Raw genomic sequence first — 72,089 nt, forward strand, 5'->3', positions numbered from 1 at the left:
AGGGATCTCAACAAAGTTGGAAGCTTCAGTGAATATCTCCTGGCTGCTACTCTATCCAAATTTTCTCTTGATGCCTTTTACCTCCTGGATGACAGAACTGCATGTAAAGAATGTGTGTCTGCCCCAGCTTCCTCTCACAGTCCAAAGATGTGCAAGCTAGGTGGATTGGCCACCCTAAGTTGCCTGTAGTGTTTGGGGATGTGTAGATTAGATGGGTTATAAAGGATGGACCTGGGTGGGATGCTCTGAGGGGTGGTGTGGACTTGTTAGGCCGAAGGGCCTGTTTCCACACTGTAGGGTTTCTCTGATCTATGATCTTTAAATTTTCTTTCTTACCAAGGCATGTGTTTATGGGATGTCATATTTTGGAATAGTTAATTAGTAATAGTTACTGTATCAATTATTCTATTAAGTTTTCCAATAGAGTTGTTATTCTGAATTCCTCTTTCTTTGATTTTATTTTAACTACAATGTTTAAGTAAATCATGTTTTCCTTAATGTCGAGTAGTTTGACCAGTCACATTGCATCTGGAATAGACACTTTCCATTTGTCTTTAAATTAAGAAAATGTTAGGGTTTAGGCTACCTTCTTAAAACATTTTGTGGGCAACTGGTCTGGTCCATAACACTATGGACCTAGTGCAGCAAAGTGGGATTAGAGTAGTAGTAAATATATTTGGAAGGAAGTACAGACTCAATGGACTCTCTGATTCTATGATTATATTAACAGAATTTATCATAAAATGTCATAAACATTTTGTTCTTTTACAGCTACTTTAGCTAATACAGCTCGGTGTCGTAACTGTACTGAAACAGCTTGGCTAGGGGAACGGCAAGTTCTGGAGCACAACTCTTCAGTACTATTGCTGGAATGTTGTCAACAAAACTTGTCTACAAGTATCCTACAAATAGAAAACAGAGATAATCTTTTGATTTGACTTGTTTTGATTTGATTTATTACTTTCAAATGTACCAAGACACAGTGAAAAATGTTGTTTTGCATGCTATCCAGACAAATCATACCTTACATGAGAACATCAGCATAATAGAACAGAATGCAACACATAGTGCTACAGCTACAGAGAAGGGGCAGAGAAAGATCAACTCTAATATATGAGAGATCCATCCATAAGTCAATCACAATGGGGAAGAAGCTGTTCTTGAAGCTGTTGGTAAGTGTTTTCAAACTTTTGTACCTTCTGCCCAATGGAAGAAGGTGGAAGAGAGTGTAACTGGGATGGGAGAGGTCTTTGATTATGTTGGCTGCTTTCCCGGGGCAGCAGGAAGCATTGATGGACTCAATGGATGGAAGGCTGCTTTGCATGATGGACTGGACTATGTTTACAACTGTCTGTAATTTCATGCGGTCTTGGGCATAGCAGTTGCCATACTATGCTATGATGCATCTGGATAGGATGCTTTCAATGGTGCATCTATAAAAATTGGTAAGAATCATTGTATAGACAAGTGGACATTGTAGACATTGTAGCCAAATTTTGTGAGCCTCATAAAGAAATAGAGGCATTGTTATGCTTTCTTGACAGTAGTGTCGATGTAAATGGACCAGCACATATTGTTGGCGACATTTGCTTCTGGGAACTTGAAGCTGTCGACCATCTCCACTCAGCACCATTGATCAACTCAGATTAAATACAAGACAGCGTATAATATGAGTTTAGCTTTATTTTCCAATGAAAATGCTCTATAGATTGATTAGCATATAACCAAAAAAGATATGTTAACATTTCTGAAGGAATCTGCATGATCAGTTCTGGTGAAGGTTTTAACTTGAAATGTGGTTATTTGACCATAGGACTGTCAGAAATAGGAGCAGGAGTAGGCTGTTTCGCTCCTCAAGCCTGCTCTATCATTCAATGCGATCATGACATTCCTGACAGCCACATTTCTGCTCTTTCCCTGTAATCCTTGATTCTGTTACTGATCAAGTTACTTTTCTCTGAACTGTTTCCAAAGAAATAATATTTTTTCTTAAATAAGGGGACTAAAATTGCACACAGTACTCCAGACATGGTCTCACCAGCACCATGTACCATTGCAGTAGGCTTTCTCTACTCAAATATTCTAACTCCCTTAAAAAAGGAGCAATGTTCCATTAGCCTTCCTGATTACAATGTACCTGTATCCTAGCTTAATATGTTTTGTGCACAAGTACCCCCAAGTCCCTTTGTGTTGAAGCTTTCTGGTGTTTTCCTCCATTTAAACCATACACTGTTCTTTTGTTCTCTCTTCAAAGTGAACAACTTCACATTTTTCCATGCTCCATTTATCAACTTTTGCCCGCATACTTAACTTAGGAATTTTTCTCTGTAAACTGTTTGTTTCCCTGTTGCAACTTGTTTTTCCACGTACTTTTGTGTCATCTGCAAATTTAGATACAGTGTATTTGTTTTCTTCCTTTAAGTCATTAGTATATATTGTAAACAGTTGTGGTCCCAGCACTGATCCCTGTAGAAATCCATTGGTTGTCAACCTGTAAAAGAACTCTTTATCCCCAACATCTGTTTCCTTCCCATTAGCAAATTGTCTATCCATGCCAATATACAACCTCCAATACCATGGGCTTTTATCTAGTGTCTTAACTTTTTGTGAGGTCTTTGTCGAATACCTTCAGAAATCTAAATACAACACCTCTACTGGTTCCCCTCTCTCCACCTTGGTTGAAACTTCCTCAAAAAATTCTAATAAATTAGTCAGACATGATTTCTCTTTCATGAAACCATGCTGCCTCTACTAGATTAGAAAATGATTTTCGAAATGTGTTGTCTAATACTTTCTTAATAATTAATTTCAACATTTTTCCACTAATGGATGTTAGGCTAATCAGTCTATAGTTACCCAGTTTTTGCCTCCCTCCCTTTTTGAAACGGGTGTCACATTGACAGTTTTCCAATCCTCTGGTACTGCTCCAGAGTCCAAGGATTTTTGGAAAATTATAATTGAATCCATTATCTCTGTAGCTACTTCTGCGATGATCTTACCATGCAAGCCATCAGGGCCAAGGGACTTAGTTGCCTATAGCCCCATTATTTTGTCTCATACTACTTCTTAAATGATGGTGGTTATACTTATTTCTCCCCCCCTATTCTTTAGCATTGATGGGATGAATGAAGTATCTTCCACTGTAAAGACTGATATAAAATATCTGTTCAACTTGTCTGCCATTTCCTAGTTCACCATAACTATCTCCTAGATTCATTTTCCAAATGGCCTACGTTCAGTTTGACTGCTCTCTTCTTTTGTATACATTTAAAGAAGCACTTATTGTCAGCTTTTATATTCCTCACTAGTTTAACCTCGTAGTTTACTTTCTTTCTTTATTATGTTTTTAATCCTCTTTAGCTGTATTCTGCATTTATCCTAGAGTCTGGAGCTATCACTCTAACGACTCTACCTCATTTTAATGTAAAGCTGAAAATTTAAGTTGAACACAATTGTTTCTGATCCAAGTTTCTCACTTTCAATCTGAATATTAAATTCTATCATATTTGGATCACTACTTCCTTGGCTATCTTTTACTGTGAGGTCATGTATTGAATCTGCTTCATGGCCCATTACCAGATCCAGGATAGTCTGTTCCCTGATTAGCTCCATGACATATTGCTCTAGGATACTATCCCTAATGCAGTCAGTGATTTGATTGTCATGGCTATTCTTTCCAATTACCTTCCATTTTATCTATTATTTGGCCTGCTGTGCTCTTTCAGAACCTTTGTTTTTGTTTCAGGTATCCAGGATTTTCATAAAAACCAAAAGAACTGCGGATGCTGAGGAAGGGTCACCGGACCCGAAACGTTAACTGTTTTCTCCTTCACAGATGCTGCCAGACCTGCTGAGCTTTTCCAGCAATTTTGTTTTTGATCCAGGGTTTTCACTTTGACTTTAAGGGATTTAGAATTGCACTGCTTGTTATTTCTAACTCACTAGTTAATGGAATTGTACACTCAGGAACCTTGATGGAGATAAATTAACTACAGGGAAAATATTATAAAAAACAGAGGAATTTTAGTCCATAGATTGTCGCAATTTCCCTGTGTTCCAGAAGTGCTAGCTGTCATTTTGCAACAGAGTCTTGTACATGTGCTGCTGCTCTTCCAGGATGACCATTTCTGTCATCGTCTGAACAATGTGGAATCTTAGATGTAATTTTTCATTCCATTGCCAATCACTGCAGCACAATACAGGAGCTGCGCATCCAACAGGTTAACATTTGCAGATTTAAAATACAATTCCAATCTATACCTTTGTAATGACTTGCCATTTCTCACAGTAAGTTAAATATGTCTATTGATTTTACATGTCGATAAATGCAGCAAGCATTGTTGAATAACTTGACATATGTATTTCAATTGATCATCTGCAAGAATGTTGTTGCAATATTATCTTCCTTCCAGGTCTCAATTAACATTGAAGTAAAGCATTGACTTTCATGCAATTTTATGCAGAATTATAAGAGTAAGACATTTTTATTGATGAAAAGATCGAGGTAATCATCCTTAAGTCACCTATTGGCATCAATGAACGATTTATTTTATTCATTGATGGAATGTGAGTTTTGCTGGTAAAGCCAGAATTAAATCTTTATCCTTAATTGCCCTGAGAACATGGTGGTGAACATTTTTTTTTAATGGACTCTGGCAGTACTATTCATAAAGATGATCTGGATTTTTGACTCAGTGACAATAATGCAACAAAAATTTAGTTGCAAGACAAGATGGTATATAACTTTGAGGGGAGCATGACAGTAATTATGTATACAATGCATCTGCTGCCTTGTCCTTCTAAATTGTAGAATACAATCAGAGAATCAAAGAATCATTACTCTACAGATTAATACCATTTAGTTTAGATGGAATTTTCCCAAGCATTGAACAATGTGGCTTCCTCCAGGTACAGGGCACAGAAACTGTCCAAACAATGCATAACATAACGCAGTGGAGATCATCAAGAGAAAAGGTTTTCATTCCATCAACGTGCAAGTCATCTGTGATTATCAGTACCTATCTTAGACGTTAGCACCCAGTACGCTGGGAGCTGCCATGATTTCTATATTGTTGAGAACACTCATGTTCTTCCTGAAATGGAGGCCTTTAGCCTTATGCCTTATAAGAATGCTGACTGGGAGTCAAGGATTATTCACTGTGGCATGGGTGATGACCCCCTAAACTGAGGTGGAGCATAGATACAATGCAACTCACTCTTCAGCCATGGCCATGGTGGAGCAGATGATGTGTCTACAGAAGATAAGGTTCTGCTGTTTGGATCAAACTAAGTGCAGTCTTACAGTAGAGATAGTAAGAACTGCCGATGCCGGAGTCTGAGATAACACAGTGTGGAGCTGGAGGAACACAGCAGGTCAGGCAGCATCAGAGGAGCAGGAAAGCTGACAGAAGGGACCCGACCCGAAACGTCAGCTTTCCTGTTCCTCTGATGCTGCCTGGCCTGCTGTGTTCCTCTAGCTCCACACTGTGTTATTGCAGTCTTACAGTACAGTCCAGACAGAGTTTGCCACATAATCATAGCATACTGTGTTTTGTACAAGTGGAGCAGGTGAAGAGGAGATATTCAGATCTCCATCATCTGCAGTTCTTTGTTCTATCAAAGAGGAGATAGGATGGAGGCTAACGAGCTGGGAGAGCATGAGCAGTCTCCAAGGATTAGAAAACTGAGCAGAGGAACATCACCTTCTGCATGTCAGAGCACAGCAGTATTAGGCTCTACAAGCCGGACAAGACTTAAAAGGTACCCAGTTCCAGGAGGTGAGAGCTGGGTGCAACGAATATTCATTGATTGCAAAATTGTTTGCAATCACAAGCGTTTGGAGCTTAGCCCCTTCGCCAGGTGAAGGGGCTTTACTCTGAAAGCTTGTGATTCCAAATAAACCTGTTGGACTATAACTCGGTGTCATGTGATTTCTGACTTTGTCCACCCCAGTCCAACACTGGCACCTCCACATCATGCAAAATTTTTGGCTTTTGATAGTCAAGCAGGTTGTTCCTAACCCCAGAGGTAAATGCAGCATCTGTTTGTCTAGTTTCTGCTCACTCTTGATACTTGCAATTATTAGAGAATATTTTGACATGATTGAAGGCTTTGTTGCACTTGATGGTCCCACATTGAACAGTGGTAAGATGCTAGGCTACAGTGGGCATGAGGAAAGGGAAGCAGTAACTTAGAAATGGTTGTAAGATAGGATGAGGTTAAGGAAAAGTGAACTATATGACGTGGTACTTAAACAGCAATAGGAAAACCCCTCAAACACTTTCTGTGATAGTGAATTCTACAGGCTGAACACTCTTGGTTGAAGAAATTTCTCCTCATTTCAGTCCTAAAAGGTTTGCCTCTTATCTTTAAACAATGACCCCTGGTTCTAGATTCCCCCACCATTGAGAAAATCCTTCCTGCATCTAACTTATCTAGTCCTGTTAGAATTTTATAGGCTTCTGTGAGAGTCCCCACTTATTCTTCTAAACTCCAGTAAATACAATCCTAAGCAAACTATTTCTCTCATACATCAGTCCTGCCATCCCAGGAATTAATTTGGTAATCCTTCACTGCACCCTCTCTGTAGCAAGGACGTCCTTCCTCAGAGGAGAAAAAGCTGCACTCATATCTCCAGGTGTGGCCTCACCAATATACTGTATAATTGCAACAAGACCCATCCTCAGAACTCAGTCATCCTTGTTCCTGTTCTCGAATCCTCTCACTATGAAGGCCAATGTACAGTTTACCTTTTTTCCTGCCTGCTGCACCTGCACACTTACTTTCAGTGACTGGAGTAGCACAGCAGGCCAGGCAGCATCAGAGGAGTAGAAAAGTTGATGTTTTGGGTCAGGACCCTTCTTCTTTACCTAAAGAAGAGACCCGACCCGAGACAGCAATTTTCCTGATCCTCTGATGCTGCCTGGCCTGCCTCCAGCTCCACACTGTGTGTCTCTGATTCTAGCATCTGCAGTTTTTGCTATCTCTGAGTACTTTCAGTGACTGGTGCACAAGGACACCCAGATCTCATTGAACATTCTCAATTTACAGACATTCATATGAAAATCTGCCTTCCTATTTTTGCTACTAAAGTGGATAACCCTACATTTATCTGCATGATACTGCAACTGCCGCGCATTTGCCCACACACTCAGCCTGTCCAAATTACAGTGCAACATCACTGCATCCTCCTCACAGCTCACCCTCCCACACAGATTTGTGTCATCTGCACCTTTTGAGATATTACATTTAGTTCCCTTGTCATTATTAATTAATTATTCATTAATTGTGAATAGCTGGGTTCCAGCTGTCAATTCCTGCTATACCTCATTTGTCACTTGCTTGCCATTCAGAAAAAGAGCCATTTATTCCTGCTCTTTATGTGTTATCTCCTAACGAATTTTCTATCCATCTCATTGAACTACCCCCAATCCCATGTGCTTTAGTTTTACATCTGAGTTTCTTATGTGGGATTTGTCGAAAGCCTTCTGAAAGTCAAAATAAACCACATCCATTGTCTTCCCCAATCTTCTCTACTAGTCACATTCTCAAAGAATTCCAGTAGATATGTCAAGCATGATTCCCCTTTTGTAATTTCATGCTGACTGTGTTTGATTCTACCACTGTTTTCTAAGTGCACTGCTATAAAATCCTTGATAATGGACTCAGACATCTTCTCCACCACTTACATCAGGCTCCAAAACAAAGTTGCTGGAAAAGCTCAGCAGGTCTGGCATCATCTGTGGAGGAGAAAACAGAGTTAACGTTTCGGGTCCGGTGATCCTTCCAGCAACTTTGTTTTTGTTCCTGATTTACTGCATCCGCAGTTCTTTTGGTTTTTACTGACATCAGGCTCACTGGTCTATAATTCCCTGTTTTCTCTCCACCTCACTTTTTAAATGGTGGCATTACATTAGCTGAAATAACTCCACAGAGACTGGTATCCATCACCAACTCACCCTTTATTTACACATGGAGAGTTCTTGACATTGATCCAGCTCTAGTAGAGCCAGCTCTCAGAGTGAACAGGATGTCTGACACTCATGTTCTTATCTATCAGCCAGGGCTCCATGATTGAACCAGATTAACAGAACTCATATTCTATGATGTCCACCTGGCTATTCTTGTTACAATCATTACATAGCTACACTCCAATTTATTAGAGTCATTAGAGTCAAAGTCATACAGCACGGACCTTCGGTCCGACCAGTCCATGCCGAACATTTCCCAAACTAAGCTGGTCCCATCTGCCTATTCCTGGCTTAAATCCCTCCAAACCTTTCCTATTCATATATCCATCCAAATGTCTTTTAAACGTTGTAATTGTACCCAAATCTACCACTTCATCAGGAAGTTCATTCCACACATGAACCATCCTCTGTGTAGAATATTTGCCCCTCATGACTTTTTTAAATCTCTATCCTCTCATCTTAAAAATGTGCCCCTGAGTCTTGAAATTCCCCATCTTAGGGAAAAGACAACTACCATCATTTTTATCTATACCTCTCATTATTTTATAAACTTCTATCAGGTCGCCTCTCAACCTCCTATACTCCAGTGAAAGAAGTCCCAGCATATTTAGTCTTTCTTTGTAACTCAAATCTTCCATACTTCGCAACATCCTGGTAAATCTCTGCTGAACCCTCTCCAGCTTGATAATATCCTTCCTATAACTAGGTGACCAGAACTAGACACAGTATTCCAGAAGAGGCTTCACCAAGCTCAACAAAATGTCTCAACTCCTGTACTCAAAGGACTGAGTGATGAAGGCAAGCATGCCAAATGCTTTTTTAACCATCCTGTCTGTATGTGATGCAAACTTCAAAGAATTATGTACCTGCACCGCTAGGTCCCTCTGTTCTACAACTTTACCCAAGGCCGTACCATTAACGGTATAAGCCCTATCCTTGTTTATTGTGCCAAAATGTTTATTGTACCTCACTTTATCCAGATTGAATTCCATCTCTGCCATTTTTCAGTCCATTGACCCATTGGATCAAGATCCTGTTGTAATCTTAGAAAACCTTCTTCACTGTCTATAATGCCACCAATTTTGGTGTCATCCACAAATTTTCTAACTTGACGGAACTGTTCCAGAGTCACCACTGCATCCATTATTTTTACAGTCACTTCCTTAAGTACTCTGGGATGTAGATTATCAGGCCGTAGGGATTTATCAGCTTTCAATTCCATCAATTTGTCCAACACCATTTCTGTACTGAGAGACGATCACCGGACCCAAAACATTAACTCTGATTTTTCTTCACAGATACTGCCAGACCTGCTGAGCTTTTTCTGCAATTTCTGTTTTTATTACTATTTCTGTACTAATGCATATTTGTTTCTCACTAAACCCTGTGTTCCCCATCAATTCTGTTTTTTCAGCAGCGGGAGTCCGGGAGAAAGCGTGAGAGCAGCCTGGGAAGGTGAGCTTTTCGATTATAAAAGTCTTACCTCGCATGACTGGGCCTTTCAGTTGTTTCAGCGGCGGGAGTCCGGGAGGAAGCGCGAGGGCAGCCTGGGAAGGTAAGCTTCCACCCAATAAATTTGGGAGTTAACTAATACCTGAGACACTACACGCATAGTGTCTCCCACCGTTCCACCTCCTCTAACCTAATAATAACGACTAAGTGTGGTGAGCAGGTAAGCTATTTGCATTTTTTTTCCTCATCTCTTTGTTATCTTTCGGGGTGGTAACCTAGACGCCAAATCCTCTGGGAGCTGGTCGGAAGGCAAAGCCGGAGTCTGTTTGAGTATATAACGGAGTAAACTTACTGGTGCAGAGAACACTGCGAAACTAAACAAAAACTAATTAATTTTAAATAATTAATGAAGTAGAGATGGCAGGCCAGGTGATATGTTGTAGCTGTATGATGTGGGAGCTAGCTGATCCAATTGAGAACAGCAGTGACCACATCTGCAGCAAGTGTTGGCTGCTTGAGGAACTTCAGCTCAGAATTGATGAGCTGGAATCCGAACTCCAAACACTGCAGCACATCTGGGAGGGGGAGAGATACCTGGATGCTGTGTTCCAGGAGGTAGTCACACCTGGTAGATTAACTAATGTTAATTCGATCGGCGGGCAGGGACAGCAGTGTGTGACTGCGAGTGAGGCAGGTAGAGGGACCCTGCAGACAGGAACACAGGAGCCGCAGCCCTTGGCATTGTCCCAAAGGTATGAGGCACTTGCTCCCTGCGTGGATGAGGAACAGGGCTGCAGGAAGGATGAGTCAACTGACCATGGCACCATGGTCCAGGAGGCCATTCAAGAGGGGGGAGCAAAAAGACAGATTGTAGTTGTAGGGGATTCTATCATCAGGGGGATACACAGTATCCTTTGCGAGCAGGATAGAGAATCCCACATGGTGTGTTGCCTGCCCGGTGCCAGGGTGCGAGACATCTCTGACCGGCTTGAAAGGATACAAGAGAGGGAGGAGGAGGATCCAGTTGTTGTGGTCCACGTAGGTACCAACAACATAGGCAGGACTAGGAAAAAAGAACTGTTTCAGAATTATGGAAAGCTAGGAACAAAATTAAAAAACAGGTCTTCAAGGGTCATAATCTCTGGATTGCTGCCCGAGCCACGTGCAAATTGGCATAGGGAGGCGAGGATCAGGGAAGTAAACACGTGGCTAAAAGAGTGGTGTGGGGAAGAGGGTTTCCTTTTCATGGGGCACTGGCATCAGTTCTGGGACAGGAGGGATCTATACTGCTGGGATGGACTCCACCTGAACAGGGCCGGGTCCAGTTTTCTGGCAAAAAGGGTAAATAGGGTGGTTAATAGGACTTTAAACTAGTAAGTAGGGGGGAAGGGAGAAGTGAGCGTAGAGGGAGAGTAACAATTAATGTAAGACAAAGCAGCAGGTTAGCAGGTGACGAGGAAGTTTCAACTCCATTGAAAATTAGGAAAACAGTTAAAGGGAAGGAGAACTCAGAAGCTGTTAGTAATAGAGGTGATAGGACCCAAAGAGAAGGTGCAAAAACTGGCATAAGGGCACTTTATCTGAATGCTCGGAGCATTCGAAACAAGGTGGATGAGTCAACGGTGCAAATCATGGCAAATGGGTATGATTTAGTGGCCATTACAGAGACATGGTTACAGGATGGTCATGACTGGGAGTTAAATATCCAGAGGTATCAAACTGTTCGGAAGGACAGACAGGAAGTTCAGGGAGGTGGTGTTGCTCTGATTTTTAAGGATGATATCAGGGCAGTGGTGAGAGATGATCTAGGTCCTACTGAACAAAACATTGAATCCATTTGGGTGGAAATTAGGAATAGCAGGAAGAAGAATTCACTGATAGGTGTGGTCTATAGGCCACCAAATAGTGACATCATGGTGGGGCGGGCAATAAACATAGAAATAGCTAATGCATGTAAAAATGGTACAGCAATTATCATGGGGGATTTTAATCTACGTATCGATTGGTCAAACCAGGTCGGTCATGGCAGCCTTGAGGAGGGGTTCATAGAATGCATCCGCGATAATTTCCTTGAACAATATGTAATGGAACCTACAAGGGAGCAAGCTATCCTAGATCTAGTCCTGTGTAATGAGACAGGAATAATTAATGATATCACAGTTAGGGGTCCTCTCGGAAGGAGCGATCACAGTATGATCGAATTTAAAATACAGATGGAGCATGAGAAGGTTAAATCCAGTACCTATGTCCTGTGCTTAAACAAAGGAGACTATGAAGGAATGAGGGAGGAGTTAGCTAAGGTAGAATGGGAGCAAAAACTTTATGGTGGGTCAATTGAGGAACAGTGGAGGACTTTCAAAACGATTTTTCACAGCGTTCAGCAGAAGTATATTCCAGTGATAAGGAAGAACTGTAGGAAAAGAGAGAGCCAGCCATGGATGTCTAAGGAAATAAAGGAAAGTATCAGATTGAAAAAAAACACATACAAAAAAGCAAAGAGTAGTGGGGAACGAGGAGACTGGGAAATCTTTAAAGGCCAACAGAAAGCCACGAAAAAAGTTATAAAGAAAAGTAAGATAGATTATGAGAGTAAACTGGCTCAGAATATAAAATCAGGCAGCAAAAGTTCCTATAAATATGTAAATCATAAAAGAGTGGCGAAAGTAAACATTGGTCCTTTAGAGGATGAGAAGACCAATTTAATAACTGGGAATGAGGAAATAGCCGAGACATTAAACAGTTATTTCGTGTCGGTCTTCACAGTGGAAGACACAAATAACATGCCGAAAACTAATGGCAAGAAGGTTATAGCAAATGAGGACCTAGAAACTATCAGTATCACTAAGGAGGCAGTGCTGGGCAAGCTAATGGGGCTAAAGGTAGATAAGTCTCCTGGCCCTGATGAAATGCATCCCAGGGTACTAAAAGAGGTGATGGGGGAAATAGCAAATGGACTAGCAATTATTTATCAAAAATCACTGGACTCTGGGGTGGTTCCTGTAGATTGGAAAACAGCCAATGTGACGCCACTGTTTAAAAAAGGAAGTAGACAAAAAGCAGGTAACTATAGGCCAGTTAGCTTAACTTTGGTAGTGGGGAAAATGCTTGAATCTATCATTAAGGAAGAAATAGCAAGACAGCTGGATATAAATTGTCCCATTGGGAACACCCAGCATGGGTTCATGAAGGGTAGGTCATGTTTAACTAATTTGGTGGAATTTTTGAGGACATTACTTGCATGGTGGACAATGGGGAACCTGTGGATGTGGTGTATCTGGATTTCCAGAAGGCATTTGACAAGGTGCCACACCAAAGGCTGCTACATAAGATAAAGTTGCACGGTATTACAGGTAATGTATTGGCATGGATAGAGGATTGGTTGACCAGTAGAAAGCAAAGAGTAGGGGTAAATGGGTGTTTTTCTGGTTGGCGGTCAGTGGCTAGTGGTGTGCCTCAGGGATCAGTGTTGGGACCGCAATTGTTTACAATTTACATAGATCATTTGGAGTTGGGGACTAAGTGTGGTGTGTCAAAATTTGCAGATGACACTAAGGTGAGTGGTAGATCAAAGTGTGCAGAAGACACTGAAAGTCTGCAGAGGGATATAGATAGTCTAAGTGAGTGGGCAAAGGTCTGGCAGATGGAGTACAATGTTGATAAGTGTGAGGTCATCCATTTTGGTAGGAATAACAGCAAAATGGACTATGTTTTAAACGGTAAAAAATTGCAGCACGCTGCTGTGCAGAGGGACTTGGGTGTCCTTGTGCATGAATCGCTAAAAGCAGGATTGCAGGTGCAGCAGGTGATTAAAAAGGCAAATGGAATTTTGTCTGCCATTGCTAGAGGGATGAAGTTTAAAAACAGGGAGGCTATGCTGCAGCTGTATAGGGTTCTGGTGAGGCCACACCTGGAGTACTGTGTGCAGTTTTGGTCTCCTTACTTGAGAAGAGATATACTAGCACTGGAGGGGATGCAGAGGAGATTCACTCGGTTGATTCCAGAGTTGAGAGGGTTGGATTATGAGGAGAGACAGAGTAGACTGGGATTATACTCATTGGAATTCAGAAGAATGAGGGGAGATCTTATAGAAACATATAAGATTATGAAGGGACTAGATAAGGTGGAGGCAGGGAGGTTGTTTCCGCTAGCAGGTGAAACTAGGACTAGAGGGCATTGCCTCAAAATAAAGGGAAGCAGATGTAGGACTGAGGTCAGGAGGAACTTCTTCACCCAAAGGATTATGAATCTGTGGAATTCCCTGCCCAGTGAAGCAGTTGAAGCTACCTCACTCAATGTTTTTAAGGCAAGGCTAGATAAATTTTTGAACAGTAAAGGAATTAAGGGTTATGGTGAGTGGGCGGGTAAGTGGAGCTGACTTTCAAAAAGATCAGCCATGATCTTATTAAATGGCGGGGCAGGCTCGAGGGGCCAGATGGCCTACTCCTGCTCCTAGTTCTTATGTTCTTATGTTCTTATATGTTCTCTTCCTTTCTGAAGGCAGAAGTGAAGTTCGTCAGCCAATTTTTTGTTCCCCATTATCACCTGAATTTCAATTCATTTCTTTCAGTAAGGAGTGGCCAAAAGTGCACATAATTTAAACTACTTCAAATGCTTTTTATTACTTACCTCCACCCATATGGATTCCATGTCTTCTGATTCAAGGGCATTTCTCACCGTCATGCTTATCCCATCCCATACCACTGATGCTTCGCCACCATTTGTTCCTTCCTGCCTGATCCAAAGTTCCTCAAACTACAAACACTTACAATAGATATGTTCATTCTGGGCAACATTGGTGTCCAGCAGCTTTCACATGTTGCAGCAACAACACATCACTATCATATTTGATTTAACTTATAAATTAATTATTTGGGATTTGTTGCCATTTACATTTCACAATGCTCATGTATTATTTTTATAAACTAAAACAAGAGAACAAAATACAATAAATCTAATACTTAAGTAGTTATTTTGAAGAAAAGAAAGAAGGAAAATACTGCAGACCTAAACACAAACCGAAAACTTTACTTGTACTTGAAAGACTATAAATATTCACCAGTTCTACTCACCATGAGTTTCTTTCTTTGCACTTGCATCATGCTGTGGGTTTGTGCTGTCACTCCACTACTGGTCTTATTGCAGATCAGCCTCTCAATCCACTCAGCTCTCACTCTATTCCATTCTATTTACATGTTCTATTTATCAAGATCCCACTTACTTCTCACTCTGGAGACCATACTTCTAGCACTAAACCTTAGTTAAAGCAGCTCTGCCCCACTTTGCACCAAGCTTCCACTTGGAACTATTTTCCAACAATAGTAAGTCAGTAGTTCATGTGTCCTTTGTCTCACTTGGGCTAAGGTGCCAAACTGTTCCAGTCTCACACTAACAAAACGGCTTGATTGGTCAGCCAGCAGCTGAGAACACTTAAACAGACAATGGTTGGTGCAGGAGTTTGGAAGCCATAACAACTCTGTGCCACGAGAAGAAAAGGCAGAAAACAAAGCACAAAAATAAACCAGTGTGGACTACAGATAATCACACTCGGGCAAGAAGGGAGCAGATGTGAGTCCGGAATTAACCAAGATGTGTTCAAATATTGGAGCTCCAGAATTATGTTGGAAATTTTAGTTGTTAGCCTAAAATTTACTGGTTTAGCTGAAGTGAAGTTAAATAAAATTAATTTGAATGAAATGAGAAAAGAAAACATATGAAAACTGGTGAAGACCTAATGATTAGAAAGATCACTGGTTTATGAAGTGTTTGGGTTAGGCTGAAGTAATATGATGTGCTTAGGCTGAAGCATTATAACTCAGCAGTAAAGGACTGAACTGTTGTAGTAAGGCTGGAAAAGCTGAAGTTTTGTTTAAAACAGATACAGTGAATGAGATTTGATAACGTTGACTATCGGATGATATTGTAATTGTCACGGAATTTGTGCTATGCAAATATCACACAGTTGATTGGATGACACAAAAGTAGTGAAAAGCAAGTGAAAGCTCAGTTTTATGTCAAAGTTCATTAAAGGCAAGATATAGGCATCTTTCCAGGGAGACGCAAGCAAGTCCTAATGAATTAATTGATTAAGCCAATGTGGAAAACCTAACACATTTGTGGTGTTTGCCAGTCGTTAAACCGATCATTTGCTGCAAATTGGATAGTGTCAAGACTTTGGATGCATAGTTTCTTTGTATAAAATGAGTATAAAACAGGTTGCCTCGCAGCAGATATTTAACCAGCACAGGGTGGTCTTTTGATCAACACCTAGATATAGAAATGTATCTGTTCTGGTTTGATCTTCGGACAAGTTCTATTCTATTTACAAGTTCTATTTATCAAGTTCCTCTATTTACAATCTATATAAATGATCTGTCAGCAGGGACAGAGTGTAACAGCAAAATTCACGAAAAGTACTAAAATAGGTGGGAAAGCAGGCAATGGTGAGGAGATAAAGAGTTTACAGATGGATATTGATGGGCTCAGAGAATGGGCCAGAATCTGGCAGATGGAGTTCAGAACGTAGAACAGTCCAGCACGGTACAGGCCCTTCAGCCCACAATTTTGTGCCGAAATTTTACCTTAAGCCTAAGGTCTATCTAACCGCCACCCCTACCTTACACTATCATCCATATGCCTATCTAATTGCCACTTAAATGCCCCTAAAGAGGCCGACTCCACTACCCTCTCCGGCAATGCATTCCACACCCCTTCCACTCTCTGAGTAAAGAACCTACCTCTGTTGTATCCCCTATATCTACCTCCACTCACTTTAACACTATGCCCCCTCATAATAGCTACTTCCACCCTAGGAAAAAGTCTCTGGCTATCAACTCTATCTATACCTCTGATCATTTTGTACACCTCTATCAAGACACCTCTCATCCTTCTTCGTTCTAAAGGGAAAAGCCCTAGCTCTCTCAACCTTTCCTCGAAAGACCTTCCCTCCATTCCAGGCAACATCCTGGTAAATCTCCTCTGCACCTTTTCCAACACTTCCACATCTTTCCTGTAATGAGCCGACCAGAACTGGACACAATACTCCAGATGTGGCTGAACCAGGCTTTTGTATAGCTGGAGCATAACTTCATAGCTCTGGAACTCAATCCCTCTATTAATGAAAGCTAACACACCATACACCTTCTTAACAACTCTATCCACCTGGGTGGTAGCTTTCAGGGAACTGTGGCCATGAACCCCAAGATCCCTCTGCTCCTCCACACTGCCAAGAATCTTTCCGTTAACTCTGTATTCTGTTTTCAAGTTTGTCCTTCCAAAATGAATCACCTCACACTTTTCAGGGTTAAACTCCATCTGCCACTTCTCAGCCCAGCTCTGCATCCTATCAATGTCCCTTTGTACCTAGAACAGTCCTTCGCACTATCCACAACTCGACCCACTTCATATCGTCCACGAACTTACTAATCCACCCTTCCACTCCTACATCCAAATCATTTACAAAAATCACAAATAGAAGAAGACTCAGAACAGATCCTTGTTGTACACCACTCGTAACTGAGCACCATGTTGAATATTCTCCGTCCAATACCCCTTTGTCTTCAAAGGGTCAGCCAATTCTGAATCCAATCTGCCACATTTCCCCCTATCCCATGCCTCCTTACCTTCTTCATGAGCCTACCATGGGGAACCTTATCAAATACCTTACTTAAATCCATGTATACCACATCCACTGCTCTACCTTCATCCACGTGTTTGGTCACCTCTTCAAAGAATTCAATAAGGTTTGTGAGCCATGATCTACCTCTCACAAATCCATGATGACTATCACAAATCAAACTGTGCCTATCCAAGTGATCATAAATCCTCTCTCTCAGAGCCCTTTCCAATGATTTGCCCACCACTGAAGTAAGACTAACCGGTCTGCAATTTCCGGGGTTATCCCTATTCCCTTTTTTGAACAAGGAAATGACATTTGCCACTCTCCAATCTTCTGGCACTATACCCGTGGACAGTGAGTTTAATGTGGCTAACTGCGAGGTTATCCATTGTGGCTGGGAAAGTAAAAGGGCAAATTATTATTTAAATGGAAAGCAAATTCAAAGTGTGTCAGTGCAGAGTGATCTGGGTATTCTTGCGAATGAATCACAGATAGTGGGTATGAAGCTGCAGCATAAAATAAGAAAGGCAAATGGAATCCAGGCACTTATTGCAAAAGGACTGGATTATAAAAGTAAAGAACTGTTGTTACACTTATATAAGGTATAGGTGAGGCCAAACCTGGAGTATTGTGTCCAGTTTTGGTTTCCTTCCTTGAGGGAGGCAGTTCAGAGGATTAATTCCAGGGGTTAAGGGCTGTCGAACGAGGAACAGTTGAATATCTTGAGTTTGTACACACTGGAGTTCAGAAGAATGAGGGGGGATCTGATTGAGGTATGTAAAATATGAAAGAGGATTGATAAGGTGGAAGTTGAACTGATGGTTCCCCCTTATGGGACAGTCTCAAACAAGAGGATATGGATATAGAGTGAGAGGAGTTATGTTCAAAACTGAGATAATGTGAAATTACTTCTGTCAGAGGGTCTTTTGAGCTCACTGTTCCAAGTGCGGTGGAGGCAGGATCAATTAACAGATTCAAGAAAGAAATAGTAAAGCTTCTGATGAGGATAAAGGGCTATGGGGAGCAGGCAGGAAAGTGGGGCTGAGACCAGGATAAGATCAGCCATGATCATATTAAATGGTGGAGTGGGCTCAAGGGGCTGAATTGCCTACTCCTGTTCCTAATTCCTATGTTAATTAATATAAATCCATGTAAAATGGTCATTTGTGATTGTAATCATTGTGTGGATAAAATTATTCCAGTATTTTTGTGGTATACTTTATTTTAATACATAATATTGGGTATATTCAGTGTTAGAACTGCCTTGGCTTATTGATATTCAGTGTAAACCTGATGAACCAGGGAAGGTGGGAGTTAAAGCTTACAAAGTCTCAGGGAAAAGAATTAAAAACCTATTTGAATGGTGCAAGACTGGGGAGACTAGAGAAGTAAAACAGTAGCACTTACAGTAAAAGAAACATGGTATAGTCATAAATGGGGGGTCATAAGATACACCTACAGAATTTAAAATGGGAGCTCAATTTTACATCAAAGTCATAAGTATTAGAAACACACTCACTGCTGAAGGGGGAGAAGGAGCAAGTGGAACAGATGGTGACAGTGAAGATAACAGCACAAAAAGCAACATTTTCCAGCAATCTTCAATTCCAAAGAAGAGGCATCAGACACAAAACATTAACTCTGTTTCTCTCTCCATACATACTGCCTGACATGTTGTTTTGCACCAGCATTTTCTGCATTTATTTATGATTGATAGCATCTGCAGTATCTTGCTTTAACCTGAGGGCTGAAGGACTGAAATAGTATATGATAGACAGACATGAGGCTGGAAGGACACTGTAGGCCAGGGTGCATCTGGAGGAATGGAGCAGTCAAAGTTTCAGGTATTACCCTTCTTCAGGGAAAATCAGGAACATTTTTCTCAATCAAAAACAGAAGTTACTGGAAAAGGCCAGCAAGTCTGGCAACATCTATCTATGAAAAGAAATCAGAGTTAATGTATCAGGCCCACTGACCCTTCCTCGGAATTCACAATTTACATTTTTCTTATTGCTGAGAATCTGGCACTTTCATTCGTATCATATTTTCCCACCTTTTAAGCCATTGCCTACACAAGACCAGGGAGGGATATATTGGACTATCTGTCTTTTCCATATAATCTTCTGCTTTCTAATATATAAGCTTTAATAAATGATAGTTGATTCCACTATTGCCAATGACATTTATCAACTGATTCCACTTATCCCAAGACTTTATTATTCACTTTATGAAAGGACTCATTATTCAAGAACTTAACTCAACAATCTATAAGATCCCATGTTCTTTATTCTGCTATGAACAATAATTCCTGGTGAATGATTTTATTTTGTTGTTTCATTATGGCATGATCAACTGTTCTTATAAGAATTGCTGTTGTGTTTGATCACAAAATGATGTGAAACTGGCAATTGTACGAGTTTTCAGCAAAAGAAATTGTTCTGATAACTTCATGTAAATCACAGAATTGATGTTGATTATTGCTTCAATACAGTATAAAGCGGAGATTGACTCTTCCCCTCTGAGAACTGAAACCAAAACTCCCAAAGTGAAGCACCTCACTCTTTAATCTGTAAGAGGAGTGTGAAAAGTGGTGTAACCTGCCTTTCAGCAACTTCTAGTGGTTAAATAAAACAAATCCCTGACACTCACTTTACAATCAATAAGTAACAATTTATTTATCTAACTCTAACAGTGAACAAACAAACTAAATTATTAACAAATGAATAAACCCCTTCTAACTATGAACTATTCCCAAATTAAACAAGATTCTAATGGTTCCAATAAACAGAAGTCCCACTGATATAACATAAAATAAATAGAATTTAGGTCTCTCGAAATTACAGCCAGGTTACATGTCTTCTGGAATGTTCTCTGCCTTCTCCATTGAATGTTATGTCAGGAAGACTTTCTCTGTGAATTGTTCTGTCAGGATACTTAGCTCGGTGTGTTGTAGTATTGAGAATAGATGGTGCTTTCTCTAAGAGCTGACAGCTGTTATCTGTAGCAGATGGCACTTCGCTCTCCTGTTTTTGCCTAATGGCCCCTTCTTTTATACCCTTGATGACATATCAATTTCTTACAATAGGATTGGTCCTATGTTGTCAAAAACATCAGATTTAAATTTAATTGGTTTTTGGTATCTAAGTGCCTGCTTCAAATTGATTGACTAAATTCAACAGTGGTTGTCGTGGTATCAAAACAAAACTGCTGCTTGACCTGCTAACTGCGCGGCTTTTTAGTGCAAATGTTTCAATTCAGATGGTTCTTGTGCACCTGCAAACCCACAAGCTGCTGCCCACATACATCCTTTTTGAATCTCTAAGCATAGAAAAAGCACATCATCTTTTAAAGGGAACACACACTGCTTTCTCCCCTTGTATTTTATAAACACCAATATTTTACAAACACCAAATTCTAGTTTCCTGCCTCCCCATCCACAAGTACTCTATTCAATTTTGCAACACCAATATAACACTGATGGAAGGTTGGTAAATGAAGACCTCTCGCCTATTGACATGAATAATGTATACTAACCATCTATACATTTTGTAAGTATCTACCATCTGTCACCATTCTTAAACTGCCACAAAATTAATAGGGAGTTATATAAAGACATTTTTTTATTCCTGTCAGTCACTAAGAAAACACAGTGGGTTAGGAATTTTTGACATAATTTCTGGTACTGAGAGATTAAATCCAAATTGCAACATTCTATGGAATTTGCCACAGGATGCTTATTGTGACAAATTATTTGTTCTAAAAAGGGCAAATATTTTGATGCAAGATTTTATCGTCATTCACATTTAAAGCTTCCAATTGAATAAGAAGTAAGATGATTACTAATTTTTAGAGGAAGAAAACTGTATTTATCCATACGTACAGGCAATTTATATAAACTTTGCAAATTCTGTAATTCCCTCCCTAAGGTCATTGTGGCTCCACCTACAGCACACAAGCTACAGATATTCAAGAAGGCAGTTCACCACCATCTTCTTAAGGGCAGCTAGGGCTGTGAAATAAATGTTGGCCCAGTCAGTGATATCCATGTCCCATGAGCGAATTTTTAAAAATTACAAAGTGCGGGAGAGCTGCAAGGCTATTCAGCCCAAATTTTCAAAGTCTTACATCATTTGGAACCCAGAGAGCTGGCCTTACATATTTTCAAGGGAAAAAGTATTCACCTCAGAATAAACCGAGTGTTTACCAAAATGCCCCACCATGGTTATACATTTAAATGGAGTTGACTGCAATTATTTACCTGAAGCTTTAAATTTCTCCTCGGGAAATATTAGCAATGTCAAAAGCTCCAATTTACACAACCAACTTGATGTTGGTTATACTGTAGGAGGTGCCGAATCAATGAGTCATCTTGTTTGGTGCCAAAGAGTCACCAACTGCAACATCCCAGGCATATGTTACCTCAGTGCAAGTGAATGTAGTTTTTAGGTCTGCCATACTGGGAGTAAATGTGGATACATTTAGTTGTATAAGAATTTGCCAAATATGGGTATACCTGTGTCCTTGGCATGGATCCAGTGTATACATTCAATGGCTACATTCTCAAGGAGATAACCTGCATGGCTTCACCTTTTTTGTGTCTCTTCTTTTCATGAAACACCATTGGCATATTTGTATCGGGAGCAATAATCTCTCTGATATCATACATTAGAAGTGACTGTTTCTCTTTCAGCACAGTACAGGCCCTTCGGCCCACAATGTTGTGCTGACCCATTATCCTATTAAGATCAATCTATCCTGCATACCCTACATTTTACTATCCTCCATGTGCCTATCCAAGAGTCGCTTAAAAGTCTCTAAAGTATCTGACTCCACTACCACTGCCGGCAGCGCATTCCACACACTCACCACTCTCTGTGTGAAGAACCTACCTCTGACATCTCCCCTATACCTTCCTCCGATCACCTTAAAATTATGCCCTCTCATAATAGTCATTTCCACCCTGTGAAAAAGTCTTTGACTATCCACTCTATCTATGCCTCTCATCATCTTGTACACCTCTATCAAGTCACCTCTCATCCTTCTTCGCTCCAATGAAAAAAGCCCTAGCTCCCTCAACCTTTTCTCATGAGACCTGCCCTCCAGACAGCATCCTGGTAAATCTCCTCTGCATCCTCTCTAAATCTTCCACATATTTCCTATAATGAGGTGACCAGAACTGAACACAACATTCTAAGTGTAGTCTAACCAGAGTTTTATAGAGACTTGTAGAAGAACTATTATGAAATAAAATACAGCAGACACTGAAAATATAAAATAAAAACCAAATTTGCTGTAAATATTCAGCAGCTCAGGCAGAATCTGTGGAGAGTAAAATTAAGTTAACTTTTCTGAGGAAAGTTAGAAGTGTGACAACTTTTGAATAAAGGAGGAACTGATTAGGGTGTTGGGGGTGGGAGAGAAAAACACAAAAGAAGCTCTCTGATTGGATTATGGGCAGGATAGATGAAATGACAAAAGGCTTCATGGTACAAAAGCCAAAGTGTGGAACTGCACCTCATCTTTTGATTCAGTACTTAGTCAGCCTGTGTTTCTCTCATATGTAGACTCCCATGTTGTGCTGTAAACAGCTGACAAGTGTGGTTGAGCCCACCCTAAGTGGACAGCAGGTCTGAGAAATTCTCCGTAGCTCACTGTAAAATGTTTGATATCTTGTCGCCACTTGTTGGGTCTTTCAGTTGCCTTTTGGCTACCAGATGTTTGAAATAATCACAGGTTCAACTTAGAAGTATGACCGCTTTGCTACAACTGCCATGATGCCTAGTCAGAAGACTGTTTAGGCCAACGTTTTGTAACCCAAAAGCCTGACTCTTTATTGTAACCATGAAAGGTTCATTGGAACAGGTACACACTCAAATCGTTCCCAGCTAATTTGTTCTAGACCCTGGCTCTTTACAGACAATACAACAATTCTTACTTTCAAAAATTGTTTATCCTTGGTAATGATATAGCTAGATCACAGGTGGGAGTGATGTCTACTGTCGTTGAAAAGCCATGAGATACTTGCAACTAAATAAAATATATCTGTTATATTGACTATTTAGAGTGAAGTTTACCTTCCTCTTTGAACCATTAATTGGCAGTTAATTAATGTTTCAATTGCATTTGTTCTGATTCATATCAAAGTAATAATTGCGAACAGTGGAATTTTTGTATTTACTACATTTTGGGGGATCATTCATTAAATTTAGATATTTTGTTTTAAGGTTTTTCCACAGTAATCACATCAGAGGCATCTCTCCTGCCTCATTCATTCTACAAGACAACATCAAGCCCAGCCACGGCTGCTGCCTGCTTTGAAAGTGGCACTTTAGACTCTGTCCCTGATCCCAGGCAGTTTCTAACACACTGATTGGATTAGCCTCACCTTTGTCTCAATGAGGGCCTTTGCTTTTAAAGATAACACATTCCAGAGCTGGAGAAACACAGCAGGCCAGTCAGCATCAGAGGAGCAGGAAAGTTGACATTTCGGATCAGGGCCCTTCTTTAGTGTTCCCCTAGCTCCACACTGTGTTATCTCTGTCTCCAGCATCGGCAGCTCTTACTATCTCTTTGCCTTTAAAAATTGTGTTGTGTCACTGTTGCTGATGCTGTATGGGGTTGGGACCAGGAAATAGTTTAGGCCTCAATTTTCTGACACCTGATTAAACTTCCGCTCTGAGATGTGAAATGACAGGTGCTCAAATTCACGGACTCGTGACTAGTGAACATGTTCTGTTATATCCAGAGAGATAAGCAGTTGCATTTAAAGCACAATACTTCCAACTGGTCGTATTTCTGTTCAATGGGACATAATACTGATCTATTTGTATTTTGGATCAATACGTAGTCACCAGACATTTCACTTGTTTAGCCACTTTCTCAAATGAAATGAAAAAGTCTTCTATATCCTTCTCGTCGAACTTAGGCAATGCTTGGACATATTTAAACAGAGCCCCACCAGACCTTTAGCTATGATGGAATTGTTCTCCATCAATGTCCTCATCACTACTCCTACCTTTCATTTCTACCTTCACTACTTTAAGTCAACTCTGAGTTTTCAGTTCCAACCTCTCTTTCTCCCTTTCTTCTGCTTTTAATCATAATTCACATGGTTTCATTTCCTTTTCATTTTTAAACTGTTTCATTTTCAATTGAATTTTAGCTATTTCCAAAGATTCTGATGGCATTCTTGGCAATTCTAAATGCAGTGGGATTGCTATAATTATCTCCCCTTCCTTCACAAACACAGGCAAACTCAAGACCAGCTTGTCTGCCAATATAAAAAGCTATGCCTTGCTCGTTTCTTGTAAAACTCCCGAAGTGACTTCTTCCATGCCCAGGAAACTCTTAGTGACTGAAAGTGCCATTATTACACAAGGCACACATTGTTTAGACCCAGCCAAATGCAACATCTGAGATTAAAAAAACTCCCACACTCACCAGTCACTGCCTTTAAGGCCAACAATCCTAAACCCAGCCTAGATTTGAAATTTGATCCCAGACAACCCCACTGTTTGTTATAGGTCAGGCCAAATTTCTTAAAAATATATTAAGAGGATAGTCTAGACACTAATTTTTTCTCTTATTTAAAGGTAAGTGCCAGGTGTTGCAATCCAGATGCAATTTCATTGGTCAAACTACCAGGCTTGAAGCAAAACACATTTTATTCATTGGCTATAGTTAAAATACAACAAAAGAAAGACAAAATTTGAATACCTTAACTCTATTAGAAAACTTAACAGAACAATAGATCACTTAATGAGTTAGATCACTTAATGACTAAACAGTAACTGTTCCAGTATAGCAACATCCCATTAATGCTGCTTGGCCTGCTGTGTTCATCCAGCCCTGCACCTTGTTGTCTCGGATTCTCCAGCATCTGCAGTTCCTACTATCTCCCATTAATACACCCTGGACAAAGGTAAATTCAGGAAAATAGATTGCCTCTCATGCAATTCTCCAGTCCAGGAGGAAAAACATCAAAAGAAAACTCTGAGAGAAAGTTGCAGCTTCCAAACCAGCTTCAAGACCCCAGCAACTGCTACTGAGAAACTAAAACTAAAATTCCTGGCTCTGTGGGAGCTTGACCACACCCATTCAGGCTTCTTCTATTGTTCCAACTTTAAAAAAAAAACTCCCAGGCCTCACAAAATATTTTATCGGCTTTGAAGCAGACTTCCCATCACTACTTTCGTACACATCTTTTAACATAAAACTAGGACAAAACGCACTTCTTAAAGCCATGGTATTCTCACACAAGTACCCATGTTATTGCCTCCACCATGTGGCACTGTCAACAGACTTGATTTAGCTATCCAACAGCATTATTGTTAGAACCCTTACTGACATTTCATTATTGTTATTTTTATTCTTGTATCAATTTTGATTTGGAGCTGTGAACTGGGAACTGTGAGCTGAAGATGACTTTTGAAATGTGGGTAGCAGCTTCTGTTTAAAGGAAAACAGAATAAACATGTTTTTGTTTATTCATGAGGCCAGGCTTCGAGGTTATTGCAGGTTAGTTCCTGTTCAAATGGGTCTGCAGACACTTCACCACTAGGGAAGAACATTATGTTCAAACAGATAACAGAAGTTGGCTGTTAATGAGATCAGTACATTGAAATTGGTTCCATCAAATGTGGAAAAAATCTGCTAAAGCAGATGGCAGTTAGAACATAGAACAGTACAGCACAGTACAGGCCCTTCAGCCCACGATGTTGTGCTGAACTTTCACCCTCAACCTAAGGTCTATCTAACCTCCACCCCTACCTTCAACTACCCAGTTGTTGAATGATAACTGGGACCTCGTGAAGGATACGGTCAGTCTGCTGGGGTGGGGGGAGTGGGGGGTGGGAGGGTGTGATGGAAGGATTAGGTTTGAATTGGGTTTCTGGATTATGTTTTCTGAGAAAAAAAATGTCTGGTTTTTGTTGCCACAGCATGAAGATTTCAAAACTCCCTGCCAAACGTCCCATTAACAGCTCTTGGAGGATCAGAGAATAGAAAATTAAGTGGTAAGCATTACTGCCTTTATCTGAGTAGACTGAAAAGGTAATTTTGTTGATATCTTTAGAAAATCAACCAAACAAAACCATTATCTAAGCCTGCGGAACAACACATCATGAAAACATTTAAGTAATACAGCCAGTTTTATAATTTTCCTTGAGGTATCCCCTAATTGTGTTTGTTTGTCTGTCTGTCTTTTGTGTGAAAACAAGGTTTTAGGGTTTAAGGCATAGACAGATTAGATTACATTATTCTGTTAATGTAAATATCTTTTTTAATTTATTGCTCTTTTGGTTAAGATACAGGCCACTGTCTAGAATTGATTACTGACATACTCTGGGATTGGTTATTCAAAACAAAAACAGAAATTGCAGGAGAAACTCAGCTGGTCTGGCAGCATCTGTGGAGAGAAAACAAAGTTAACATTTTGGGTCTAGTGACCTTCTTTTCCAGTGACCCTTCATCAGAACAGTTCAGAAGAATGATCACTGGACACAAAACTTTTACTCTGCTTTCTCTCCACAGAAGGTTGTGTGCACAGCCCAGACTATCACAGAAGCTAACCTCCCATCCATGGACTCCATTGACACATCTCGTTGCTGCCAAAAGGCTACCAACAACATCATTAAAGATCCATCCCACCCGGGTAATGCTGTTCCACAACCATATGCATCAGGCAGAAGACACAGAAGCTTGAACACACACACCAGAAGGTTCAAGAACAGCTTCTTCCCTGTCATTATTAGTCTGATGACTGAACTCTTTAACTTCAAATAATGCTGATCTTGTTAATGTTGATGTTGCCTTGTGTACATCCTATGCGATGTAACTAGTATGCCTTACTCTGTCCAAATTTTTTTCACCCAGTGATCTGTATGTCCTTGCTTACTATGATCTGCCTGTACTGTTTGCAAACAAAAGCTTTTCACTGTGCTTAGCATACACCTGGCAATCAATCCAAGCGAAGAACAGATGCTGCCTGCTACATTCCTCCAGCAATTTCTGTGTTTGTTTCATATATCTATCAACGGCTATTTTTTGTTTTTCGTTATTCAAAAGTTGGTTAGGAACCATTAGAGTCAGTTTTAAGGGTCTTTGGGTGTTTTAATTTTACTGTGCTGTGAATACAGAGGTAGAAAGCCTGCTTTGAATCAGTTATCTGTCTCCGAGATGGTATAATATTTAAAAAATAAGCCCATACACAATCACGGTCCCATATGCAACTGAAAATCTGATATCTAACACATACAGGTGGTTTCCATGTAGCTGAGGAGCCTTTGAACAAAAACAGCCAACTCAGGTATTGTTTTAATGTCAGCTTTCAGAGATCTTGAGGTATTAATAGAGGTATAATTAGAAGTAGGTTATGTGTTAATTTCCCTCTTTCTGTGCAATCATGAAAAGATAAACATGATAGAAATAGCCATTTGATTATGAAATAAAAAATGAGTTATCTCATCTGAGTCTGTGGCTAGATAGAATAATCATGTGGCTCTCCTCAAAGCATACATTACCTAGCCTAGAGAAGCCAGTGGACAAGGATCACAAAATTGTAGCTAGACCACTACCAAAACTGAAAACTAAAGCTGTTCTCTGTTATTTTTAGAAACACTGCATGTCAATGTATCACTTTTTAACTTGTTATTGTTTCCTAATTAATTCATTTTATCAAGTGCATTTCACCCCAGCCTGTAATTAGAAGTGGCACTTTCTTATCCCAAGACAATTTGAATGCAGAATACAGGGTTAATGGCAGGATTCTTGGCAGTGTGGAGGAACAGAAGGATTTGGGGTCCACGTCCATAGATCCCCCAAAGTTGCTACCCAAGTTGATAGGGTTGTAAAGAAGCGTATTGTGTGTTGGCTTTCATTGGCAGGGGAATTGAGTTGAAGAGCCGCAAGGTTATGCTGCAGCTCTATAAAACCCTGGGTAGACCACACTTGGAATATTGTGTTCAGTTCTGGTCACCTTATTATAGGAAAGATGTGGAAGCTTTAGAGAGGGTGCAGAGAAGATTTACCAGGATGCTGCATGGACTGGAGGGCAGGTCTTATGAAGAAAGGTTGAGTGAGCTAGGTCTTTTTTCATTGCAGCGAAGAAGGACGAGAGGTGATTTGATAGAGGTGTACAAGATGATGAGAGGCATAGATAGAGTGGATAGTCAGAGACTTTTTCCCAGAGCGGAAATGACTATTACGAGGGGGCATAATTTTAAGGTGATTGGAGGAAGGTATTGGGGAGATGTCAGAGGTAGGTATTTCACACAGAGTGTGGTGGGAGTGTGGAATGCCCTATCGGCCGTGATAGTGGAGTCAGATACTTTGGAGATTTTTAAGCGACTCCTGGATAGGCACATAAAGGATAGTAAAATGTAGGGTAGTTTGATCTTAGTAGAATAATAGGTCAACACAATATCGTGGGCTGAAGGGCCTGTACTGTGCTGTACTGTTCAATGTTCTTAATTGTGTTGTGAGACCAAGGACCACATTAAAAACATTCTATCTCTTTGATTGATGGCCAAGTTGCTCGAACAATAGGAAACTATAGAGCTGGTTTCAAGGAATTTGCTATTTAAACTTGATTGTTTTCTCTGGTTAGTTTTTGACTCTGCTTGTCTCAGTTAATATAGACAACTACTGATTGAAGTCATGGGACTACTTATTCAAGGGTGAAAGATTGGTTGAAATGCTCCTAGCACTGAACAACAAGGGTATTGGTGAGAAAGTTGGAAAAATAGGATGAGATCAGCAGTGAACAGCTTCTCAAAGTTAGGTGTAAAAAGGCCAATTTTTCAAGTGTTAAACACAAGGTAAGAATTTTGTTAGTAAGCTCTGAGAGGCCTATCTAAATGCATTTGCATGGATTGGTGTCTATTATGAGTTAACCTCACTTCAATTAGCTATCCATTGTCTGACACACAAGATAGAAACTAAATGGCAGCAATCCTAAAATGAAAGTCAGAGCTGTTTACCTTGTGATTCCAGCTCAGTGCTTACTCCTCAGACCTCCATCTTGCTATTTCAGGGCATCAACATCTCAGAGCACACTCCATGAGTAGCAACCTCCCATACCCATGGATGTTGGGATTGGACATGTGCCACCTTCACTCTGCCTGCATGGCATATCTCTAATCTACCAACAATGCAGTTCTGCACCTTAATACTGCACTTTAAAGTGCATTGTGTTATGGACCAGACCAAAACCCCCTCAAACATATCAAGTCTAAACCCTAGCTTTTATCTTATTTAAAGGCAAGTGTAAGGTGCTTCATTACAGATATAACACTATTCGGCTTTAAGCAAAACACACTTTATTCTTACCCTCACTGTTCAAATACAAACAAAAGAAAGAAGGATTGGTATAACTTTAACTCTATTGGAAATCTTAACACAATAATAGATTATTTAACTACTAAACAGCAAATGTTCCAATATAGTAACATCCCATTAACACATCCTTGCCAAAGGCAAATTCAGTAAAACAGATTGTCTCACGCATGATTCTGACAGCAGAGCAAGAACCCAAGTTTTTCACTGTAGCAGAGAGAGACATAGTAGCTTCCAAACCAGCTTCAAAAACCTAACAAGCAAGCTAAACTAAAACCCTGACTTTTATTTTTGTGAGCCTGACTCCACCCATTCATAATAAAAACCAAAAGAACTGCGGATGCTGTAAATCAGGAACAAAAACAGAGTTGCTGGAAAAGCTCAGCAGGTCTGGCAGCATCTGTGAAGGAAAAATCAGAGTTAACGTTTCAGGTCCGATGACCCTTCCTCAGAACTGATGGTGGGTGGGAAAATGTTAGTTTATATGCAGAAAATAGGGAGGTGGGTGGGGTAGGGAGTAAACAATGGGATAGAGCCCAAAGAGAGAGAAAGACAGTTGAACAGACAAAGGAGTTGCTAACAATCAGGCTGGGAGGGTGAATAGTTGTTACTGGGGACTGTTAGTGACTAACAACAGGGGGTGTGTAATGGCAGGCTACGTGGTAACAAGGCCTGGTGTGTGGGTAGGGGGGCTGGGACATGGGAGAGTTTAGGCCCTAAAATTATTGAACTCAATATTGAGTCCAGAGGGCTGTAGGGTCCCCAAGCAGAAAATGAGGTGCTGTTCCTCCAGCTTGCGTCGGGCTTCGCTGGAACATTGCAGCAAGCCAGAGACAGAGATGTTGGCCAGGGAGCAGGGTGGTGTGTTGAAGTGGCAGGCAACAGGTAGTTCAGGGTCTTTTTTTCGAGCAGAACGTAAATGTTCTGCGAAGCGGTCACCAAGTCTATGCTTTGTTTCCCCAATGTAGAGGAGACCACATTGTGAGCAGCGAATGCAGTAGACTAGATTCTTGGAAGTGCAGGTGAAGTGTTGCTTCACCTGGAAGGTATGTTTGGGCCCTTGGATACTGGGGAGGGAGGAGGTAAATGGGCAGGTGTTGCGCCTTCACCGGTTACAGGGGAAGATGCCGTAGGGCTGTGGAGGAGTGTTGGGGGTGAAGGAAGTGTGGACCAGGGTGTCCCGGAGGGAACGGTTCCTGCAGAAGGCAGACAAGGGAGGGGAGGGGAATATGTGTCTGGTGGTGGAATCTTGCTGGAGGTGGTGGAAATGGCATCTGATGATCTTCTGGAAGTGGATGCTGTTGTTTTGTTTTCCACCCATTCATGTTGCTTCTATTGTTCCAACTTTAATCATTCAAAAGCCCCAAGGCCTCACATGCAGCCTCTCTGCTCCTATGATGCTGCTTGGCCTGCTGTGTTCATCCAGCCCTGCACCTTGTTGTCAAGGCCTCACATGCTGTTTACTTTTTTGGTTTGGAGGAGACAGCTCATCATCGATGCCCCAAACCTCTCTTCAAAAAAAGGGTCAAAATACACGTCTAAAAGCCATAATATTGTCACACCTGACACCTTTCATTGTACTGTTGCTGCCTGGACACTTTGCACACAGAGACAGGAACCCAAATCATTGACTGGACCAATATGCAACTTAGGGTCAATCGTTTGTTCTCCTAGCACTCAGTCACTTTGTAATGCTTGGTTGCCTGCAACATCACTGCCTTATCTTGCCCTTTTGTGCTTTTATTTTCCCTCAGCCAGAGCTTAAAGCCTGCTACTGCATCTGACTTGTCTTGCTGGCTAGTGCAGAAATAAAGCCGGGCAGCTTGCCGTGGTTGTCTGCAATCATCAGCTGAGAGGCTGGATACTTGTTGAACGTTACCACTTGTCGAAGATATTAATTTAGTCACACATCGGAGCTTTAGACTTCGAGGCAAAGAGGCTTTATTCGTGATATCACGGGGAGCCAACGCTGACAAAAGGTCAGGTCTGTAGACCTCACATTTGTCCAGATTAAAACCCATCTGCCATTTTTCTGCCCATGCCTCCAACTGATCTATATCCTGCCGCATCTTCTGACAATCCTCCTCACTACCCACAACTCCACCAATCTTTGTATCATCTGTAAACTTACTAATTAGACTAGCTATGTTTTCCTTCAAATCATTTATGTGGATCACGAACAGAAGAAGTGCCAGCACTGATCCCTGTGGAACATCACTAGTCACAACCCTCCATTCCAAAAAGCATCCTTCCACCGCTACCCTATGTCTCCTATAACCATAGGAGATGATGGTGGGATAATGGATAGTGGATGATGGTGATATTCTTGAAGCAGGTGGGGACTTCAGCTTGTGGGAGGGAGAGGTTGAAAATGTCAGTGAATACCTTCACCTGTTTGTCCGCACAGGATCTGAGCGCTCAGCCAGGCACAGCATCCAGGCCCATTGCTTTCCTTGGGTTGACTCCCAGGAAGACTGATCTGACCTCTGAAGCAGTGACAGAGGGAACAGGTGTGTCACGTCGCTACGCTAGTGGTATTCTGCTCAAACCGAGCATAGAAAGCATTGAGTGTATCAAGAAAACACATGCTGCGTGCCTTAATGAGTACCACCTAATAGTTCTGACCTGAATAATCATGAAGTACTTCGAGAGGCTGGTCATGGCCCATATCAGCTCCAGTCTCCCTAGCTGCCTCGATCCCCTACAGTTTGCCTACTGAATTAACAGGTCCACAGAGGATGCCATATCCCTAGCCCTGCGCTCATCCCTGAAACATCTGGACAACAAACATACCTACATCAGACTCCTGCTCATTGACTACAGCTCCACCTTCAACACCATTATCTCCTCCAGACTGATCTCAAAACTCTGTGACCTTGGTCTTGGCTCTGCCCTCTACAACTGGATCCTCAGCTTCCTGACCCACAGACCGCAGTCAGTGAGGATCAGTAACTGCACCTCCTCCACAATAACACTCAACACTGGAGCCCCCCCAGGGATGCTTCCTCAGTCCCCTACTGTACTCCCTGTACACCTACGACTATGTTGGCAAATTCTGAGGCAGAGCTGAGGTTGAGAGAGTGAAGAGCATCAAGTTCCTCAGATTGACAATAACCGACGACCTGTCCTGAACTTCTCACGTAAATGCAGCGGTCAAGAAGGCACAGCAACACCACTTCTTCTTCAGGCAGCTCAGGAAATTTGGCATGTCCATAAGGTCCCTCACCAACTTTCACAGATGTACCATAGAAAGCACACTGTTCGGGTGCATAACGGCCTGGTATGGCAACTGCTCTGCCCAGGGCCGTAAGAAATTACAGAAGGTGATGTGCACAGCCCAGACCATCACGGAAGTCAATCTTCCATCCACAGACTCTATTTACATGGCTCACTGCTGCGGAAAGGCAACCAACATCATCAAAGACCCATTATATCCTGGTAATGATCTCCTACAACCTCTTCCGTCAGGCAGAAGATACAGAAACCTGAACACATGCACCAACAGGTTCATGAGCAGCTTCTTCCTGGTTGTTATCAAACTGTTGAATGGACTCTAGCCTCAAATAATGTAACTTGCAATGTAACCTGTATGCCTCTAAGTTTTTTTGATCTGTACGTCATTTGCTTATTATGATCTGCCTGTACCGCTCGTAAATAAAGCTTTTTACTGTATTTCGGTACACATGACAATAAAATCAAAAAATCAAATTCAAGCCAGTTCTGTATCCATCTGGCCAGTTACAATATCCTTTTATACAATTTCCTTTCATTGTCATATGTACTCCATTGTAGGAGTACAGTAAAAGCTATTACAATGTCTGCCTTCTTATGGTGACATCTTAGGTACAAGTACCCAGGTACAATTCTTAGATACGGCAGAGGAATAAAAGTAATTGCATTACTTACAGAGTTGAAAAATAAATTAAAAATAGGAAAATATTAAAGGGTTAACATTACAGAAGGTAGGAAATTTTAATTAGACGTTACAGTGCAGTAGCTCAGCACAGGGCCTCTGCACAGACCAGACCCCAATCCAAGAGCCATCCCTATTCCGTTCTGAGCCCCATTCTGCTCCATACCAGCACTCAGCTGCTCGAAGGTAAGTGACTCGCACCGGTCTCCATTCAGGACTTGCTGCCTGCACGCTGCTCCGGGGCTGCTCCCCATGCTGTTCCAGGGCTCACAGCTCATGGTGTTCTGGGGCTCATGAGGCACTCCTGCAGGCCCCAGAGCACAAGGCCATGCTGCCAGTGCTGGTTCTGCCCTGATACCATGTGACTTCACTTTTTGTACCAGTCTGCCATGAGGGACCTTGTCAAAGGCTTTACTGAAGTCCATTTGGACAACATCAACCACTTTTCCCTCATTAATCATCTTCGTCACCTCCTCAAAAAACTCCATCAAGTTAGTGAGGCACGACCTCCCCTGCACAGAACCATGCTGTCTATTGCTAATCGGTCTATTTGCTTAAATGCTTATAGATCTTGTTCCTGAGAATCTTTTCCAATAATTTCCCTAACACTGATGTGAGGCTCACAGGCCTATAATTTCCTGGATTATCCCTGCAACCGTTCTTAAACAATGGGACAACATTGGCTATTCTCCAATCCTCTGGAACCACACCTGTGGCCAAAGAGGATACAAAGACATCTGTCTGTCTGTCTCCAGCAATTTGTTCTCTTGCCTCCCTCAATATTCGGGGATAGATCCCATCAGAACCTGATGATTTATCTATCTTAATACTTAATATACCTCTTCCTTTTTAATAGCATCTTGGTTTAGTAATTTGACACTCCCTTCCCTGAGATCATCCTCCACCAATTCCTTCTCTTTGGTGAGTACCAACACAAAGTATTTGTTTAGGACGTCACCTACCTCTTCTGGCTCCACACATAGATTCCCTCCTTTGGCCTTGAGTGGGCCAACCCTTTCCCTGGCTACCCTCTTGCTTTTTATATCTGTACAATAAGCCTTGAGATTCTCCTTAATCTCATTTGCTAACAACTTTTCATGACCCCTATTAGCCCTTCTAATTCCTTGTTTAAGTTCTTTCCTACTTTCCTTATATACTTCAAGTCCTTTGTCAGTTCGCATCCTCCTCGTCCTTACATATGCTTCCTGTTTCTTTTTGACCAACGTCATAATCAAGGTTTACGCAACTTGTCATACCTATCCTTCGTTCTCGTAGAAACATGCTGCTCCTGAACTCTTTTCAACTACTGTGTGAAATACTCCCACATGTCCAATGTAGATTTATCCTCAAACTGCTGCCTCCAATCAACACTCTCAGTTCCTGCCTAATATTAAATAAAAACCGAAGGGTTCTGAGGAAGGTTCACTGAACCCAAAACGTTAATGCTCATTTTTTTTTCACAGATGCTGCCAGACCTGCTGAGCTTTTCCAGCAACTTCTGTTTTTGTTCCTGCCTAATATTATTGTAGTTTGCCTTCCCCTAATCCATCACCCAACGACTGCTGTTATCCCTATCCATGAGTAACTTGAAATTGACGGTATTATAGATACAGCTCCTGAAATGCACCCCCACTGAAACTTCACTCAACTGACCGGGCTCATTTCCCAAAACCAGGGAAACTCCTTCCCCTGGTTGGACTGTTTACATACTGTGTCAAGAAACCCTCCTGAAAGGTCCTTGCAAATTCTGCTCCATCCAAGTCCCTAGCATGAAGTGAGTCCCAACAGTCACTACAGAGGAAGTTAAATAAAAACCCATCACAACAACACTGCTGTTTTTACATCTTTCAAAAATTTGTCTACATATTCGCTTCTCTATCTCCCGCTGGCTGTTGGGAGGCCTGTAATATACCCCCAGCATTGTGATTTCACCTTTCCTATTCCTGAGTTCTACTGGGTGGCACATGCAATGTATTACAGCCTGGAAACAGTCAAAGTAGCAATTACCTTTCAAGGCCCCCTAGCCTGCATATGGTGCAGGAGCTCAATTCACACCTTAGACCATAAAACATTGTGTAGCTTTGAGGATGGTTAGTCTTTGTACCTTCATTCTTATACTTGCAGGCCTAGGAACCTCTCCACCACCTGTCTTGGCTCCTGCCATCCTGTTACAGGTCATTTCCTTCTGGAATAATACAAAGGGAGAGATTGAGATGTAAGTGGCTGGCAGAAAGGTGATGAGGTGCCCTGATTGAGTGAGTAGGCAACTCTGAGGCCATGCAGGGCTTGTAGGGTAGGGGGATTGGTGTCGGGGTGCGGGAGTGAGGAAAGATGTTGCATGCAATTGTGGGAGGTAGTGCAGTAGCAGAGATAGAGTGAGTGTGAGTTTCAGAGGGAAGATGGCGGCACTTATCCTCGTGGAGCAGAGCTTACTGACCTTCTAGCATTGCTGAGCATTCCTCCAGGCAGTGGAAACAGCGCTGACCTGGCAGCAACCTCTGACCACTCTGGGAGGATCCCAGTGAAAATGGTCTCCTTCGCCAGTCCTAGGGAAACAGGACAGGCCTCCCTTGTACTGTCCATCCACCAGGACCCCCAGACCCTTGCCAGCAAAACAAAATACCCATTTCCCACTCTCTGACGCGTCTGGGACAATTTGTATGAATCCTGCAGGGGTGTTCCAGACTGACAGCGCTTGACCTGCTGCACAAGTGCTGTTTAAATGTGACGCCAGGAATCCCAGGAGGTCCCTATATTGGCAAAAGGTTCTGGCTATGGTGAGAGGGAAGATATGACAAGCACGGTACAATAGGGAAGTGGAGCATAACTAATGCGGTGAGTTTTTTTTAAGATACCATAAGAAACTTCACTACACTCCTTGAGAGAAACCCTCCAATAAACTTGGCAAAATTGGCACATTCATTTCTGGTAAAGTTTAGCCTAATGATTCAGATCTTCTGTATGAGGTGCTAATCACTGAAAGTTGCCACCCAGGTTGATAGTGTTTTTAAGAAGGCATACAGTATGTTAGCTTTTATTGGTAGAGGGATTGAGTTTCAGAGCCACGAGGTCATGTTGCAGCTGTACAAAACTCTGGTGCGCCTGCACTTGAAGTATTGCGTACAGTTCGGGTCACCGCATTATGGGAAGGATGTGGAAGCCTTGGAAAGGGTGCAGAGGAGATTTACCAGGATGTTGCCTGGTATGGAGGGGAGGTCTTATGAGGAAAGTCTGAGGGACTTGAGGCTGTTTTCGTTAGAGAGAAGAAGTTTAAGAGGTGACTTAATAGAGACATACAAGATGATCAGAGGATTAGATAGGGTGGACAGTGGGAGCCTTTTTCCTCAGATGGTGATGGCTAGCACGAGGGGACATAGCTTTAAATTGAGGGGTGATAGATATAGGACAGATGTCAGAGGTAGGTTCTTTACTCAGAGAGTAGTAAGGGCATAGAATGCCCTGCCTGCAAAAGTAGTAGACTCGCCAACTTTAAGGGCATTTAAATGGTCATTGGATAAACATATGGATGATAATGGAATAGTTTAGGTTAGATGGGCTTCAGATTGGTTTCACAGGTCGGCGCAACATCGAGGGCCGAAGGGCCTGTACTGCGCTGTAATGTTCTATGTTCTATATTCTATGTTCTATGTTCTAAGAGTAGAGGGAATTTATTTTTTTCCTGTTTTGCTTTTTTGGGACGGGAAGCTGTCAGAGGGAAGAAAGTATCAACAAATTTAATTAACTCATTATAATAAATTATATAAATTAATAAAGTAATTAACTAAGTAGAAATGGCTGGACGGGTGATGTGTTGTAGCTGTATGATGTGGGAGCTGGTTGATCCTATTGTGAACTGCAGTGACCACATCTGCAGCAAGTGTTGGTTGCTCGAGGAACTTCGGCTCAGAGTTGATGAGCTGGAATTGGACCTTCAAACACTGCAGCACATCCGGGAGGGGGAGAAGTACCTGGACGCTTTGTTTCAGGAGGCAGTCACACCTGGTAGATTAAGTAATTCAAATTTGGTCAGTGGCCAGGGACAGCAGGGTGTGACTGTAAGCGAGGCAGGTAGAGGGATCCTGCAGTCAGGAACAGAGGAGCCTCAGCTCTTGACCTTGTCCAAAAGGTACGAGGTACTTGCTCCCTGTGTGGATGAGGAAAAGGACTGCAGGGAGGATCAGCCAACTGACCACTGCACCATGGTATGGGAGGACATTCAAGAAGGGGCAGCAAAAAGACAGGTGGTCGTTGTAGGGGATTCTATAATTAGGGGGATAGATAGTATCCTTTGTAAGCAGGATCGAGAGTCCCGCATGGTGTGTTACCTGCCCAGTGCCAGGGTAAGGGACATCTCTGACTGGCTTGAAAAGATATTAGAGAGGGAGGGGAGGATCCAGTTGTTGTGGTCCACTCCGGAACAGACAACATAGGCAAGACTAGGAAAGAGGACATGTTCAGCGATTATCAGGAACTAGGAATGAAATTAAAGAGCAGGTCCTCAAGGGTTATAATCTCCGGATTACTGCCCGAGTCACGTGCTAATTAGCATAGCGACATGAGAATAAGGGAAGTAAACATGTGGCTAAAGGAGTGGTGTGGGAAAGAGCGGTTCCTTTTCATGGGGCACTGGCATCAGTATTGGAACAGGAGGAATCTGTATCGCTGGGACTGTCTCCACCTGAATCGAGCTGGGACCAATGTTCTAGCGAAAAGGGTAAATAGGTTGGTCAACAGGACTTTAAACTAGAAAATGGGGGGGAAGGGAATGGTGAAACTTGCCCCGGTGGGAAACAAAGCAGCAGGTTAACATCTGTAGTGGTGGATTCAACTAAGAGGAAAAATATGAAAGAAATGACAGGGAAGGAGAATTCAGAAGAGGTTACTAAAGTCTCCAGCACAGACACAAATAGGACAGAGTGTGTGGAAAAAAAGGGGATGGGGATGGAGATGGGGATGGGGCATGGAGTAAACGATAGGATAGACCCTAAAGAGAGAGAAGAGCAGTTGGACAGACAAAGAGCTGATAACAATCAGGCTGGTAGAGGGTTGATTTTCAGACTGGACGCCTGTGACCCAGCAGTGTGCTGCAAGAATCAGTGGTGGGTTCGTGTTGTTTGTCATGTATACAAGCAATTTGGATGAGAATATAGGAGCCATGGTTGGTAAGTTTGCAGATGACACCAAAATTGTTGGTATAGTGGACAGTGAAGAAGACTACAACAAAATCTTAGTTAAATGGACCAGTGGGCCGAGGAGTGGTAGATGGAGTTTAATTCAGATAAATGTATGATGTTGCATTTTGGTAAGAAAACCAAGGCAGGACTTACACAGTTATGCATACAATTAACAGTAGGGCCCTGGAGTGTGTGGTCGAACAGACAGACCTTGGGGTGCAGGTACATAGTTCCTTGAAAATGGCATCAGAGGTAAACAGGGTGGTGAAGAAGGTGCTTGGCACACTTGCCTTCATCAATCAGAGCATTGAGTGTAGGAGTTGAAGCGTCATGGTACATTTGGAGTACTGCATACAATTCTGGTTGCTCTACTACAGAAAGGATGAAAATAGGACAGATAAATTAATGGCTGAGGAGATGGTACAATGGGCAAGGATTCATATTTTTGGATCATCAGGATCTCTTCTGGAGATCTGATCAAAAGGGATGAGTTTCACTTGAACCAGAAGGGGACAAATATCCAGGCTTGCAGATTTGCTAGTGCTATTCAGGAACCTTTAAACTCATTGGGGGGAGGGGAGGGAGGAATCAAAAGTAGTAGAGAGAATAAAAGACGGATGAACATGGTTCTGAATTTAAAAACAGTAAGTTAATTAGAAAAGGCAAGAAAGAGCAAGTCAGAGAACAAAGTAACTGTGAAGAATTAAACTGCATTTATTTCAATGCAAGGGGTCTTAAAGGTAAGGCAGAAGAACTCAGGGTATATTAGGGAACATAAGACTGGGACCTCATAGTTATTACAAAACACATGGCTGAGGGAGGGACAGGACTGGCAGCTCAGTGTTCCAGAGTTTAGATGTTATAGGAAGGATAGAAAGGGAGGCAGGAAAGAAGGGAGAATTGTGTTTTTGATCAAGGAAAACATGACTGCTGTACTTAGAGAGGATGTTTCTGATGGGAGCTATATGCGTGGCACTAAGAAATAAGAAAGGAATGATCACCTTAATGGGATTTTACTATAGGCCTCTCAATAGTCAGAGGGAAATTGAGGAACAAATATGTAGGGAGATTGGGCAATAGTGAGAGGCTGAATAGGCTGGGTTATTTTGCCTGGAGCTTCAGGGGCTGAGGGGTGACCTTATTGAGGTTTATAAAATCACAAGTGTCATGGAAAGGGTAAATAGAGAAGGTCTTTTCCTCAGGGCAGGGGAGTCCAAATGTAGAGGGCATAGTTTTAAGGTGACAGAGGAAAGATTTAAGGGGGAACCAAGGAGCAACTTTTTCATGCAGAGGATGGTGCATGTATGGAATGAGCTGCCAGAAGAAGTGGTGGAGGCTGGTACAATTACAGCATTTAAAAGTCATCTGGATGGGTATATGAATAGGAAGGGGTTAGAGGGATATGGGCCAAATGCTAGCAAATAGGACTAGATTTATTTAGAATATCTGGTAGGCATGGACAAGTTGGACCAAAGGGTCTGTTTCTGTGCTGTACATCTCTGTAATGTTATGACTCTATCTCAGATATAGATATAAGAATAACAGGGTTGTAATAGCAGGAGATTTTAACTTTTCAAACATAGACTGGGACTGCTATAGTGTTAAGGCTTTGGATGGTGAGGAATTTTTTAAATGTGTTCAAGAAAATTTTCTTTATCAATACGTTGATGTACCTACCAGAGAAGGAACAAAACTTGACCTTCTCTTGGGAAATAAGGCGGGGCAAGTGACTGAAGTGTCAGTGGGGGAGCACTTTGGGATCGGTGATCATAATTGTATTAGTTTTAAAGTAGCTATGGAAAGGGCTAGGCCTAGTAAGAAAGTTAATGCTCATAATTGGAGTAAGGCAACTTTTTGATGGTTTGAGACAGGAACTTTCAAGAGTTGATTGGAGTAGACCGTTTGCAGGTAAAGGCATAACGGGAAACTGGGAGGCTTTCAAAAGTATGATAACAAGCATTATGTTCCTGTCAGAGTGAAGGGTAAAGCTGGTAAGAGTTGGGAACAATGGATGAATAAAGATATTGAGATTCTTGTCAAGAATAAGGAGTCATATATTAGGGATATACAACTGGTATCAAGTGAATCTCTTGAAGAGTTTAAGAGGTGCAGGAGCATTCTTAAGAGGGAAATCAGCACAGCAAAAAAAGGGGAAATTAAATTGCTTTGGCTAGGTTAAGGGTGATCCAAAGAGATTCTACAAATACATTAAGAGCAACAGTGCAACTAGGGAAGAGCATCGGGCCCCTTAAAGATCAACGAGGTCATCTATGTGTGGAACTGCAGAAGATGAGAAAGATACTAATGAATATTCACATTAGTTTTTATTGTGGAGGAAGAAATGGAAGCTAAAGAACTTGGAGAAATGAATTTTGATGTCTTGAAAACAGTCCACCTTACAGAGGAGGAAGTACTGGAGTTCTTAAAAAACATAAAGGTGGATAAATCTCCTGGACCTAATTCTGCTCCTATGGTCTGATAGTCACGTGACCAAATTTTATCAAGATTGATGTTTCACGACAAAACATCGCCATGATCTAATGTCATATGACCTAATGTAATTAGACAGCTCAGAAGATATCCAATCTTATCAACATCCACATGTTACAGCCATAAAAATAGGACTAGGCTACACTTCTTTGAGGACCTTACTGATTCTTGCTAGAAGAACTCATGTGTGGAAATCAGATAATGCTATGATGCCAACTACTTTGCTACATTGAGATATTTTCAGTAACTTTCAAGAGAAAACATCTGCTTTCATGTAGCAGTAAAGAGTATGTTAAAAGATTGAGGTAGCAGAGAGGAAGATCGAGGTATCTTTCTTCAAGATTAAAAAGCCTTTAAGCCACTGCCATGCATTGATTGGTTATAAGGCTAAGAAATAAGGCCTTCAATGTTAAGTCCGACTATTATTGATGTCTAGTTATCCCTTGTGTCTGGATGATTAGTTTTAGAGTCTTTCGTAATGAGTACATACATTGGCTTGGTTGCAGTGATAAACAAAACACTTACTCTCTTCTTCTAGCTCCATTTTAATACAGGAGTCTTTGGTAACAAGTCATGAACTTAAAATTGTTTATTTTTTAATCACTGACAAGAACATTTCTTTTCCAATTATTGAACCGTCCTTTCAAAATGTCAATTGGTCTGGAATAGTTGGGCAGAATTCATATTAATGAGTAAAGGGGAAATACAGAAAAGTCTTCAGTAAAGATTGTATCTGCTTACAATCAATGTAAAAGATGAAATGAGTTCAGAAGAGAAAGTGAGGAACCATAGATACTGCAACTCAACTGATCATCCAAAAATATAAAGGCAAGGTTCCACATGTATGCTGAAGACTCTATATCCAACTTTACATTATCACCACTTCTCTTGGTCTCTTCACTGTCTCTGATTTGACATATTGCTAATTTGACATCCAGTACTGATGGGCACAGACTTCAAAATTAATGACAATTTGCATTTATCACAACATCTTTTAGATGGTAAAATACCTCAAGAGATTTTCACAGACACAAACGAAATTTGACACTGAGCTACATAAGGAGATATGAAATAAAAGTAGGTCTATTTGACTCACTAGATAAGTTGAGGCTCTGGTCAAGGAAAAGAAAGAGGCACATATCAGGCCCAGACAGCTGGGATCAAGTGAATGCCTAGAAGCGTATAAGGGTTGGAGGAGTATACTCAAGAGTGAAATCAGGAGGGCAGAAAGGGGTCATGAGTTGGCTTTGGAAAATAGGATTAAGGAGAATTCAAAGGGATTCTCCAAATACATTAAGGACAAAAGAGTAACTAGGGAGAGAATAAGGCCCCTTAAAGATTAGCAAGGCCATACATGTGTGAAACTGCAAGGAATGGGTGACATACTAAACAAGTATTTTACATCAGTATTACTATGGAGAAAGATATGGAAGCTAGAGGACTTGGGAAAAATAAATAGTGATATCTTGAAAAGTGTCTATATTACAAAGGAGGAGGTGCTGGTTGTCTTAATATTCACAAAGGTGGATAAATCTCTGGGATCTGATCAGGTGTAACCTAGAACTTTGTGGGAAGCTAGGGAAGAGATTGCTGGGCCCCTTGAGGGGTTTTTGTATCATCAGTAGCCATGAGTAAGGTGCCAGGAGATGGGAGATTGGCTAACATGGTGCCATTATTTTTAAAAATGGTTTGGAAAAGCCAAGAAACTATTGACTGGTGAGCCTGACATCAGCGGTGGGTAAGTTGCTGGAGGAGACCCTGAAGAACAGGTTTTATATGTATTTGGAAAGGCAAGGACTGAATACGGATAGTCAACAAGGGTTTTGAGCCTGGGAAATATTGTCTCACTAACTTAGTTGAGTTTTTTGAAGAAGTGACGAAGAAGATTGATGAAGGCACAGCAGTGGATGTTGTCTATATGGACTTCAGCAAGGCATTTGACTAGTTTCCACATGGTAGACAAATTAGTAAGGTTAGATTACATGGAATACAGGAAGAACTAGCCATTTGGATACAAAATTTGCTCAAAGATAGGAGACTGAGGGTGGCGGTGGAGGGTTGTTTTTACGAACTGGAGGCCTGTGACCAGCAGTGTACCACAAGGATCGGTGCTGAGTCCACTACTTTTTGTCATTTATATAAATGATTTGGTTGTGAAAATAGGTGGTATAGTTAGTAAGTTTGCAGATGACACCAAAATTGGTGGTATAGTGGACAGCGAAGAAGGTTACCTATGAATACAATTGAACCTTGCTCAGATGGGCCGATGGGCTGAGGAGTGGCAGATGGAGTTTAGTTTAGATAATTGTGAGGTCCTGCACTTTGGCAGTTCATTCTATACACACATCACCCTCTGCATGAAAACGTTGCCACTTAGGTCCCTTTTATATCTTTCCCCTCTCACCTTAAACCTATGCCCTGTAGTTTTGCACTCCCATACTCTAGGGAAAAGACACTGGCTATTCACGCTATCCATGCCCCTCATGATTTCATAAACTCTATATGGTCACCCTTCAGCCTCCGACACTCCACGGAAAATAGCCCCAGCCTGTTTAGCCTCTCCCTATAGCTCAGGGCAGAACTTACACACAGGTCCTTTCTCCCCACCCTCAACCTCATTCCAAGAGACTTTACGAGCTTCAAAATCTCCCCAGCCCTGACCTCATCCCAAGACCAGACCCCCTCTTGTCCCTGCCTTCTTGACCTGTCCGTCTTCTCTCCCACCTATCCACTCCTCCTACCTCACTGACCAACCCCCAACCCCACTTCCTACCTACACTCACCTCTACTAGCTTCATTCCCCCCTCCTTGACCCGTCTGTCTTCCCTTCCACCTACCCGCCCCTCCCTCCTCACTGACCAACCCCCATCCCAACTCCCTACTACACTCACCTTTACTAGCTTCATCCCCGCCTCCTTGACTTGTCCATCATCTCTCCACCTATCTGCTCCACTATCCACCTTCTATCACCGCCTTCCCCTCTCTTTATTTATTCCAGAGCCCTCTCCACCTCCCCCATTTCTGAAGAAGGGTCCTGACCCAAAATGTCAGCTTTTCTGCTCCTCTGATGCTGCCTGGCCCGCTGTGTTCATCCAGGTCCACATCTTGTTAACACAGGTTCTGGGGTGTGCTGCCAAACCACGAGACCTTGGAGTGGTAGGCTCATAGTTCCTTGAAAGTGGAGTTATGGGTGGGCAGAGTGGTGAAGAAGGTGTTTGGTCCACTTGTCTTTATTGATCAGTGCATTGAGTATAGGAGTTGGAATGTCATGTTGCAGCTATACAGGACATTGGTTAGGCCACTTTTGGAATACTGCATTCAATTCCAGTCTCCCTGCTGTAGGAAATATTTTGTGAAACTTGAAAGGATTCAGAAAAGATTTACAAGGACGTTGCCAGGGTTGGAGGGTTTGAGCTATAGGGAGAGACTGAAATAGACTGGGATAACACCGTGTGGAGCTTGAGGAACACAGCAGGCCAGGCAGCATCAGAGGAGAGGGAAAGTTGACATTTTGGGTCGGCACCCTTCTTCAGAAATGGGGGAGGGGAAAGGGGACTCTGAAATAGAGAGAGGTGGGGTGGGACTGGGGAAGGTACATGGGATGGTGATAGATGAGTGCAGGTAGGCAGTGGTGGGGGTTGATCAGTGAGGTGGGAGGAGCGGATAGGTGGGAGAGAAGATGGATAGGTCAAGGAGGCAGGGAATGAGAGGGACTGGGGAAGGTAGGTGGGATGATGATAGGTGAGTGCAGGTAGGCAGTGGTGGGGGTTGGTCAGTGAGGTGGGAGGAGTGGATAGGTGGGAGGGAAGATGGACAGGTCAAGGAGGCAGGGATGAGAGGGAGGGTTGGTCATGGGATGAGGCCGGGGGTGGAGAGGCAGAATATGAGGTGTTGCTCTTCCAGTTGCCATTTGGCGTCATTGTGATACTGGAGGAGGCCCAGGATAGACATGTCGTCCAGGAAGTGGGAGGGGGAGTTGAAGTGATTTGCGAATGGAAGGTGTTGTCGTTTGTCGCGAACCGAGCGCAGGTGCTCTACAAAGAATATTTTGATATGTCAGCCTTCTACCTCCTACCTTCTGGAAACTTGAACTTATCCAAATGCCGCTGACCATATCCTACCTTGCACCAAGTCTTTGGAGGGAGACAGTAGCTTTGTCACTGAGATAGGTTTAGGAAGGAATTTTTTTTTGTCCTTACCTGGTCTGGCCTACATATGATTCATGATCCTTAACAATGTGTTTGATTTTTTAACCTCCTGTTGAAATAGTCTAGCAAGCCATTGAGTTAAAGGGTAATTTGGGGTGGCCAACAAATGCTGGCCTCACAAGTGGTACCATGTGCATGAAAGAATAAAAAAAAGTCTACTTCTCCTTTTATCCCACTGCCCATTGGCTTACTTTTGCCTCCTTTTCAAAAATACAACAATGCCAAGATTCTCATCCTTGTCTTTGGACCTCTCCATGGACTCTTCCTAGCTCTGTCACCTCCTCCAGCCCTCCAACCCTCCAACCAAATCTCCAAACCACTCCAACTCTGGCCTCTTATCCATCCTGATTTTAAACATTCATCTGTTGGTGGCCTTGCCTTCAGCTGTCTAGAGACAAAGCACTAGAATTTCTTTCCTAAACCTCTGTCAATCTCTATTTCTCTTATCCGTGCAGGACACACTCTAAATTCTGTTTTGACCAAGTTTCTGGCCGTTTGCCCATCATGTCTCTTTCTGCGGGTCACAATCAAATTTGCACATTGCCTTGATATTTTAGAATACTGAGACAATATGAATGCAAATTGTTGTTACTGTTTTTATCAATTTCTTCTACAGATTCTCCTGACAAAATATGATGTCAATAGAAACAAAACTCTAAGTAAAGCTAGGTTAGACTTATTATCTCGCTTATCCAATTTGAGTGTTTCAAAAAGTGCAAAATAGCATAATGTATAAATATTTGTCAATAACTAAGATCTCAGTTGTTTCATAAGCATCCTTCCATCTCTGCAAAATGAAGAGTCTCAAATCCAATTGCTTTAAGATGGGTAACTTCACTTGGTGCACATTTGCTGAAGACTAAAGACACCAAACAGTGAAAGGCAGGTTCTGCCACAAGTGTCTCATGAAATGGTTATCAGATGTCATTTTGGATTTGGTTTTCTCTGAGTTGCTGCTTGTTGCCAAACCATCATCAGCACCACAAGCCACATGGTGCTGCATAACAACCCACTGGTAATTGCTTCATTTTCTGATGTCATTGACTCTCTCTCAGATACAAAAATCAATGTTTAGGGCTTTCATATCACACTTTCAAGCATCCCTAAAGTAAAGTTTGTTCGCATCCTACTGGCCTCTACCTCCAGCTACCCCATCATTTGGGAAATTTGAAAATACATGACTGACCTTCATCCTGAGAATTGAATTGAGCTAGCAAAGTTGTCTGTGTCATGAGTGCCCACTTACTTGGAAAATTTGCTTCTGAGAAGACTGCTGCTGTCCTGATTTTGTCCTTTCATAAGATCGAGAATACACTACAAACAGCAAAAATGAAAGATGTTGAACAAAAACAAAGTTGCTGGAAGGTCAGCAGGTCTGGCAGCATCTGTGAAGAAAAAATCAAAGTTAATGTTTTGGGTCCAGTGAGCCTTCCTCAGATAGGTAGAAGGACAGGTAGTATTGAGGATGTGGGGAGATTGCAGAAGGATTTGGACAGGTCAGGAGAGTGGATAAAGAAGTGGCAGATGGAGTGCAATGTGGGAAATTATGAGGTTATGCACTTTGATAAGAAGAATAAAAGCATGGGCTATTTTCTAAATGTGGATAAAATTCAGAAGACTGAAGTACAAAGAGACTTGGGAGTTCTAATCCAGGATTCTCTCAAAATAAACTTGCAGATTGAGTCAGTAGTCAGGAAGGCAAATGCAACTTTGGCATTTATTTTGAGCAGACTTGAATATAAAAGCAGGATGTACTACTGAGGCTTTATAAGGCCCTGATCAGGCCACATTTGAATATTGTGCACAGTTTTGGGCCCCATATGTCAGGAAGGATGTACCGGCCCTGGAGCATGTTCAGAGGAGGTTCACGAGAATGGTCCCAGGAATGAAAAGCTTAACAGATGAGGAACGTTTGGGGACTTTTGGTCTATACTTGATGGAGTTTAGAAGGATGAGGGGGGATCTAATTGAAACTTATGGAATACTGAATGGCCTGGACAGAATGGATATTGGGAAGATGTTTCCATTGGTAGGAGAGACTAGGACCCGAGGGCACAGCCTTAGAGTAAAGAGAAAACCTTTTAGAATGGAGATAAGGAGAAACTTCTTCAGCAAGAGAGTGACGAATCTATGAAATTCAATGCCACGGAAGGCTGTGGAGGCCAGGTCACTGAGTATATTTAAGACGGAGATAGATAGGTTCTTGATTGTCAAGGGGATCAAGGATTATGGGGATAAAGCAGGAGAATGGGTTTGAGAAACTTATCAGTCATGTTTGAATGGTGGAGTAGACTTGATAGGCTGAACGGCCTAATTTCTGCTCCTATGTTTTATGGTCTTGTGGTCTTATCATGCTATGTATAGCTTTAAATCATTCTTGCTTCATAGACATAAAACAAGGTATTGATAATACAGCCCTCACAAACCAGTATCCTGGTCCTAGGAGTCAATTTGATGTCATTTCATGTGTTTTATGATTTGGCCAAAGGGTTCAGCTGTTTTCCTTCTATGTGCATCAAGTCCACATAAAGAGACAAAGTAGCTGTCACCATAAACTCAAGGTTTGTTAACTGCTTCCAGTAGAGTATTATTTAGAGTGTCCAATTTAGAGTGATCAATAGTGAAGATGTGAACCTTGTCCTGTAAATACAGGTTTTTTTAAAAAATGTTTCTATGAAAGTGGAACAGATCATAGGCACAAGCATCTACATAACTTGAGTTCCATTGTGATCAACTAGCACAACGCCACTTGTGTTGGGGTCTCTGATCGAGACATGCTGTATTTTTATCTTCTCTTACAGACTATAGAGGCTAATGCAGAGCTTGCAGTCTGATCTAGCATCCAGATAAACTGTTGCCATATCTTTAAAGAAGCCTAAGGTCAGGGGCATAGGGAAGAAAATACCGAACAAACTGAGGGTTTCGAGGTCACAGCCCTGATTCACTCTGTTCTTCTTCCTGGAACTGTTGAAAGGAATGCTATAATGTATAGTCTTTTTAATTTGGACATTCAGAGTATTGCCAGTTTTGAAAACTAGATATATACATTGATGCACAAAGAAGCACAGATCTCCAACTGAAAGCTATTGAAGGGTATGATGCACAGGAGGCAAGAATATCAACAACAGAGTCTGAAAGAAAACCTGAAAGCTGTAGAAACCTATTAATATCTAGAGGCAGATGGTCAGAAGAGAAATTGAATGAAGCCATAAAAAGCTAATGAAAAGAAACAAGGACCAGATCTATCATCTGACCTCACTATTTCAGTTAAGATTATAAGTATTTTATGAGCACATTTTATTACTGTGACAGTCTCAGCTACTAGTATTTCATATTGAATCATTTACATTTCAGTAGTTCTTTAATGCGTATGTTAATAGATTTGATTCATATTCATTATTCATTAATAGTTGAAAGAAACATGTTTGAACTACAGAATAATGACACCAAAGTTTACAGCACAGGGGAAATAATTTGGTCAATTGTATCTGTACCATTGCCCTGAACATCCATTTACTTCAATTATTTATCCAATTTCCCCTGAAAAAATTAAATGGTATCTGTTTCAACAATTCCCCGTGGGAAACCATTCTATACTTCAACAATTCTTTCAATAAAGACATTTCTGTTGATTTCTCTCTCAGTCTCATACAATGTTGATCTGATGAATCTTTGTCCCTGACTCTACATGAGATGAAATAGACTTTGATATTCATTTTTTTTCAGCTGTTTTATTGTCATGTAACCATTTGAATTCTATGTAATGACACACAAGTTAAGTCAAACCTCATCCTTAACTGGGTATATCTTATTATGGCCACAGTTTCCACATGAATGATTTAATATTCTTGTATTAAATTGCTCTCTGTCTCTAAATTTCCATATGTGATTGATTAGGGTCTTGGCAGCTATTATATGACTATGTGGAATGTTTTGTGATGCACATTAACACAAAATAGGAAGTGTAACTTGGGAATCAAACATGTGATGTGCCTTCCAAATGTTCCAAAGTTGACAGCCTCATGGGTAGTACTAATCTAGCTTGATGCAAAAGCACATCTTAAAAGTGCCCAGTTGGCTCATTATGAATCAAACGATTATTAAATATATTTAAATTCTTTTAATGTTGTTTGAGATGAGTGCTATGATTTAATGGATATGGTATAAATGTATGGTCACAGTCTGTTGTGAGTTTTTTTTTAAAAAAAGGAAGCCTTGGGGTATAGAGGTCTGCAAAGGCACCATTGTACATTTGAACAGAGTTACTTTATGGTTCAGTTCAGAGTTGCACTTCCCCACCAACGCATAGTAGCAGCAGCATGTAACATCTGCAAGATGCAATATAACAACTCACCAAGGCTCCTTCAAGAGCACCCTCCAAACCCATAACCTCAACAGTCTGGAAGAACAAGGAAGGAAGACACTTGGGAACAACACCACCTCCAAGTTCCCCTCCAAGACACAGACCATCCTGGAAATATATTGCAGTTCCTGTTAGTGGATCAAAATCTTCGAGCTCTCTTCCTAACAGCATTGAGGGTGTACATACACTCTATGAACTACAACACTTCAAGAAGGCAGCTCACCACCGTTTCCTCAAGAGCAATTAGGGATGGACAACAAAAGCTGGTCAAACCTACAACACACATATCCTTTGAAAGATTAAAATAAAGGTTACCTCCTTTAATAATTCATCAAGTTAGCCTTTATGTCAAAGCCATGTATTTGGATGACTGGTTGTAAGGGTTAGCTTCCATTTTATTATCCAACTGAAAAACACCAGTGGAGGAAAGCATAGCAGTTAGTCCAAAAGACACCAGTATTCTTTTAGGCAATGACCTCCCAGGCTGTCACTGTTTCTAAGTTCTGGGGGTTGCATTTCTGATGTTTTGTGATTTCTACCTGTTCACCCACCAAGATGGGTTTCTTATTGAGACAGACATTAGTAGTTTATTAACAACTGTCTTTGTACATTAATGTGACATCTGACTTACATTTTATGCTTACCCAGATCACCATGATTGCATACATAGTTGACTAGCTGACGAGCAGACTGACTGTCCAAATGACCGCTGACTAACTGACTGCTTGCTAACTGTATGACGGATAAGATGAAGACCTCTTGTACTCCACCATCACATGAAGTGCTGTCATCCAGCTGCCTTAAAACTATAGAGTCCTTTCTGAGGTATGTGCAAGAAAGCAATAATCTGCTGTTCTGGTAAATATGGACAAGGATGCACAACTGTACATTATACATTGAAGTGACACTTTGAATTGGGTGTCCGCTTCAATCTGCAGTGCATTGTCTGCTGTTGTGGATGGCTGTACATCCTGTACATCTTTACTTCTTTATTTTGCAGACTTTACAATCTATGTTTTGTTTTGTTTCTGTGTTTTAAGATGGGACTGGAAAGTGGTGCCACTATACAACACTTTTCACTGTATTTTGTAACAAAATACACATGACAATAAATAAATCAAATCAAATCAAATGTGATATAAATGTATGGTCACAGTCTGTTGTAATACATTCATCAAACTCATTGTCTTGTATGATGCATGATTGGTCATGTGCAATTCAGATGTGCTGTCTATTTCTCAATAGGATTTGACTGTTATTTGACACAATATTTATGAACCCATCAATAAAGGCAGAATACTGCAGATGCTCAAAATCTTAAAGGAACACCAAGAATGCTGGAGAAACTCAGCAGATCTGGCAACATCTGTGGAGAGAGAAACAACAATTTCAGAGAAGCTATAACCAGCTTTTTCACTCCCCACAAATGCTGCCAGACCTGCTGAGCTTGTCCAACATTCTCAGTATTTGATTTATGACACCATAGACTCCTAGATGTCTACAGCACAGAAAAGGCCCTTTGACTTATTGAGTCTGGCATTGCAAGTGTATGTCTACATATGTATTAAATATTATGAGAGTTTCTGCCTCAACCACCCTGACAGGCAGTGAGCTTCAGATTCCCACCACCCTCTGGGTAAAAAAGTTTTTGTTCATAGCCCCCTCTAAACCTTCTGTCCCTTACCTTAAATCTATGCCATTGAGTGAAAGAGTCATACAGCACAGTTCAACTTGTCTATGCCAACCAGTTTTCCCAAACAAAACTAGTCCCACTTGCCTGCATTTGGCCCATATCCCTCAGTTATTGATTCTTCTATCAAGGGGAAAAGTGCCTTTTTATCTACTCTATGCTTCTCATAATTTTAGGCATCTTAATCATGCAAACCCCACTCTTCCATCCCTACCCCCAAACCTCATCACCCACCCCTGGCCCTGCAATGCTACTTCTCCTCTGCTCTAAGGAAAATGACACCAATCTGTTTATTCTCTCTCCGCAACTAAAACTGTCCAGTCCGGGCAAATCCAAAAAAATCTCCTTTGTATACGTTCATGTGAAGATTTCAAACTCTAAAGCTTTGTCCTGGTTCAAGTTGGCATAACTGTCTGTGTCTCATCGATAATGCACTGTTTCTATTTCCTCCCTTCTTACCAGCATTGCACAGCGTATATATGATTGGGTGATAAATTTGTGTAAGGGAAGAAACATGTGGATCTGCTTTCCAACCATCAGAGCTGCCAGTAAAGGTAAACTGTTGCCTTGAACTATTCAGAAATCTTGGAAAGTAGCTTTGCATTTAATGACTATGGACTTTGCCAGATGAATATTGCATTTTGAGATCCCATTAGATTGAGGCCAATCAGTAAAGAAAGTATTATATTGAATAGCCCACTTCTTGCATGTCTTGGAAGTGTGCACTAATATATTGTCCTTCAATGTCAGACACAATTTGCTGTGGAACACCAACCACTCCGAATATGGCTTCTAATACGTCAACAATGGTTTCACTAGTGACATCTTCGAATAGTCTCACAAAACGAAAATTGATGAAATAGCCTGTCACTGGGATGTAGTCATATCCTTGGATATGGAAAATATCAGTTGCAATCTTGCACCATTCTCAGAAAAAATGATGCATGAAATGCGATGTCCTTTCATTCATTTTGTTGAGGATGTTCAATATCCTCATTGTCATCAGGCCATTATTAGTGGCCACATCATATCATTTGTCAATCTGTTGGCTTTGACAGAGGAAATGATAGAGGTAAGTACAATTGCAACATTTAAAAGACTTTTGGACTGGTACATGAACAGGTGAGGTTTAGAGGGATTTGGGCCAAACACAGGCAAATGGGATTGTCTAGTTTAGGAAATCTTGTCAGCATGGACGAGTTGGACCAAAGGGTCTGTTTCTGTGCAGTATGACCCTGTGACTCTATTTTCTGTGCTCATATGGGACTTGTATGTATAGGACAAGCAAGATCTCAATGTGCAGCTTGTGGAATAATCAACTGTTTACCTTTGAAAATTACAATCCTAGAGAGTCTCAGTTCATCTTTGAATGACCTGAAAGAATGCACTTGCTCAGGGACTCATTGAATGCATTTGGGCCACTTTTAATGTTGATCTTCTTGAACTGTTGAAGCTAGACATCATCAGATATAATTTGTTGAACATTCTCTGTTTGGTTATAACAATCATGATTCCATGTGGAGACATCTTCAAACTCACAGTCACAAATACACAGTAAGTTTAAAGAAATTTATAAGTTGGCTATGCATATTGGGAGTCATCATCTGTGACATTGGTTTTTACTATATTTTGAATGTCTTCGATCCCTTGGATCTTTACAAGTAGATATTGTAATCGTAGATATGCACTTGAGAGGTTTTTGGCAAACTATTTCCAATAGTTTGTGACTGGCATGAACAATGAAATGTCTGCAAAATAAGTATCTGTGGAACCTTGATATTCTGAAAACTAAAGCAAGAGTTTTGCTTTCTATGTTGCAGTAGTTTGCCTGAAATATCGTAAGAAATTTAGAACCGAGCATAAGTGCAACAGACATGCTGTAAAGCCTTTCTCAGATGCATCTACTTGTAATCTGTTAAGCTTGGATCGAAGAATACATTTTCTAGAAGATAGAGTTTTTGAGAGGATGAAGAATAATGTTTGGTAAACTTCTTTGGACATGTATGGTATATTTTTGCAAAGTAAATCTCAAAGAAGAGATACATTGTTCAAAAATTTAGAATATACAGGTATGAAAAATTGAAGAAACTGAGACACCTTAGTCTTGTGCTTCTAGGCATCTTTGTTATATCTTCCACCTTGGTAGGATTAGGTCTAATGCCATTTGAAAAATAGATTGATCTGAAGAAGTTGACTTGACACAAGGTGTTTGACATTTTTTGCTGTTGAAAATGAGGCTGTGTTTTCTTTGTTGCTGTCATGACCTGATGAAATTTTGTGTCATACTCATGTTTATTTTTTCGGAGAGCTGCAATGTCACTTGTAATATAGGGACAAGCAGAGACAATCTCTATGATATGATCCATTTGTTGCTAGAATATTTCCTGGTTTATGGATAATCCAAATAATAATCTGAACAAAAACCTATCCATCAAAAGCTGTTCTGAAAGTGGTCAGTTCATGTAACTCTGGGAGAGATGTATGAGAAAAATACCCATTCTAGGCATCAAACCATGGAAAAATGCTTTGCACCTAAAAAATTGGGATAAAACTCCTCCCTAATGGAAAGCTTATGTGGAAATCTTTCTGGTCCAATGTTCAGTCTCTTGAATCTAAACAAACAGAGTGCCAATTTTCTACAAAAGACAAGTAATGAAATTGTTCCAGTGTGATGCTCAACTTTGCAAATGATATTGATGCATGCCAGAGAGTTCAATTCCAGTTTGAGCCAATTCTGAATACGAATTTACAAGGAGGTTCAACGGTGGGTTGGATATCATTTTTTCAAATCAAAAAGAGTTTTTTCCTTTTAAGTTACCAATAGAATGAAAATGGTCTCGGTAGAAGTTACGCCAATGTTGCAATCTGGAATCTTTGATGTTGGAATCGATAAATTGGATTACCTCATGGATTGTGATAATTCATAGATCAGTGCATGCCGGTAGACCAATGATGGAGGTTCCAATGTATAAAGTATTGGCAAAGATCTGTAGCTTTTGGGATGATTTGATAGGCATAGAGACAATGACCAGTTTCATCAGCCTTTCAGCTAAGTTAGCTTTGGTGAACTCAGATTCTGCACGTTAATATTGACATCTGCCTACAAATTGATCAATACTGTTGTCCAACATTGACTTGAATATTAAGCTGATTTTCTAAACATTGGCAAATTTTGTAATGACGTTTGTGATCATCACTAGAACTGCCAAAGGATGTGATTTTTCACAATCCTTTGTTTCCTAAATTGACAAAAAAAAGGTATGACTGCCTGCCTTTCTTTAACAGCTATCTGTTGATCTGCGAAGTAAAGATTCATTCTTTCTTTGAGTAACTGACTTTGTGACAGAGTGGCCCTCGATGTCAGTCCACGTTTAGATCTTTGCTTTCCATCTGTAGTGTGCAGCTTTGAGCACTTCAACAACTGTCAGTGTGCAAATAATCTATATTGCAGCATATAATAACGCTCTTATTTTGTGTTAGCTTCTCTGGTTCCTCTCCTCATTGCTGCTTTAAAACTTGCTGCTTTTTCTGTATCTTCTTTCTTTTAAAAGAAATAGCTGAGATGTGCTTGTATGTGACATTTGTGACAAAGTATTAGAGAATTTTTACATGCAGTCTTTTTTTCTTTGAGCCAATTCCAAAAAATAAACAAAATGGCAGAATCAACTGATGACTGTGAACAGCTAAGAATTAACAACATTTTTAAACTTTAAGTTGTATTTCATTCAGGTATCTTTTCTGAATTGGAAAATACAACTCTTTTTTAAAAGATGAAACACACTATGGCTTTATTCCTGAAGAAAAGCAGTGTATTCAAAAATGTTCCTCCATTGTAGTTGCCATTTTTCAGTATAGTTGTATACTTCAGTGCGGGTAGTTAAATGTGATCTTCAACTCTGACCTCAGACAGATGATGGGTGATTTTTCATAACTACCACTGCTGGTATCTTCTTTCAAATTTCAGCATCAATATGCTGAGATTAGCTTTGAGTACCCATTTGTTCCCTGCCATGATATAAGGTCGTTTCCTACAGTTAAGTCCACAAAACATATGCCACAGTCAGATTGTGATTGGTAAAGTTCTAATCACCTGCATCAATAACAATGAACATTAATATGGCAATTCCTACATGCCTGGAATGGTCAGAAAAAAAATCCCTTAACGCTGGAGAGTTCAGAGGATTTTGTTTCTTTTAATAGTGACCAACAAATAGTTTGATGATTAAAATCCTTGTCTAACTCTTATGTAACTATTATGCTGACCTTCAACTTACCATGTACACCACCAAGCCCTTCCCAAACTCATACATCCCCTCAACCTCTGACAACCAGTCCCCCAGTCAGAACGCCTGCAACATACCATGATTCCATTACCCCCTCACACTCCCAACACCCCCCACACATTGCTGGCCTGAAAATCCGCTGACCAACCCCAATCCAGCCCCAACACAATGACCAGAGCTGCTGCCAGCCTGAACTCCTGGGCCAAGCCCCCCTGACTACCAGACAACTCTCCAGTAACACACACCACAGCCTCCAGCCCTAACAGACACAATCTCCCAACGTGTCATAAACACACTCTTCCTTACTTGATACCATACCCAACTGATACTGAGATAGCTTTGGCAAAAAGGGTTAAGGAGAATCCAAAGGGTTTCTACCAGTATATTAAGAACAGAAGAATAACTAGCGAGAGAATAGGGTCCCTTAAAGATCAGTAAGGCTGCCTATGTATGGAACTGCAGGCGATGGATGAGAAACTAAATGAGTATTTTGCATCAGTGTTTACTGTGGAGAAGGATGTGGAAGCTAGAGAACTTGGAGAAAGAAATAGTGATAACTTGAAAAGTGTCCATATTACAGAGGAGGTGATGCTAGTCGTCTTAAAATGCATAAAGGTGGATAACTCCCCGGGACCTGATCGGGTGTACCCTAGAGCTTTGTGGGAAGCAGAGGAAGTAATTGCTGGGCCCCTTGCTGAGATATGTGTATCATCAATAGCCACAGGTGATGTGTCACAAGACTGGACATTGGCTAATGTGGTGTCATTATTTAAAAGCGGTGGTAAGGAAAAGCCAAGGAACTACAGACTGGTGAACCTCAGAGATAGTAAGAACTGCAGATGCTGGAGTCAGAGATAACACAGTGTGGAGCTGGAGGAACAGAGCAGGCCAGCATCAGAGGAGCAGGAAAGTTGATATTTTGGGTCGGGACCATTTCCAAAGACTGAAGACTGGCGAGCCTGACTGGCAAGCATGTTGCTGAGAGATTCTGAGGGACAGGATTTACACGTATTTGGAAAGGCAAGGATTGATTACGGTAGTCAATATGGATTTGTGCATGAAATATTGTCTCACTAACTTGATTGAGTTTTTTGAAGAAGTGACAAAGAGGACTGACGAAGGCAGAGTGATGGGTATAGTCTATGTGGACATCAGCAAAGCGTTCAACAAAGTTCTGCATGGCAGACTGGTTAACAAGGTTAGATCACATGGAATACAGGGAGAACTAGCCATTCAGATACAAAATTGGCTCAAAGGTAGGAGACAGAGGGGTGTGGTGGAGGGTTGCTTTTCGAGCTAGAGGCCTGGGGCCTGTGGCGTGCCACAAGGATCGGTGCTGGGTCTACTGCTTTTTTGTCATTTATATAAATGATTTGGATGAGGATACAGGAGGTATGGTTAATAAGTTTGCAGATGACGCCAAAATTGGTGGTTTGGTGGTATAGTGGACAGTGAAGGAGGTTATCTAAGAATATAATGGGACCTCGCGCTGATTTGCTGAGGAGTGGCAGATGGAGTTTAATTTAGATAAATGTGAGGTGCTACATTTTGGAAAGGCAAATCATGACCGAGCTTATACACCTAATGGTAAGGTCCTGTGGAATGTTGCCAAACAACGAGACCTTGGAGTGCAGGTTCATAGTTCCTCGAAAGTGGAATTGCAGGTAAACAAGGTAGTGAAAAAGGCCAAAAACAAAGTTGCTGGAAAAGCTCAGCAGGTCTGGCAGCATCTGTGAAGGAGAAAACAGAGTTAACGTTTCGGGTCCGGTGACCCTTCCTCAGTAGTGAAAAAGGCATTTAGTGCGCTTACCTTTATTGGTCAGTGGATTGAGTGTAGGAGTTGGGAGGTCAGGTTGTGGCTGTACAGGACAATTGGTTCGGCCACTTTTGGAATACTACATTCAATTCTGGTCTCCCTGCTCTAGGACACAAGTTGTGAAACTTGGAAGGGTTCAGAAAAAATTTACAACGATGTTGCCAGGGTTGGAGCTTTGAGCTATAGGGAGAGGCTGGGACTATTTTCCCTGGCCTGTCAGAGTCTGAGGGTGTGACCATATAGAAGTTATGAGAGGCATGGATAGGGTGAATAGTCCAGGCGTTTTCTCCATGGTAGGGGAGTCCAAAATGAGAAGACATAGGTTTAAGGTGAAAGATTTAAAAGGGACCTAGGGGCAACTTTTTCACTTAGAGTGCGGTGCGTGTATAGAATGAGCTGCCAGAGGAGTTGGGGGAGGCTGGTATAATTACAGCATTCAAAAGGCATCTGGATGGGTATACGAATAGGAAGGGTTTGGAGGGATATGGGTCAAATACTGGCAAATGGGACTAGATTAATTTAGGATATCTGGTCAGATGGACGAATTGGGCCAAAGGGCCTGTTTCCTTTCTGTACATCTCTATGACACCATAACAACTCACTAAGTATCTGGCTGTGCTGGTAGAAATTTAAACAACACTGACTGCTGCAAAAGGGTGCATGTTTTGATGTCCCCCAGATATCTTGCATTACAGGACATCTGTCTATTTCAGGTACACTCACATCTCTGAAGGAAGTGGGATGGAAATTCCTGGCTATAAATATGGAATTCCGTTCTAATTTATAAAAATAATGAGTGGAGTGGCAATCCAGCAGCAGTGGCCACTCTTTGGAATATCCAGGCTTTGTTTTGGCATCAGTGGTTTACCTTTGACAGATGTACTCGGCTACTCTTGAGGTTATATCGCCTTATGCGTTATTGCCTTAATTTCTGGCAGCACCTCTTCAAGTTTAACTGAAAACATTGGTGTCCTTATTGTTGCTGCCATGTCCACGTCAGCTGCTTCCTCAACTTGAGGTAAAATCTTTCTCTCCACCAGGCTTTCCTTCTCTCCCAGCATCAGAAAACTGGCTGTGTTCTGGAACAAGTGGCAGTGGGCAGAGACTCACTGGCCTTGGGATCATTTGAAAATAAGCTGCTCACAGAGAGATCCAAGATTATGCACTCCACACTGACTTCCAAGGGCTTTGCAACTCATCTTCCACTCTTATCTAACTTGGTAACATTTTCATCACATTGTAATTCTCTGTCTGTGACAGTAAAGTCTGTATCTTACTTAGCTTCACATAGATCTCGTTTGTTTTCAGTCCTGAAGCACAGTATTTAATTTCTATTCTCTTTGTTGCTATTTACACTGTAAGGTTGATTGATTTTGTGATGATATATGAATAATTTCAATTTATCACAATAGGTTCTCCACTGAAAATTAACGATATGTGTGAAGGAGCTCCTTAATTACTGTATAATTAACTACATTTTCAGGCTGTAACACTTTGCTACTCCAACTGCCAGGGCAGAGGATAGATTATGAAGACATGATTTGTATCCCACAAGTGTGCTGACTTCACAACACACAAGCAAAAACACAGGTCACATGTCTTCATTGTGTATTCCATATGCACCATAGCTTTAAAATTAATTAGGTAAAGTTGCAAGTAAAAGATATTTTAATAGTACACTATAATCCTTTGTTAACTGATTCCAGTGCAACTCAAAGCACTGCAAGTACTAATTAAACATTATCTTGAAGTGAGATTCTGGCTTACTGCTGCTGGCGTATACTTCAACGAAGATGAGAAAATCTACAATTCTAGATCTCCAAAATAAAAACAGAAAATGCTGGAAATTGCACAGCTAAGGTAGAAACTATGATGATAGATATAGAGTTAAGCTAGAAGATGGTGAAACTGTAGAACTTGTTGCTGCAGAGGGCTGTGAAGGCCAAGTCATTGAATGTATTTAGAACAGAGATAGATAAGTTCTTGATTAGTAAGGGGATCAAGGGTTATGGGGAGTAGGCAGGAGAATGGGCTGAGAAATGTAACAGCCATGATTGAATAGCAGACCAGACTCAATGGACTGAATGGCCTAATTCTGTTCCTATATCTCGTGATCTTAAAATTTCAGCAGTGATATTTCAATTCTGAATGATAAGTTACTGATGAACAATACATTATATACGACAATGGCATCTTCAAATAAATGGATGTTTAATAGCAGAACATGACCACAAATCACTGATTCCTACAAGGTGCCACAGAAAGTGTGGCAGAGCAGAATTTCCACTTATATCATAGCCTCAGCACTAACCTGATCACAGCAAAACAACCTTCCTGACCTGCCTGCAACCTTTGACCGTACAGCTGGCCATTCCATTCTCTTCCAACAACTCTGTGCCATTGTATAGATGGTGGGATTGCTGTTGCTCACTTATATTCTTATCTCATTGAATGGATTTTCTTCTTTCAATCACTTCTCTTCACATTCCCACAACTCTGATGTGATGAAAGGATCTATCCTTGGTCCCACTTATTTAGAACATAAGACATAGGAACAGCAGCATGTCATTCAGCCCATTGATTCTACTCCGTGCTTCAATAAGATTATTGCTGATCTGATCATCCTCAACTCTACTTTCCTACCTTTTTTCATAACCCTTGATTCCTATACTGATCAAAAATCTCTTTATCTCAGCCTTGCATATACTTAATGATACAGCCTCAATAGCTCTCTGTGGTAAAGAATTCCACAGATTCACTGCCTTCAGAGAAAAAATTCCTCCTCACCTCTGTCTTAAATGAGTGACCACTGTCTATATGCATCTGTAGGTTCTGTGAGACAGTTGCACCACCATAGCTAAATAATGGTTTTAAGAATAGTATCCAATTGAAAGAACAGTTATACAATTTAGCAAAAATAAGTAGTAAGCCAGGAGATTGAAAACACTTTTAGAAACCGGCAAAAGATAACTAATCAATGCTATCGAGGGAGAAATTTAAAAAGGCAAATTAAGTTACCAAGAAATACAAAAAGAGTTACAGGAAGCTTCTATAAATAGGAAAAGAGTAGCTAAAGTAAATTTTAGTTCATTTGTGGATGAGACTGCTGAATTCATAATTGAGAAACAAGGAAATGGCAGAGAGATTGAAAAAATATTTTAGGACTATAAGACCACGTGAATTAGGAGCACGAGTAGGCCATTCGGCCCTTCGAGCCTACTCTGGCATTCAATAGGATCATGGCTGATCTGGTATTCCTCACATCCCCTTTCCTACCTTTTCTCTGGGTCCCTCGATTCTCCTACTGATCAAAAATCTATTTCATCCCTAAATATACACAATGATTTTGCATCTATCTACATTGTTAATCCTGGGGTGGCACAGTGGCTCAGTGGTTAGCACTGCTGCCTCACAGCACCAGGGGCCTGGGTTCAATTCCACTCCCGGGTGACTGTCTGTGTGGAGTTTGCATGTTCTCCCTGTGTCTGCGTGGGTTTCCTCTGGGTGCTCCAGTTTCCTCCCACAGTCCAAAAATGTGCAGGGTAGGTGGATTGGCTGTGTTAAATTGCCCATAGTATCCAGGGATGTTTAGGTCAGGTGGGTAAGACTTAGGGGAATAACAAGCTGAAGTCCCCACCTGCTTCACGGAGACCACCATCATCCCTGTACCTAAGAAAGCACATGCAACATGCCTTAATGACGACCTCCCAGTGGCTCTGACCTCAATTATCATGAAATGCTTCGAGAGGCTGGTCATGGCCCTCATCAACTCCAGTTTCCCTACCTGCCTCGATCCCCTACAATTTGCTACTGACATAACAGGTCCACAGAAGATGCAATATCCCTAGCTCTGCATTCATCCCTGGAACATCTGGATGACAAACTCACCTATGTCAGACTCCTGCTCGTTGACTACAGCTCTACCTTCAACACCATTATCCCTTCCAGACTGATCTCAAAACTCTGTGACCTTGGTCTTGGCTCTGCCCTCTACAACTGGATCCTCAGCTTACTGACCCACAGACCGCAGTCAGTGAGGATAGGGAACTGCACCTCCTCCACAGTAACACTCAACACTAGAGCCCCCCCAGGGATGCATCCTCAGCCCCTTACTGTACTCCCTGTACACCTACGACAGCGTAACCAAATTCCGAATGAACGCCATCTACAAGTTTGCTGATGACACGACCATAGTGGGATGGGTACCTAATAACGACGAGTTAAGCTACAGAAGCAAGATAAAAGGCTTGGTGACGTGGTGCAATGAAAAAAATCTGTTTCTCAATGTCAGCAAAACTAAAGAACAGAAAGAAAGGAGAACACGCCCCCATCTATATCAATGTAACTGAGGTTGAAAGGGTGAAGAGCATCAAGTTTCTTGGAATGATGATAACCGACAACTGCCCTGAACTTCCCACATAGATGCAACAGTCAAGAAAGCACAACAACACCTTCTCTTCCTCAGGTGGCTCAGGAAATTTGGCATGTCCATAAGGTCCCTCACCAGTTTCTACGAATGCACCATTGAAAGCATACTGTCCGGGTGCATAATGGCCTGGTATGGCAACTGCTCTGCCCAGGACCATAAGAAACTACAGAAGGTGATGTGCACAGCCCAGACCATCACGGAAGCTAACTTTCCATCCATGGACTGTATTTACATGGCCCGCTGCTGTGGTAAGGCAGCCAACATCATCAAAGGCCCATGGCACCCCAGTAATGATCTCCTACAACCTATTCCATCAGGCAGAAGCCTGAACACATGCAGAGCAGGTTCAGGAACAGCTTCTTCCTGGCCATTTTTAGACGGATGAATGGACTCCCTCATCTCAAATAACACTGATCTTACTAATGTTGATCTCGCCTAGTGCATGCCCTGTGCAATGTAACCTGGATGCCTCTATGTCTTTTTGATCTGTCCATTCCTTGCTTTCTATGATCTGCCTGTACCGCTCCTAAACAAAGCTTTTCACTGTATTTCGGTACCCATGACAATCAATCAATTAAATAAATCAATCATCTAGTAGCAGGGCATTTAAAAATTTAATATACACCCAGAGTCAACATGGTTAGGTGAAAAGGAAATCATGTTTCACTGATTTATTAGATTCTTTAAGGATGTGACAAGTAGGGTGGATAAATGTGAACCAATGGATGTGGATTTCCAAAAGGCATTTGATAAGATGCCTTATGGAAGATTATTACATATAACAGAAGAGGTTATGAAATAAAAACAAGTTGCTAGAGAAACTCAAGGCATCTGGCAGCATCTGTTGAGAGAGAAACAGAGTTCATGTTTTGAGTCCAGTGACACTTCTTCAGAATGGTCTGGATTTGAAGTGTTAACTCTGTTTCTTGCTCCACAGATGCTATCAGATCTGCTGAGATTCTTTAGCAATTTGCTTTTGTTCCAGATTTCAAATTATGATGTTAGGGACAATACATTAGTGTGAATTGAGGATTGGATAATGGACAAGAAATTAATTATTTTCAGGTTGACAAACTGCAACCAGTGGCGCGTCACAGGATCAGTGCTCGGGCCTTAATTACTTGCAAGCTTTATTTCTGACTTGCATAAAAAGACTGAGTGTATTATATTTAAATGTGCTGACAGTACAACGTTATGTATGAAAGCAAATTTTGCAGACTGTGATAACATGCTGCAGATTGCAAATACAACTGCTTTAACTTCAAAGCATGAGCTGGTGTCCTCAATTGTTCTTAATTCCAACTCCAACACTTCCCCCCAAAAAAAACACACACACAGCTGTGAATTGTTTCTATCTTTCTGACTTAGCTCTCAGCAGATTAGAACAATTTTCTCCTTCCCACACTTTCATGTACATCCACTTTACATCTCAAGCTCCCCTTCACCACTATAAAGTAAGCCTTAGTCTTTGATTCTGGGCATTTTCATACTTTTTCCCATTTGCTGCTCCTCCTCGGTCTACCACATATAAACCATAATTTTCCCCTTTCAATTTTGAATAAGTCAAGAGGAAACAGTCAGAGTCATAGTGCACGGAAAAAAAGACCCTTCAGTCCAACTAGTGCATGCTGTCCAGATTTCCCAAACTAAACTAGTCCCACTTGCCTGTGTTTGGCCCATATCCCACTAAATCTTTCCTATCCATGTACCTGTCCAAATGTCTTTTAAATGTTGTAACTGTACCTGCATCTACCACTTCCTCTGGCACCTCCATATCAGACTTTAAATATTAACTCTGTTTGTCACTCCAGACTTGCTCAGTTTCTCCAGCAGGTTTTTATTTAAGCTGAATTAATGTTTAGAATGAAACTAAGATTTCCGTGATGTTACTGCAAAACCTAGCAGGACACTAAAAGAGATAGTTCAGTTTCTGCAGATCTGTGGTAAGTGACGGCTAAGTCAACGTGTAATTACAATCCTCCTCAAATAGTCTTCTCTGGAGTCATGAACTGGAGTTCTGGGCTTAGCAGCTCCAAGCCATAGATGGCCTTTTCAACATCCAACCTCACTCACTCACTCAGAAATGTTTGCAATGCCACGGGGCTTATGAATCACCTTGTACCGTATCCTCTAAACTCTTCCAGGTAAATATATTTGAAATGACGTGTGGATTGAAAATGTGACAGAGGCAGAAAGTGATTTGAGAAGTTGTGACAGAGGAACATGGAGCAAAGTTATGTCCCAGTGATTCCTGTGTGGCCTGATTATCACCTCCTTCCACATTGAAGACTGGACAGTGACAAGGAAAGAATGAAAAAAGGAAAATGCAGACCAGGCAGCATCTGTAAAGAGAAAAATAATATTTTAGGTCAGTAATTCACCCATGAGAATGAAAGGACTATACCTTTTTTGTTTATATCAACATCATTTTTCACATAGAGTCATATAAATGTACAGCATAGAAACAGATTCTTTGGTCAAACTCGTCCATGCCAACCAGATTTTCTAAATTAATCTAGTCCTGTTTGCCAGCTTTTGGCCCATATCCTTCTAAACCCTTCCTATTCATATACCCATCCAGATGCTTTTTAAATGTTGTAATGTACCAGCCTCCACCACTTGCTCTGGCAGCTCATTCCATAAATGTACCATCCTCTGCATGAAAAAAGTTGCCCCTTAGGTCCCCTATAAATCTTTCCCCTCTCACCTTATACCTATGCCCCTCTAGTTTTGGATTCCCCACCCTGGGAAAAAGGCCTTGCCTATTCACCCTATCCATACTCCTCATGATTTTAAAAACACCTCTATAAAGGTCGACCCTCCAACTCCGTCACTCCAGGGAGAATAGCCCCAGCCTATTCAGCTTCATCCTATAGATTAAACCCTCCAACCCTGGCAACATCCTTGTAAATCTTTTCTGAACCCTTTCTAGTTTCACAACATCCTTCCTACAGCAGGGAGACCAGAATCTTCATCTTCTATCCCTGTTTCTGTAAGACAACAAGGTAGAAGCTGCGAATGGATGAAGGTTATACATTAGGCTTTTTATTAGAAAGAGAAGGGGAGGAAGCTTCCAGTTGTGTAGTGCTTTATGACGATGAGGCAATGTACATTTTTTGTCACAAACCTGCAGTATCATCATGTCCTAAATTTTCCTTCTTTCCACTCTCAAGAACAATTATTTTCCAGGAGGCCAAAAAGTATTCCCCGTTGTAGATCACACTCGAGCAACTTACCTGTAATGGACATTAGATACCATATTTGTTTGGGATTGTGGCTACAAGAGTAGGCCAGAAGCTGGGAATACTGCGGCAAGTAACTCACCTCCTGACTCCTCAAAGCCTGTCCACCATCTACGAGGCACAAGTCAGGAGTGTGATGGAATACTTCCCACTTGCCTGGATAAGTTCAGCCCCAACAACACTCAAGAAGCTTGACACCATCCAGGCCAAAGCATTCCGCTTGATTGGCACTACATCCACAAGCATTCACTCCCTCCACCACCGATGCTCAGTAGCAGCAGTGTGTACTATCTACAAGATGCACCGCAGAAATTCACCAAAGTTCCTCAGACAGCATCTTCCAAACCCATGACAACTTCCATCGAGAAGGACAAGGGCAGCAGAAACATGGGAACACCGCCATCTCCAAGTCACTCACCATTCTGACTCGGAAATATATCACCGTTCCTTCACTGTCGTTGGGTCAAAAACCTGGAATTCCCTCCCTAATAGCACTGTGGGTCAACCCACAGCAGGAGGAATGCAGTGGTTCAAGAAGGCAGCTCACCACCACCTTCTCAAGGGCAACTAGGGATAGGCAAGAAATGCTGGCCAGCCAGCGATGCCCACATCCCACAAATGAATTTTTTTTAAAAAGTAATGCAATATTATATTTATGTGCCTCCTGGCTTGCCACATGGTGTCCACCATAAAAACACTTACTTTAGGTATCCATCTTATAGCCAGTTGAACAAAAACACAAAACAAATCAAACTGGGAGATAGTAGGAACTGCAGATGCTGGAGAATCCGAGACAACAAGGTGCAGGGCTGGATGAACACAGCAGGCCAAGCAGCATCATAGGCGCAGAAAGGCTGACGTTTCGGGCCTAGACCCTTCATCAGAAAAGGGGGAGGGGAAGGGGGTTCTGAAATAAATAGGGAGAGAGTGGGAGGCGGATAGAAGATGGATAGAGGAGAGGATAGGTGGAGAGGAAACAAACAGGTCGAAGAGGCGGGGATGGGGCCAGTAAAGGTGAGTGTAGGTGGGGGGTTAGGGAGGGGATAGGTCAGTCCAGGGAGGATGGACAGGTCAAGGGGGCGGGATAAGGTTAGTCGTTAGGAGATGGGGGTGCAGCTTGAGGTGGGAGGAGTGGATAGGTGGGAGGAAGAACAGGTTAGGGAGGTGGGGACAAGCTGGGCTGGTTTTGGGATGCGGTAGGGGGAGGGGAGATTTTGAAGCTTGTGAAATCCACATTGATACCATTGGGCTGCAGGGTTCCCAAGCAGAATATGAGTTGCTGTTCCTGCAACCTTCGGGTGGCATCGTTGTGGCACTACAGGAGGCCCAGGATGGACATGTCGTCTGAGGAATGGGAGGGGGAGTTGAAATGGTTCGCGACTGAGAGGTGCAGTTGTTTATTGCGAACCGAGCGTAGGTGTTCTGCAAAGCGGTCCCCGAGCCTCCGCTTGGTTTCCCCGATGTAGAGGAAGCCACACCGGGTACAGCGGATGCAGTATACCACATTGGCAGATGTGCAGGTGAACATCTGCTTGATATGGAAAGTCTTCTTGGGGCCTGGGATGGGGGCGAGGGAGGAGGTATGGGGGCAGGTGTAGCACTTCCTGCGGTTGCAGGGAAAAGTGCCGGGTGTGGTGGAGCTGGAGGGGTGTGTGGAGCGGACAAGGGAGTCACGGAGAGAGTGGTCCCTCCGGAAAGCAGATAAGGGTGGGGAGGGAAAGATGTCTTTGGTGGTGGGGTCGGATTGCAGATGGCGGAAGTGTCGGAGGATGATGCGTTGGATCCGGAGATTGGTGGGGTGGTATGTGAGGACGAGGGGGATTCTTTTTTGGTTCTTATTGCGTGGACGGGGTGTGAGGGATGAGTTGCGGGAGATGTGGGAGACATGGTTGAGGGCGTTCTCGACACTGAGGGGGGGAAGTTATGGTCCTTGAAAAACGAGGACAACTGAGATGTACGGGAGTGGAATGCCTCATCCTGGGAGCAGATGCGGCGGAGGCGAAGGAATTGGGAATAGGGGATAGCATTTTTGCAGGAAGGTGGGTGGGAGGAGGAGTATTCCAGGTAGCTGTAGGAGTCGGTGGGCTTGAAATGAATATCGGTTTCTCGGTGGTTGCCTGATATGGAGACAGAGAGGTCCAGGAAGGGGAGAGAGGTGTTAGAGATGGTCCAGGTAAACTTAAGGTTGGGGTGGAAGGTGTTAGTGAAGTGGATGAACTGTTCGAGCTCCTCGTGGGAGCACGAGGCGGCGCCGATACAGTCATCAATGTAACGGAGGAAGAGGTGGGGTTTAGGGCCGGTGTAGGTGCGGAAGAGGGATTGTTCCACGTCATGTACAAAGAGGCAGGCGTAGCTTGGGCCCATGCGGGTACCCATGGCCACCCCCTTTGTCTGTAGGAAGTGGGAGGAATTGAAAGAGAAGTTGTTGAGGGTGAGGACGAGTTCGACTAAGCGGATGAGGGTGTCAGTGGAGGGGGACTGGTCGGGCCTGCGGGACAGGAAGAAACGGAGGGCCTTTAGGCCATCTGCATGGGGAATGCAGGTGTAGAGGGACTGGACGTCCATGGTAAAGATGATGTGTTGGGGACCGGGGAACTGAAAGTTCTGGAGAAGGTGGAGGGCATGGGTGGTGTCACGGACATAGGTAGGGAGTTCCTGGACCAAGGGGGAGAAAATGGAGTCCAGATAGTTGGAGATCAGTTCGGTGGGGCAGGAGCAGGCGGAGACAGTGGGTCGACCAGGGCATTCAGGTTTGTGGATTTTGGGAAGGAGATAGAAGCGGGCGGTGCAAGGTTGGGGACGATGAGGTTGGAGGCCGTGGGTGGGAGGTCACCTGAGGTGATGAGGTTGTGGATGGTTTGGGAGATGATGGTTTGGTGCTCAGGGGTGGGGTCATGATCAAAATAAAGCTGAGATTGTGTGTTTAAGAGCTGCGTAGAAGCACAGCTACTGAAAGAGAATGCAGGAATAACAGCTGTTGAAAGCCACTAAAAGAAACAAAGAAACAGGCTGCCGTTGCAAACACTAGATAAGACATGGTTGCAAGTGTTCCTTTCCCAGCACATTTTGAAATGAAAGGTTATAGAAGCAGAAATGGCAGCTTTTCCACTAGCAATGGCAAAGTTACAACATTGCGACAGATATAATTAACAAGTCAGAGGGGCTACACTTTTTTTTAAACTATTGGGGCGAGATTGTTCCAAAGTTTATTCCAACTTAAATTTTTCTGATGAGCAAAATAAGTGGACAGCAGAAATTTCAAATCCTAGAGGGCACACCTTGAACTCCAAATGAACAAATGAATATTAGACTTTCAACATTCGGGCCAAAGGCAAAAAAGAATACACTGATTACTATGTGGTAGCATTAATATAGCTTACAGAATCCTGTGAATTTGCACAATTTAAAAAATTGCCTAATTATAGATAGGATAATATCAGCCAATACCATACTAGCTGAGATTGCCATGAACACCCAACCTCTCCTCACCCTTGCCCCTCACCTGAGGTGTGCTGATCCTCAGGTTAAAACACCACTAGTCATTTCTCTGTATTGAGATGGCTGCCGTATGGCTCTCTGGGACTATGACGACATTTTATTCACCACAAGAGATCTGTAGTGAGTGTACATCCACCGAGAGCAAAAACCTACTCTCGAGAACATGATTAACATGGGATGAACTGTTGAAGTTGTAAATCAAAAGGTACAGAATAAAGGGTTGGGAGATTCAACAGTGCACATCATCTTGACACTAACCCAGTCAAATGGCAAGGCTGAGCTGGCAATGAAAATTGCTAAATGAATGAAAGAATTTAAGCAAAGTCCTCACAGATATATATAAGAAAATCCTTAAGTGCTGAAACACTACCAAAGCATGGAAAATTGTCCATTACATGACTACATATCTAATAGTGAAGAAAAACCATCAAGCTGGATGGAGTAACAGGAGTGAGTGAGTGAATCAAGGTAAAATAGGAGAAAGTCATATTTCATTTTGGTGAAATTGCCAGAACTGAACAGTAAAAAATCAGTCAAGGAACAAGTCTTCAACAGTCTCAGCAAGAGTTGGCTCCAATGGCAACTTGAGACCTGCACACAGCAGTTGTCACCTTGACCATATGCAGTGATATAGAAGTTAATGACCAGACGTATCTTCATAGCAGCAGGCACAGCAGACACCTACACAAAACAGGAGAAGCTGTTCCTTCACTGTAGGTGGCCAATTGGAAGATGTGAACGCACAACTGCACAGACTGCAGATGAACCATCAAACCCACAAGTCCATAGCACCCATATAACAGAAATGGAACAATAGTTACCATGTCAACAGTGACTTGGAAACAACATTCCCTGGAGAAGGAACATCCTCAGTTGAATAATCATATCTTAATACATGTATGTCATTAAGAGAGTGACACAACTGAAAGAATCCTATATGCAATGCATACGCACTGACTGACAAGAATAACAAACTGCTAACGTATGTGAACACTTCTGTGAATAGTGAGTAGCATGGGTAACTCACTATGTACATTACAATCCTTGTAAAGGGGAATTGTTTGGGAAACAATGTAAAACTGTAGTAATGAGCCTTCTGGCTTGCTGTAGTCATGCGACCTCCACCATGAGGCACTCACTGCAGGCATCTGTTTTACAGCCAGTTCAATAAAGACACCGTGGAACTTATACAGAGGGCTCTTGTGGCGCAGTCCCCTCCTCTGACCCTGGAGGACTGGGTTCACATCCCACCTACTAGGGTTTGTCATAATATCTCTGAACAGGTTGATTAAAAATATCTACAAGCTAGACTACTGTCCTGTGACCTCCCAACAGTTGTTTTTTCTAACAAGCAAGTGGAATAAATGAGCTGGTTGTACCGAATGGCATAAGAGAACATAAGAACATAAGAACTAGGAGCAGGAGTAGGCCGTCTGGCCCTTCAAGCCTGCTCCGCCATTCAATAAGATCATGGCTGATCCTTTCGTGGACTCAGATCCACTTACCCACGTTCTCACCGTATCCCTTGATTCCTTTATTGTTCAAAAAAAGCTACCTTTTTTTTAGAAACATCTACTGAAGTAGCGTCAACTACTTCACTGGGCAAGGAATTCCATAGATTAACAACCCTCTGGGTGAAGAAATTCCTTCTCAGTTCAGTGCTAAATCTGCTCCCTCTAATCTTGAGGCTATGCCCTCTTGTCCCAGCTTCACCTGCCAGTGGAAACATCCTCTCTACTTCTATCTTATCTATTCCCTTCATAATTTTATATGTTTCTATAAGATCCCCCCTCAATCTTCTGAATTCCAATGAATATAATCCCAATCTACTCAGTCTCTCCTCATAAGCCAACCCCCTCAACTCCGGAATCAACCTAGTGAACCTCCTTTGCACCCTCTCCAGTGCCAATACATCCTTTCTCAAGTAAGGAGACCAAAACTGCACACAGTACTCCAGGTGTGGCCTCACCAGCACCTTGTACAGCTGCAACATAACCTCTCTGCTTTTTATTTCAATCCCTTTAGCAATGAAGGACAAAATTCCATTTGCCTTCCTAATTACTTGTTGTACCTGCAAACCTACCTTCTGTGATTCATGCACAAGGACACCCAGGTCCCTCTGCATAGCAGCATGCTGCAACTTTTTACCATTCAAGTAATAATCCTTTTTACTATTACTCCTACCAAAATGTATGACTTCACATTTATTTACATTGTATTCCATCTGCCAGACCTTTGCCCACTCACTCAATGTATCTATGTTCCTCTGCAAAGTTTCACAGTCCTCTGCACACTTTGCTCTGCCACTCATCTTAGTGTCATCTGCAAACTTTGACACCCTACATGTGGTCCCCGAGTCCAAATCATCTATATAAATTGTAAATAATTGCGGTCCGAACACCGATCCCTGAGGCACACCACTAGTCACTGACTGCCAGCTAGAATAGCACTCATTTATCCCCACTCTTTGCTTCCTGTTAGTCAACCAATCCTCTATCCATGCTAATACTTTACCCTTAATGCCTGAACAAGAGAATGTGAACGTATCATCTTGTTCAGATGAGGGAAGGCGTTTGAATATGAGAGTATTTCTCTTGGTGGAGATATGTAGCCAAGCAATAGGACCCTTATTTAAAGCCTTTTTAAACATTGTGAAAAGTTAGTTGTTACCTTCAGAGGGTGAAAGATATGCTGATGTCCAAAGGACAGTATTATGAGGCCTTGTCAGCCCTTGTCATTTTATACTTGTTACAGCATTGATCTGTAGTACCAGGAGTGACTTTCAGTGCTAGTATCACCGCTCTTCACAGATTGCATAAACAGGCACGCACCCCGTCTCACTTCAGCTCAGGAGGGTTAACAGATATGTTTGAGAAATTATAGTATCTTCTATTTTGCCATATGTGCATCCTTGTTTAGAAGCAGCTAGTGCAGGCAACTATGTTAATTTTTTAAATAAATTGGCACAAAACAATACAAAACTTAGACAAAATACAGGCTGAGTGTAAAATAGGTAACAGTGAGTTGACATCTTTCCTAACTTGTACTCTTATTGATGACAATGAAATACTTAAACATTTTAGTTTATTTCTCAAAACTGGAAGAAATTATAAATGAAAAATAAAGAAGGAATAGAAGAAAAAGGAAGGGGTAGGAGATACACAATGACCAGACACAAACAAAATGGAACAACCACCTTTGATCGAGAGCAAGAAATACTTAAATGCAGAAGTGATATCATACCAGCTACAAAAGATGACAGATCTGCATTAAACAATCCATTTCAAATGGGATTTCATCATATGGCTCAACTTTGCTGATGTCAGAAGAGGCCAATCCTTGACAGCAGTTCCTACCACAAATACATGAAACTGTTAGGTGTCATTGTGGGTATTTGTTTTCAGCATTAGAGTCTGTTGTCAAGTTGTTGTAGCCCCTGATCATTGTGGTGGCCAGCAGTGTCATCATCAAAAAGAAGAACAATATGAAGGATCAATGGCTAGAAGATAAAAGTATTAAAAGACAGCTCAGCAAGGAGAATGGGAAACATGAAAACTGGCAAAGCAGAGCTGGCATCAGTAGCCAAGAAGTCTGGAAGAATAAAATTCAGGTG

Source organism: Rhincodon typus, chromosome 3, assembly GCF_021869965.1.
Source record: "Rhincodon typus isolate 14 chromosome 3, sRhiTyp1.1, whole genome shotgun sequence".
In the NCBI taxonomy this organism is placed as follows: domain Eukaryota; kingdom Metazoa; phylum Chordata; class Chondrichthyes; order Orectolobiformes; family Rhincodontidae; genus Rhincodon; species Rhincodon typus.